The 72,089-nt window shown below is 38.9% G+C and overlaps 2 protein-coding genes, 1 long non-coding RNA gene and 1 other non-coding gene across 10 annotated transcripts; 2 read left to right on the forward strand and 2 right to left on the reverse strand.

Moving 5' to 3' along the window:
- Nucleotides 1-10,526: 10,526 nt before the first annotated feature.
- On the reverse strand, nt 10,527-10,634 carry LOC121243787. Its single transcript, XR_005936275.1, has one exon. It is a non-coding gene; the product is annotated as a small nucleolar RNA R71 (small nucleolar RNA).
- A 25,741-nt stretch (nt 10,635-36,375) lies between these two features.
- LOC121241992 (dolichyl-diphosphooligosaccharide--protein glycosyltransferase subunit STT3B-like) lies at nt 36,376-54,556 on the reverse strand. Of its 2 annotated transcripts, none has more exons than XM_041139862.1 (7): nt 53,416-54,556; nt 52,568-53,104; nt 46,160-46,614; nt 45,394-45,516; nt 44,817-44,876; nt 37,092-37,217; nt 36,376-36,684 (listed from the first exon to the last, which is right to left on the reverse strand). In XM_041139862.1, the coding sequence occupies exons 1-7, from the start codon at nt 54,352-54,354 to the stop codon at nt 36,543-36,545; spliced, it is 2,382 nt and encodes a 793-aa protein (XP_040995796.1). In that variant the 5' UTR covers nt 54,355-54,556; the 3' UTR covers nt 36,376-36,542. The 2 variants fall into 2 exon arrangements, with proteins under 2 accessions (XP_040995796.1, XP_040995797.1); XM_041139863.1 differs by having other exon boundaries at nt 36,376-36,695.
- A 232-nt stretch (nt 54,557-54,788) lies between these two features.
- LOC121241994 lies at nt 54,789-56,149 on the forward strand. The gene is made up of 4 exons (XR_005935868.1): nt 54,789-55,672; nt 55,752-55,841; nt 55,911-55,979; nt 56,054-56,149. It is a non-coding gene; the product is annotated as an uncharacterized LOC121241994 (long non-coding RNA).
- A 1-nt stretch (nt 56,150) lies between these two features.
- On the forward strand, nt 56,151-59,296 carry LOC121241993 (protein FAR1-RELATED SEQUENCE 4-like). Of its 6 annotated transcripts, XM_041139866.1 has the most exons (5): nt 56,151-56,288; nt 56,353-56,430; nt 56,510-58,616; nt 58,692-58,790; nt 58,882-59,296. In XM_041139866.1, the coding sequence occupies exons 3-5, from the start codon at nt 58,005-58,007 to the stop codon at nt 58,906-58,908; spliced, it is 738 nt and encodes a 245-aa protein (XP_040995800.1). In that variant the 5' UTR covers nt 56,151-56,288; nt 56,353-56,430; nt 56,510-58,004; the 3' UTR covers nt 58,909-59,296. The 6 variants fall into 6 exon arrangements, 4 of the variants coding, with proteins under 4 accessions (XP_040995800.1, XP_040995798.1, XP_040995802.1 ...); XR_005935867.1 differs by having other exon boundaries at nt 56,151-56,430; nt 56,510-58,790; nt 58,882-58,936; nt 59,020-59,296; XM_041139864.1 differs by having other exon boundaries at nt 56,151-56,430.
- Nucleotides 59,297-72,089: the final 12,793 nt, after the last annotated feature.

The following is a 72,089-nucleotide window of genomic DNA, read 5'->3' on the forward strand; positions in this document are numbered from 1 at the left end:
AAATAAAAGGTCCTAGGATTGGCCCCAGGTTGGGGCATACACACCATAAGTTTTTGGTAGTACCATAGGAAGCTTGTGAGCGAAAACCTCAAACTTCTTAACTTTGCCACTTTCCCTCAATTGGTGTTCTATTAAGCAAGGGTAAAGTGGTAAAAAGAAGAGGTGGTCCAATTGGCCCAGGGTTTGAGAATACATACCATAAGGTCATGGTACGACCATAGGAAGCCCGCGAGCCAAAAACTCCAACCTCTTAACTCTAGCACTTTACTCTCAATTGGTTTTCTACCAAGTAAGGGCAAAGTTGTAAAAATAAGACGTGCTAGGATTGGCCCCGGGTTGAGGTATACATCCCATAAGGTCATGGTAGTACCATAGGAAGCCCGCGAGCGAAAAACTCCAACATCTTAACTTTGCCACTTTGCCCTCATTTGGTTTTCTACTCTAAGCAAGGGTAAAGTGGTAAAAATAAGAGGTGCTCCGATTGGTCCCGGGACGGGACAAACGTACTATAAGGTTCTGGTAGTACCATAGGAAGCCCGCGAGCAAAAAACTCTAACCTCTTAACTTTGCCACTTTGCCCCCATTTTGTTTTCTACTCTAAGCAAGGGTAAAATAGTAAAAATAAGAAGTGCTCCGATTGGCCCAGCGTTGGGGCATACATACTGTAAGGTCATGGTAGTTCCATAAGAAGCCCATGAGCGAAAAACTCTAACCTCTTAACTTTGCCATTTGCCCTCTTTTGGTTTCTACTCTATGCAAGGGGAAAGTGGTACAAATAAGAGATGTTCTGATTGGCCTAGGGTTGGAACATATAACCATAAGGACATGGTAGTACTATAGTAAGCCAGCGAGCGAAAAACTCCAACCTCTTAACTTTGCCACCTTGCCTTCATTTGGTTTTCTACTCTAAGCAAGGTTAAAGTGGTAAAAATAAAATGTGCTTGGATTGGCCCCAAGTTGGGTTATACATACCATAAGGTCATGGTACTAACATGGGAAGTCCGCGAGCGAAAAACTCCAAACACTTAACTTTGCCACTTTGCCCCCATTTGGTTTTCTACTCTAAGCATGGGTAAAGTGGTAAAAAGAAGAGGTGCTCCGATTGACCCGGGGTTGGGGCATACAAGCTATAAGGTCATGGTAGGACAATAGAAAGCCCGCGAGCGAAAAACTCCAACCTCCTAAATTTGCCACTTTGCCCTCAATTAGTTTTCTACCAAGTAAGGGCAAAGTGGTGAAAATAAAAGGTGCTAGGATTGGCCCCGAGATGGGGCATATATACCATAAGGTCATGGTGTTAGTATAGGAAGCCCGCGAGCGAAAACTCCAACCTCTTAACTTTGCCACTTTGCCCCTATTTGGTTTTCTACTCTAAGCATGGGTAAAGTGGTAAAAATAAGAGGTGCTCCAATAGGCCCGGGGTTGGGGAATGCATACTATATGGTCATGGTAGTACAATAAGAAGCCCGTGAGCAGAAAATTCCAACCTCTTAACTTTGCCACTTAGCCCTTATTTGGTTTTCTATTAAGCAAGGGTAAAGTGGTAAAAATAAGAGGTGCTCCGATTGGCCCGGGGTTGGGGCATACATACTATAAGTTCATGGTACGACAATAGAAAGCCCGCGAGCGAAAAACTCCAACCTCTTAACTTTGCCACTTTGCCCTCAATTAGTTTTCTAGCAAGTAAGGGCAAAGTGGTAAAAATAAGAGGTCCTAGGATTGGCCCCGGTTGGGGCATACACACCATAAGTTCTTGGTAGTAGCATTGAAAGCCTGTGAGCGAAAATCTCCAACCTCTTATGATATGAACCCGCGGAAATGAAATCACTTGAACCCACAATCAATTTGAAAACTCCCCAAGAAAGCCAAATTCAAGTCAATGGATGGAAAAACCTAGATCCGATGAGAACTCGTTTCAAGAACCTGGATTATATCAAAATCTAGACCCATTGAAGAACCCGTCTCAAGAACATGGATTACAAAGGAGGAACGCCACAAAGGTTGTGGTTTACCTTTGATAAGTTCAAGAGTTCCTCTTCAAGAGGAAAAACCTCAACTCACAAATAACATTCAATATTGTCTAACCTTCAAATGAGGCTACAAGGAGTATTTAAACTAAACCTAATTAAAATCCTAGCCAAAATAAAGCCCATTTTTAACCCAAAATGCCCCTAATGAACAGTATCGTGCTACAGTAACGCTACAGTACCTCTTGAAACCCTAATTCCTAAAAAGTAACTTTCCAAATAAGCCCTTGGCCAAAATATAAGGCCCTTCTCGAAAACCCTAGTTCATTAAAAATAAGGCGTGTGGGCCAGGCATCTTCAAGCTCACTTATTCTAAACTAATAAAATAAATCATTTAACCAAATTGGAAGTCTCTAATAACAATAGGCCCTATCTCTAAGTCATGTCTTCCACCGCTTGAATCAAGTGGATCAAAGCTGGTTCTCCTTCTTTCAAGCCCATCTTGAGTGTTGGGCTCTTGCTAACTTCATCCCAAGTGGATTGCACCAATCCGTGCATTGCTTCCTTGATCTTCTTGGCCCTTGATCTTGTAATTGGTCCATCTGAAACTTGCAAATGATCTTTGAGAGTAGGCCCACCTTGGTTTCCATCATTCCCCCTCTCCTCAAAAGGATTCGACCTCGACTCTTCACCTACATCAAAAGGAGAAAGATTAGAGACATTGAAAGTAGTAGAAACATTATACTCACCTGGAAGATCCACATTATATGCGTTGTCATTAATTTTCTCAAGAACTTGTAAAGGTCCATCTCCTCGAGGATGCAACTTTGTTCTTTTTTGGGCTGTGAATCTTTCTTTGCGCATGTGAACCCAAACCCAATCTCCCGGTTCAAAGATGACACGCCTTCGCCCTTTATTGGCTTGGGAAGCAACCCTTTCATTCTTTTGGCCAATTTGAAGTCGTACCCTCTCATGAAGTGATTTCACCAACTCCGCCTTCTTTTGTCCATCCAAGCTACTCCTGCCATCAACAGGTAAAGGCATCAAATCCAAAGGAGTAAGTGGATTAAATCCATAAACAATTTCAAAAGGTGAGTATGAAGTAGTATGCATGGTCCTATTATATGCAAACTCTATAAATGACAAACAATCCTCCCAAGTTTTTAAATTCTTTTGAACAACAGCGTGTAAAAGCTGAGTTAAAGTCCTATTAACTACTTCAGTCTGACCATCAGTTTGTGGATGACAAGTAGTGAAAAATAAGAGGTTAGTACCCAATTTCCCCCACAACACCTTCCAAAAGTAGCTAAGGAATTTAACATCCCTATCAGAGACAATACTCCTAGGTACACCATGGAGTCGCACTATCTCCGTAAAAAACAAGTCAGCTATGTTTGTGGCATCATTTGTTTTATGGCATGGAATGAAATATGCCATCTTACTAAATCTATCCACAACCACAAAAATAGAATCTCTACCCCTTTTTGTCCTAGGCAGCCCCAAAACAAAGTCCATAGATATGTCTACCCATGGCTCACTAGGAACGGGTAAGGGTGTATACAACCCATGTGGCAAAACCTTAGATTTGGCCTTTCTACATGTAATGCACCTTCCACAAATACGATTAACGTCTCTCTTCATCTTAGGCCAAAAGAAATGTTCATGCAAAATGTCTAAAGTTTTCTTGACACTAAAGTGTCCCATTAATCCCCCACCATGTGCCTCACGCACCAATAACTCACGCATAGAACAACTTGGCACACAAAGTTTGCTTTCCTTAAATAAATAACCATCATGTTTGTAAAACTTACCAAATGCCGCTTTATCACATGCCATATACACATCAGAAAAGTCAGTGTCATTGGCATACATTTCTTTCACATATTCAAACCCAAGCATTTTAGCACTCATAGAAGTAAGAAGTACATACCTCCGGGATAGAGCATCAGCAACAATCTTCTCCTTACCTTGCTTGTAACGGATGACATAGGGAAATGTCTCAATGTATTCCATCCATCTAGCATGCCTTTTATTCAACTTACCTTGACCCTTGAGATGCTTCAATGATTCATGATCGGTGTGGATTACAAATTCCCTTGGCCATAGGTAGTGCTGGCAAGTCTCTAATACACGAACAAGAGCATAAAACTCTTTGTCATAAGTAGGGTACTTCAGGGATGCTCCACTTAGCTTTTCACTGAAAAAGGCTATGAGTCGCCTATCCTGCATCAAAACGGCTCCAATCCCTATTCCTGAGGCATCACATTCAATCTCAAAAACTTTGTTAAAATCAGGTAATGCTAACACAGGTGAAGAGCACAACCTTTCTTTAATAGTGGCAAAAACATTCTCTTGATTAGCCCCCCACTGAAACCCAACATTCTTTTTAATTACCTCAGTGAGTGGTGCAGCAATAGTGCTAAAGTCTTTAACAAAACACGGATAAAAGCTAGCTAAGCCATGAAAGCTTCTTACCTCAGTGATGCTTTTTGGCGTTGGCCATTCCTTGATGGCCTTGACTTTCTCTTCATCCACCTCAATACCTTTTGTGCTAACAGCATAACCAAGAAAAACAACTTTTTCCATGCAAAAGGCACATTTCTTGAAATTAGCATACAACTTTTCACATCTCAACACATCAAACACATATCTCAAATGCACAATATGTTCATTTAAGTCCTTGTTGTACACTAAGATATCATCAAAGTACACAGCCACAAATTTGCCTATGAATGCACGTAGGACATGGTTCATTAATCTCATGAAAGTACTGGGCGCATTTGTAAGTCCAAATGGCATAACCAACCATTCATAAAGCCCATACTTAGTCTTAAAAGCAGTTTTCCATTCATCACCCTCTTTCATTCTAATTTGATGGTACCCACTTTTAAGATCAATTTTACTGAAAATACATGACCCATGCAATTCATCAAGCATATCATCCAATCTAGGAATGGGATGGTGATACTTTATCGTGATATTGTTGACCGCCTTGCAATCAATGCACATCCTCCACGTCCCATCCTTCTTTGGCACTAGTAGCACTGGTACTGCACAAGGGCTCATGCTCTCCCTCACGTACCCCTTGCCCATCAAATCCTCAACTTGCCTTTGAAGCTCCTTTGTCTCCTCTAGATTACTCCTATAGGCTGGTCGGTTTGGAATGGCAGCCCCGGGCACAAAATCAATCTGGTGCTCAATGCCTCTAATGGGTGGCAACTCATTTGGCATCTCCTCCGGAAATACATCCTCAAACTCCTGCAACAAAGAAACAGCCAAACTAGGAGGAGACTGGTTAGTTTCATCAAGAGTAAGATAGGACTCTTTATAGACAAGAAAAATCATAGGGCGATCTGCGAAGAAAGCCCTCTTAACCTCACTCTCTCTTGCATAGAAACTCACTTTTGCCTTTCCTTTTTTCTCTGCAGACTCTCTTACTTTTTTCTCTCGTGGCTCTACTCTTTTTTCTTTACTCTCAGCCACCTCTCTACTTTCTTTTTCACTCTTTCTTTTATGCTCATTTGCACTCTCACTCTTTCTTTTTTGCTCAATCACTTTTTCACTCTTTCTTTTTTGATCACTCTCATTTTCACTCTTTCTCTTTTGATCACTCTCATTTTCACTCTTTTTTTTTTTGAGTAACCTCACTTTTCAATTTCAGTTGGTCCTCATAGACCTGACTTGGAGTTAAAGGAGCAAGCTTGATTGTTTTGCCCTCCTTCTCAAAGTTGTACATGTTCTTGAACCCATCATGTGTCACCCTCCTATCATACTGCCACGGCCTCCCCAACAAAATATGGCCAGCATGCATAGGCACAACATCACAAAACACCTCATCCTGATACTTTCCAATAGAAAAAGTAACTAACACTTGTTTGTCCACCCTAACCTCTCAACAGTCATTCAACCACTGCAATTTGTATGGTCTAGAGTGTTTTAAGGTTGGTAAATTAAAATTCTCAACCAAAGTTGTGCTAGCCACATTAGTACAACTCCCCCATCAATGATCATACTACATACCTTATTGTTGACATGGCATCTAGTATGGAAAATGTTCTCTCTCTGTTGCTCTATATCATCCACCTTAATGTGTGCATTGAGAGCACGCCTGGCAACAAGAGACTCACCGGTCATGGGGTATACCACTCCATCATCATCACTAGCATCAACCAACTCGATCACCTCATCACTATCATCCTCACTCTCAGTCATCACCTCCTCATTGTCACACATAATCATCACCCTCCTATTTGGACATTGAGAAGCAATGTGCCATGAACCCAAACACTTAAAACATTTAATATCTCTATTCCGTGAAGGTTGGGATTCTACCTTGGGTTTGTTGCTAGTTCCCTCATCTTTTCGCTTAGGTGGTTCGGTCTTTCTTTTTGCTTCAGCTGTATCATTCATATCCCACTTTGATTTCCAAGTAGTGCTAGAAACCGAAGTGTACCTTGCTGTCCCTTTTCTCTTTAATTGCCTCTCCACCTTCATTGCCATGTGTACCATGTCTTCTATCTCTACGTAATGCTGCAATTCAATTACATTGGTTATGTCCCTATTCAAACCACTCAAAAATCTACCCATGGTGGCCTCCTGGTCCTCCTCTAAATTAGCCCGAATCATTGCCACCTCCATCTCCTTATGGTAATCCTCCACACTTCTAGACCCCTGTGTAAGATTTTGTAATTTCTGGTAAAGGTCTGTATAGTAATGGCTAGGTATAAATCTCCGCTTCATGAGAGCTTTCAACTCTCCCCATGTCTCTACTGGCCTCTCATAATTCCTCCTCCTATTGGTCACTAATTGATCCCACCAAATAATAGCATAATCAGTGAACTCAATTACCACCAACTTCACTTTCTTCTCCTCAGAGTAATTATGGCAATCAAACACCAACTCTATTTTTTTCTCCCACTCTAGATAAACCTCAGGGTTAGCTCTACCTTGGAAAGGTGGTATTTTCATTTTGATGCTCCCAAGGTCTCTATCTACACCATCTCTACCCCTGAGATTCCCCTCAAGTCGTCTTTCACGCCTAACTCTTCCATGTCTACCCGACCCAAGTTTAGATGCTAAGTCTTCCTCATCCTCACCATCTCCCTCATTCTCATACTCATTTTCAACTCTATGCTCACGTCGCCTCCTATCTCTCCCACCTTGCAGATTTCTAATCGCTGCTTCTTGATGATCCATCCTATCTCTCACTTCACCCAACACAAAGTTCAACCGCTCAAACTGTTGTTGCATGGCTTGCAACACATAGGATGAGTTATCTGCTCTCCCCCTTGGTGACGCGCTACTCCGCTGAGACATTATAAGGTGCTGCACGAAAGAATGTTAGTGGCAAAAAAGTAAACCTCACACACTCCCCTACATGTGTTTACACTAAAAATAATGGCACTCCACTCGTGTCTCACTCTTAATTGGTTTTTTTCCGATAATAGTCTCACACTCTCTTGCCTTTTACCTCAAGAGTTTTCCCACTCAAGTTCGTTAAGAACTAATTGAACTCAATCAAGACAAAGCAACCATGTTTTATCCCAACTAGTAACTAGGTCCAAGAAACAAGAACAAGAGTAAGACGGAAGGAATAAAAAAAAATGACACATGAATCTAGGAAATTATACGAATGAAACAATAACTATAAGACAAGATACCAACTAGAATAATGTATGCGGCCCCTTTGATGATAAGGCTCAAGAGAAATTTCAGTTTTCTTCTTTCTCTTTTTTTTTTTTTTTTTTTTTTTTTTTTTTTTCTCTAGGCGAATTTTTTTTTCTTTTCTGTTTTTTTTTTCACCAACTGATTTGATCACAATCAATAATAAGCAATTAAGAAAACCCTAACAATAACTCAAAAACCCAAACACAAGTGCTATATGGCAGCCCCTAGAACAAGAGATTTTAGCCAATACAAACCCTAGAACAATGAGATTCAGAAACCCTAACAATAGTGAAGAAATACAACAGCCACTATTTTTTTTTTTTTTTGTAATCAATCCTAGAGCAATGAAACCCTAGAATGAAATATGCAAGAAATAAAAGATAGAATCAGACCTGATTGGAAACCTTGCTCTGAATACCAAATGATATGAACCCGCGGGAATGAAATCCCTTGAACCCACAATCAATTTGAAAAATTCCCAAGAAAGCCAAATTCAAGTCAATTGATAGAAAAACCTAAACCCGATGAGAACTCGTTTCAAGAACCTAGATTATATTAAAATCTAGACCCGTTGAAGAACACGTCTCAAGAACCCAGATTACAAAGGAGGAACGCCACAAAGGTTGTGATTTACTTTTGATAAGTTCAAAAGTTCAATCAAGAACATGAGGAGAAACCTCAACTCACAAATAAAATTCGATATTGTCTCACCTTCAAATGAGGCTACAAGGAGTATTTAAAGTAAATCTAATTAAAACCCTAACCAAAATAAAGCCCTTTTTACCCAAAATGCCCTGATGAACAGTGTCGCGCTACAGTACCCGCGGCTACAATATGGCTACAGTAACGCTACAGTACCTCTTGAAACCCTAATTCCTAAAAGTAACTTTCCAAATAAGCCCTTGGCCAAAATACAATGCCTTATTGAAAACCCTAGTTCATTGAAAATAAAACGTGTGGGCCAGGCATCTTCCAGCCCACTTATTCTAAACTAATAAAATAAATCATTTAATCAAATTTGAAGTCTCTAATAACAATAGGCCTTAACTCTAAGTCATGTCTTCCACAGCTTGAATCAAGTGGATCAAAGCTAGTTCTCCTTCTTTCAAGCCCATCTTGAGTGTTGGGCTCTTGCTAGCTTCATCCCAAGTAGATTGCACAAATCCGTGCATTGTTTCCTTGATCTTCTTGGCCCTTGATCTTGTAATTGGCCCATCTGGAATTTGCAAATGATCTTTAAGAGTAGGTCCAACTTGGTTTCCATCATAAGAGGTGGAAAAACTGCTAAGTTGAGAATCTTGTTTTGGGAAATAAGGGAGAGGGTTACGAGGAAGGAAGAAATGGAAAGAAATTTGGAGGATGACCAAAGCTTGGTGAAAAGTTTTTTTGACCACTCGAGAGTAATTCGAAGCTTGAAAAAGGAAGAAGAAGACGGAGGCTGAATTGGAGTTTGTAGACGATTGAGAGTCCCGATCTACAAACAGTTTCCTTCTTAACTCTTTCATCTTCTCTTTGTACAATTTTTATTACGAATTCTAGAGTTATTATGGTTTGTTTTGATTCTATTATGAGTTAATTTATATTGCTAAGGCTACGATCCATGAAAATTTTGAATCTTATTTCTATGCGATCATAATTTCATCATTCATTTTGAGTATACATAATTGAGTTTAATGTTTTCAATTATCTTGCCAATAGTTGAGTGATTTGTTGTGCATGTTAATTCAAGAGATGATGCATGTAGTTTAGTTTCGTACGATATATGTCATGAATTGAGCGAAAGATAAGACTGTGCCAATGTGATTTATACGGCTTTTATGTGAAATATTATTAATTTTAGTGTGCTCAAATACTTTTAAATTCGCATAGACATATTGTGGGTTATCATAAGTTGGGTAATTCTAATTGTACTTGAGAAAGGGCCTTAGAAAAGTTATAATATTTCACTGTCAAATAGGATGATAATTGATTAATTGTACGGCTAGGGCTTGGAATCAGATTAGTTAGGTGAGTCAGATGCCTTAGCGTTTTCTTTTTGAGTGGAATCTTCTTCTTTTTAAGAGTTTGGTAAAGTCTTCATTTGTTGATTTAATTTCATTTTACTTTTGTTTTTAAATTTAAAATCCACCAGTTTTCTTAATTTTCGAATAAGTTAGAATTAAAACAACTTCAAAAGTTAATAGGTAAATAGTCCTCATGGGTTCGACATCCTTCTTTATCACTATATTACTTGTTACGATTTCATGTACTTGCGATATTCCACATCAAGTTTTTGGCATCATTGCCAGGGATTATTTATTTTCTATTACTTATACCAACTAGTTCTAGGTTAATTTGATTTTTCTTTATCTTAGTCTTAATTTTTAATTTGTTTTTATTTTTCTTTTTAGGTTTTCCGAGTTGTGCATGAGACGTACTCGGAACTTGGATTTAGTACCTTTTGACCCTGAAATTGAATGCACCCTTCATCATTGCACAAGGAGAAGAAGGAGGATTCCACAATCGAGAATAAAATAATGGAAGATCAACTTGGAAACTAGACTTTGGGAGATTATGTTGTCCCCTTGGTCAGAGCTACTTTTAGAATTAGATGGCCTACCATTCAAGCCAATAACTTTGAGATAAAGCCAACTATTCTTCAAATGGTGGCCTCAACGGTGCAATTTAGTGGCATGCCACATGATGGATCCAAATGTTCACATAGCTAATTTTCTGGAGTTATGTGATACTTTTAAACATAACGGAGTTTCTAATGATGCTATTAGATTGAGACTCTTTCCATTCTCCCTCCGAGACAAGGCAAAGGCATGGTTAAACTCACATTCACCGTTAACCATAACTACATGGGATGATTTGGCTAAGAAGTTTCTGGTAATGTTCTTTCCCCCAGCCAAAATCATGAAACGATATCACCACTTTTGTCCAATTTGATATGGAGTCGCTTTATGAAGCATGGGAGAGGTATAAAGAATTGCTTAGAAAGTGCCCACATCATGGACTTCCTGTTTGGATTCAAGTGCAAACCTTCTACAATGGTTTGCAGCCTACAACACTTACAATGATTGATCTGGCAACCGGAGGGACTTTGATGAAGAAATCATCGGAAGATGCATATGAGTTTGTAAAGGAGATGACAACCAATAATTACCAATGGCCAGTGGATTGAGTGACATCAAAAAGAACCTAGGGAGTTCACGAAATTGATTCTTTTTCTACTTTAGCTGCTCAAGTTGCAACTTTATCTAAGAAATTAGACAATATCAATGTGAGTTCCATTCAATCTACTAATGCAATTTGTGAATTTTGTGCAGGGAATCATATGGGGGTAAATTGTCAAGTGGGAAATCTATTCGCCAACAATAGTTCGGAGCAAGTAAACTTTGGGTCGAATTACCAACGACAAAACAATCCTTATTCCAACACTTACAATCCAAGATGGCGAAACCACCCATATTTCTCATAGTGCAACTCCCAAAATGTTTCCAAGCCTCTACTGGGTTTTCAAAATCAACAATAAGAGAAGAAGCTGAATATGGAGGAGGTAATGACACAATTATGGTCAAGGTGGATGCTAGATTTCAAGATCATGACATAGCTCTGAAGAATAATGAGAACACTATGCGGAGCATTGAAAGGACGGTTGGTCAATTGGCAAAATTAATGTCCGAAAGGCCTCAAGGATCATCAGTTCCAAGCACCATAGAAAACAATCTGAAAGAGCAAGTGAAGGCCATTACTTTAAGAAGTGGAAGGGAGCTTAATATACAAGAGAAAGAGCAAAATGCCGGAAAAGAGGAGCAGAATGTGAGAGCCGTGGCGCCGAAAACTCAAGGGCGTGGCACTCGTCCCAGTTCTGAAGGCCAAGGCATTGAGGCCGTAGTGCCCACATCCAAGGTTGCGGCGCCCACCCCTGTTCCGAGTCCAACAGTGAAAAATTTGGGAAATCCTCCCGTTTCTTTTTCTCTTACTTCTCTAAGTTCCTTGATGTTGTTAAAAAGTTACATATTAACATTCCTTTTGCAAATGCCTTGGAACAGATGCCTAGCTATGTGAAGTTCATGAAGGAGATTCTATCAAACAAGAGAAAATTATGAGAGTATGAGACCGTGATGTTGACCGAAGAGTGCACCACCATTTTGCAAAATAAGTTGCCACCAAAGCTTACACCATTGGAAACTTTTATTTCGAAAAAGCTTTGTGTGATTTAGGTGCTAGCATAAATATGATTTGATGCCATTTTCAATTTTCAGGCAATTGGGGCTAGGAGAGGTCAAGGCCACTACCGTTTCACTTCAATTGGCAGATCGATCCATTAAACGACCAAGAGGCATAGTAGAGGATGTTCTTGTTAAAGTTGACAAGTTTATTTTCCCTGTAGATTTTATTCTTATAGATATGGAGGAAGATCGAGAAACCCCACTTATTCTTGGTCGACCGTTCTTAGCCACAGGAATAACTCTCATAGATGTGCAATAAGGGAAACTAATACTACAGGTGCAAGATGAACATGTTACATTTAGTGTATTTGAAGCAATGGAATATTTGTCAACAACCGATGCATGCTTCAACATAGGTGTGATTGATGAACTTGTGGTAGAAATTATTGAAGAGAGTTATCCTAAGGAACCACTTGAGGCATGTCTTATTCAATCTGGCACTTCCGATTTCAAGAATTCCAAGATAAGCAATTGTGCACACACTTGAAAGCATCTATGCCTTACTTGCCTAACAGGAAGCCGGAAAACATAACATTGGGCGAAAGCACTACTCCACAAAAGCCATCCATTATTGAGGCCCCTTCTTTGGAACTCAAACCCCTTCCTTCTCATCTTAAATATACTTATTTACATGATTCTTCTTGACCTGTAATAATTTCCTCATCTTTGAAAGGTCTTGACGAACATAAGTTACTACGAGTTTTGAGAGCTCACAAGCAAGCTTTGGGAAGGACTATAGCCAATATTAAGGGAATAAACTATTCATTTTGCATGCACAAGATTTTAATGGAAGAGAATTATAAGCCTACGATGTAGCCAAAAAGGAGACTTAATCTGAACTTGCAAGAAGTTGTAAAAAAGAAATTCTCAAATTGTTGGATGCCGAAATTATTTATCCAATTTCTGATAGCTCATGGGTAAGTTCGGTGCAAGTAGTGCCCAAGAAGGGAGGAATGACGGTGGTAGAGAATGAAAATAATGAACTAATCCCAACAAGAACGGTCACAAGTTGGAGAGTATTCATAGATTATCGCAAGCTCAATGATATCACACAAAAAGATCACTTTCCACTCCATTTCATTGATCAAATGTTGTAACGGCTCACCGGTCATGCTTATTATTATTTTCCAGATGGATACTCGGGGTACAATCAAATCTAAATTTCATTGGAAGATCAAGAAAAGACTACTTTCACTAGCCTGTATGGAACATTTGCCTACTGGAGAATACCCTTTGCCTTGTGTAATGCTCCGACCACATTTCAACGATGCATGATGGCTATTTTTTCGGATATGGTGGAAAAAGTTTATTGAAATTTTTATGGATGATTTTTCTGTCTTTGGTTCTTCATTTGATAATTGTTTAAATAATTTATCTTTAGTTCTACAAAGGTGTGAACAAACTAACTATTAACGTCGTGTTTTGCACGCCTTTGGGCCAGGCTCCGACAACTTAGATTTTCAGAACTGGGCGTGCAAAAGATAGGAAATGGGGAGCTAGGAGAGGGCGGCCTTGGGGTCGGGGAGTCTCCAATATCAGTTAGTAAATTCTCTTGGAAGTTTATAAATAAGTAAAAGAGTCTAGGGATTAGAAAGAGTTTTCTCATACCTGAGACTTGCTATTTATACCATAAGTCTAGGGGACAGATCATATCTGCCCCCATAGAGTCTGTGTCCTTCATACTATTCCCTTTGTCAGAGTTTTTTAATGTGGCTTGGCTCTGCGAAGACGTCATTAATGTGGCATATAGCTCGGGTAGTGGTGCCATTAATGCAGTGTGGTTTTTCAATTTCCATCTCCCCGCTAGTATCCTTGGTGGTCAGTTGATCTCCCTCCTATCAGAGGATTGAGAGTTCCCCATACATTTCGCCCACTGCACGGACAAGCACTCAAGAGCCGGACACTACTCGAGGGGTTTCCAGGTCGATGAGTCTCATCCCCTGCAGCATGTTCCCTGATATGAACCCGCGGGAATGAAATCCCTTGAACCCACAATCAATTTGAAAACTCTCCAAGAAAGCCAAATTCAAGTCAATAGATGGAAAATCTAGACCCGATGAGAATTCGTTTCAAGAACCTAGATTATATCAAAATCTAGACCCATTGAAAAACCCGTCTCAAGAACCTAGATTACAAAGGAGGAACACCACGAAAGTTGTGATTTACCTTTGATAAGTTCAAGAGTTCAATCAAGAACAAGAGGAGAAAACTCAACTCACAAATAACATTCAATATTGTCTCATTCAAATGAGGCTACAAGGAGTATTTAAACTAAACCTAATTAAAACCCTAGCCAAAATAAAGCTCATTTTTACCCAAAATGTCCTGATGAACAGTGTCTCGCTACAGTATGGCTACAGTAACGCTACAGTACCTCTTGAAACCCTAATTCTCAAAATGTAACTTTCCAAATAAGCCATTGGCCAAAATACAAGGCCTTCTTGAAAACCCTAGTTCATTGAAAATAAGACGTGTGGGCCAGGCATCTTCAAGCCCACTTATTCTAGACTAATAACATAAATCATTTAACCAAATTTGAAGTCTCCAATAACAATAGGCCCTATCTCTAAGTCATGTCTTCCACAGCTTGAATCAAGTGGATCAAAGCTGGTTCTCTTTCTTTCAAGCCCATCTTGAGTGTTGGGCTCTTGCTAGCTTCATCCCAAGTGGATTGCACCAATTCGTATATTGTTTCCTTGATCTTCTTGGCCCTTGATCTTATAATTGGCCCATCTAGAATTTGCAAATGATCTTTAAGACTAGGCCATCTTGGTTCCCATCATTCCCCCTCTCCTCAAAAGGATTCGACCTCAAATCTTCACCTGGATCAAAAGGAAAAATGTTAGTAATATTGAAAATAGCAAAAACATGATACTTACTTGAAAGATCTACTTCATATGTATTTTCATTAATTTTCTCAAGAAATTGAAAATGTTCATCCAAGCTACTCCTATCATCAACAAGCAAAGCCATCAAAGGTAAAGAAGTAAGTGGATTAAAACCATAAACGACCTCAAATGTAGAATAAGAAATAGTAGTATGCAAGGTTTTATATGCACACTCTAATAAGGGCAAATGATACTCCCGCAAATGTCCATGTAGCAATTCAATGAATGACAAATGATACTCCCTCAAACGTTCATGAAACACACCTAAAGTTTTTCTTACACCACTCCAATTATATGCAAACTCAATGAATGGCAAGTAATACTTCCACAAATGTTCATGCAACACGTTAATGAATGACAAATGATACTTCCACAAACGTTCATGCAATATGTCAGTGGATGGCAAATGATACACCCACAAACGTTCATGCAACATATTGAAAGTCTTCCTTACACCAAAGTTACCCAACAAACCACCATGTCTATTACACACAAGCAACTTAAGCATAAAACTAGTTGGCACACAAAATATATTCTCTCTAAACAAGTACCAATCTAATTTATAGAACTTACAAAACGATGCTTTTTCACATGATCCATACACACTAGCAAAGTCATCATCATTGGCATGCAATTCCTTATTATATTCAAGTCTCAACAATTTTGCATCTAAAATGAAGATAAAGACGTGCCTTCTTGCTAAAGCATCAACCACAAAATTTTCCATACTTTGTGTGTATTTGAATACATGAGAAAAAGTCTCAACACAGTCCTCCCGCTTAGCATGCATTATAATCTACTTACCTTGTCCCTTCAAGTGTGAAAAAGACTCATGTTCTTCAATGAAAGGTTGGTTAGGAATTATCGCACCTGGCACAAAATCAATGTAGTACTCTATCTCCCTAATAGGTGGCACTCCACTAAACACACCTCTAGGAAACATGGCCTCATATCCCTGCAACAAAAAGACAATAACACTAGGCAAAGATACGTCAAGTTCGTTAGTATTAAGACTCGCCTTAGCATAAAAACTCACTTTTCTTTTTGTTTTTCTCTCACTTTCTTCACTCTCTCTTTTCTTTCATTTCATTTCTTTTCTTTTCTTTTTTCTAATTCAATCACAAACTGAAATACTCAATTGCAAAAAATCAAGCAATTGAATTGAAGCACACAAGAATTGACAACGAAATAGAAGAGAATCAATGGAACGACATTCCAAGCAATTGACAAACTCAGATATGCATTAAACCCTAGAATTTTGAAACCCTAGGTGATGTAAATTTCAGCCAAACCCAAAACCCTCAGAATTTTGGCAGCCTACTTTTCGTTTCTGCAATTTTTTTTTTGGGCAACTCTAGAACAATGTAGCCCTAGAATAAAATTTAAGGATGCAAGAAATTAAAAGATAGGATCAGACTAGATTGGAAACTTTGCTCTGAATAACAAATGATATGAACCCGTGGGAATGAAATCCCTTGAACCCACAATCAATTTGAAAACTCTCCAAGAAAGCCAAATTCAAGTCAATGGATGGAAAATCTAGACCCGATGAGAACTCGTTTCAAGAACCTAGATTATATCAAAATCTAGACCTGTTGAAGAACCCGTCTCAAGAACCTAAATTACAAAGGAGGAACGCCACGAAGGTTGTGATTTACCTTTGATAAGTTCAAGAGTTCAATCAAGAACAAGAGGAGAAAATTCAACTCACAAATAACATTTAATATTGTCTAACCTTCAAATGACGCTACAAAGAGTATTTAAACTAAACCTAATTAAAACCCTAGCCAAAATAAAGCCCTTTTTACTCAAAATGCCCGGATGAACAGTGTTGCGCTACAGTTCCCGCGGCTACAGTAATGCTACAGTACCTCTTGAAACCCTAATTCCTAAAAAGTAACTTTCCAAATAAGCCCTTGGCCAAAATACAAGGCCTTCTTGAAAATCCTAGTTCATTGAAAATAAGACGTGTGGGCCAGGCATCTTCAAACCCACTTATTCTAAACTAATAACATAAATCATTTAACCAAATTTGAAATCTCCAATAACAATAGGCCCTATCTCTTAGTCATGTCTTCCACAGCTTGAATCAAGTGGATCAAAGCTGGTTCTCCTTCTTTCAAGCCCATCTTGAGTGTTGGGCTCTTGCTAGCTTCATCCCAAGTGGATTGCACCAATCCGTGCATTACTTCCTTGATCTTCTTGGCTCTTGATCTTGTAATTGGCCCATCTGGAATTTGCAAATTATCTTTAAGACTAGGCCTACCTTGATTCTCATCATTCTCCCTCTCCTCAAAAGGATTCGACCTTGAATCTCCACCTGGATCAAAAGGAAAAATGATAGTAACATTGAAAATAGCAAAAACATGATACTTACTTGAAAGATCCACTTCATATGTATTTTCATTAATTTTCTCAAGATATTGAAAATGTTCATCCAAGTTACTTCTATCATCAACAAGCAAAGCCATCAAATGTAAAGGAGTAAGTGGATTAAAACCATAAACAATCTCAAATGGAGAATAAGAAATAGTAGTATGCAAAGTTTTATATGCACACTCTAATAAGGGCAAATGATACTCCCGCAAATGTCCATGTAGCAATTCAATGAATGGCAAATGATACTCCCACAAACGTTAATGAAACACACATAAAGTTTTTCTTACACCACTCTAATTATATGCAAACTCAATGAATGGCAAGTAATACTTCCACAAATGTTCATGCAACACGTTAATGAATGACAAATGATACTTCCACAAACGTTCATGCAATACGTCAGTGAATGGCAAATGATACTCCCACAAACGTTCATGCAACATATTGAAAGTCTTCCTTACACCAAAGTTACCCAACAAACCACCATGTCTATCACACACAAGCAACTTAAGCATAAAACTAGTTGGCACACAAAATCTATTCTCTCTAAACAAGTACCAATCTAATTTATAGAACTTACCAAACGATGCTTTTTCACATGTTCCATACACACTAGCAAAGTCATCATCATTAGCATGCAATTCCTTATTATATTCAAGTCTCAATAATTTTGCATCTAAAATGAAGATAAAGACGTACCTTCTTGCTAAAGCATCAACCACAAAATTTTCCATACCTTGTGTGTATTTGAATACATGAGGAAAAGTCTCAACACTCTCCTCCCACTTAGCATGCATTATAGTCAACAACTTACCTTGTCCCTTGAAGTGTGAAAAAGACTCATGTTTTTCAATGAAAGGTCGGTTAGGAATTGTCGCACCTGGCACAAAATCAATGCAGTACTCTATCTCCCTAATAGGTGGCAATCCGCTAAACACACATCTAGGAAACATGACCTCATATTCCTACAACAAAAAGACAATAACACTAGGCAAAGATACGCCAAGTTCGTTAGTCTTAAGACTCGCCTTAGCATAAAAACTCACTTTTCTTTTGTTTTTCTCTCACTTTTTTCACTCTCTTTTCTTTCCATAATCTTTTTCTTTTTCACTCTCTTTTTCCCTTTCACTCTCTTTTTGCTTTTCACTCTCTTTTTTTCTGTCACTCTCTTTTCCTTCATCTTGTTTTGAACTCTCGACCTGACAACTGTTTTTCAACTCATTCTCTCTTTCTCTTGAGGTTTCAGCCTCACCCTCACCTTTTCTCTCTCTCATTTTACTCTCTCTCACATTTTCGGCCTCACTATTTCTTTTTTTCTCAATCTCACTTCCACTCTTGCTTTTTAGCTCAATCTCCTTTTCACTTTTGCTTTTTTTATCACACTCATTTTCACTCTTTCTTTTTTGAGCAACCTCACTTTTCAGTTTCAAATGGTCCCCATGGACTTGTGTTGGAGTTAAAGGTGCAAGTTTGATTGTTTTTCCATCTTTTTCAAAACTGTACATGTTCCTTAACCTATCGTAGATCACCTTCCTATCATACTCTCATGGCTTCCCCAACAAAATATGACCAGCATGCATAGGCAGTACATCACAAAGGACCATATCCTGATATTTTCCAATTAAAAAAGTAACTAGCACCTGCTTATTGACCCTAGCCTCCCCACAATCACTCGACCACTGTAACATGTATGGTCTAGGGTGTTTTAAGATAGGTAAATTCAATTTCTCAACTAAAGTAGTGCTAGCCAAATTAATATAACTCCGCAAATCAATGATCATACTACATACCTTGTTGTTGATGTGGCATCTAGTATGAAAAATGTTCTCGCTCTGCTTCTCTGTATCATCCATCTTAATTTGTATATTGAGAGCATGCCTGGCAACAAAAGACTCACCATACTCTTCATTCTTACAGTTATGTTCAATACAAGGTTCACTCCTCCTATCTCTCCTGCCTTGTAAATTTCTAATTACCACTTCTTGATGATCCATCCTATCCCTCACTTCACCTAACACCAAGTTCAACCGCTTAAACTGTTGTTATATGGATTGCAACACAAAGAATGAGTTATCTACCATCCCCTTTGGTGAAGAGCCACTCCGATGAGACATTGTAAAATGCTGCACAAATGAATGTTAGTGGAAAAACCTCACACACTCCCTTACGTGTTTACACTCGAATAATGGAATTCCACTCGTGTTTCACTCCTAATTGGCTTTTCCCCGATAATAGTCTCACACTCTCTTGCCTTTTACCTCAATAGTTTTCCTGCTCAAGTTCTTTAAGAACTAGTTGAACTAAATCAAGGTAATACAACCTTGTATTATTCTAACCAGTAATATAGATCCAAGAAACAAAAAACAAGGAAGGAATAAAACGACACGGCACTCAAGGAATTTATATGAGGGAAAGAGTAATTATAGAACAAGATACCAACTACAAATATGTATTCAGCCCATTTGATGATAAAACTCAATCAACAAATGTTTTTCTTTGTCTTTGTTGTAACTATGTAGCAACCTTTAAATATGCTACCTCTCCTTATCTTCTTCTTCTTCTTTTTTTTTTTCAAATTTTCTTTTCTTTTCTTTTCCTTTCCTTTCCTTTCTTTTCTTTTCTTTTCTTTTTTTTTTCTTTTCCTTTCCTTTCCTTTCTTTTCTTTTTTCTAATTCAATCACAAACAGAAATACTCAATTGTAAAAATCAAGAAATTGAATTGAAGCACATAAGAATTGACAACGAAATAGAAGAGAATCAATGGAACGACATTCCAAACAATTGACAAACTCAGATATGCATTAAACCCTAGAATTTTGAAACCCTAGGTGATGCAAATTTCAGCCAAACACAAAACCCTCAGAATTTTGGCAGCCTACTTTTCGTTTCTGCAAATTTTTTTTTTTTTTTTTTGTTGGCAACTTTTTTTTTGGCAACTCTAGAACAATATAGCCCTAGAATTAAATTTTAGGATGCAAGAAATTAAAAGATAGAATCCGACCTGATTGGAAACCTTGCTCTGAATACCAAATGATATGAACCCGCGGGAATGAAATCCCTTGAACCCACAATCAATTTGAAAACTCCCCAAGAAAGCCAAATTCAAGTCAATGGATGGAAAAACCTAGACCCAATGAGAACTCGTTTCAAGAACCTAAATTATATCAAAATCTAGACCCATTGAGAACCCGTCTCAAGAACTTAGATTACAAAAGAGGAACGTCACAAAGGTTGTGATTTACCTTTGATAAGTTCAAGAGTTCAATCAAGAACAGGAAGAGAAAATTCAACTCACAAATAACATTCAATATTGTCTAACCTTCAAATGAGGCTACAAGGAGTATTTAAACTAAACCTAATTAAAACCCTAGCCAAAATAAAGCCCTTTTTACCCAAAATGCCCTGATAAACAGTGTCGCGCTACAGTACCCGCGGCTACAATATGGCTACAGTAATGCTACAGTACCTCTTGAAACCCTAATTCCTAAAAAGTAACTTTCTAAATAAGCCCTTGGCCAAAATACAAGGCCTACTTGAAAACCCTAGTTCATTGAAAATAAGATGTGTGGGCCAGGCATCTTCAAGCCCACTTATTCTAACTAATAAAATTAATCATTTAACCAAATTTGAAATCTCCAATAACAATAGGCCTTAACTCTAAGTCATGTCTTCGACAGCTTGAATCAAGTGGATCAAAGCTGGTTCTCCTTCTTTCAAGCCCATCTTGAGTGTTGGGCTCTTGCTAGCTTCATCCCAAGTGGATTGCACCAATTCGTATATTGTTTCCTTAATCTTCTTGGTCCTTGATCTTGTAATTTGCCCATCTAGAATTTGCAAATGATCTTTAAGACTAGGCCCAACTTGGTTTCCATCACTTGTTCTTTTAATTGGGAAAAATATCATTTTATGGTGTAGGAAAAAATTGTACTTGGGCATAAAATTTCTTCCAATGGCATTGAGGTAGATCGAGTCAAAGTAGAGGTCATCGAAAAATTACCTCCACCTAGCACAGTCAAGGGCGTGAGAAGTTTCTTGTGACATGAGGGGTTTTATCATTGTTTTATTCAATATTTTTCTAAAATTACTAAACCCATATGTTCTCGTTTGGTCAAAGATGCTCCATTCGACTTTTCCAATGATAATTTGCAGGCATTTGCACTTTTGAAGAAGAAGCTAAGTTCAGCCCCAATAATATGTGCACCAGATTGGGCACTTCCCTTTGAACTGATGTGTGATGCAAGTGATTACGCAGTAGGAGTTATGCTTGGACAAAGGAAGAACAAGATTCTCCATGTTATCTACTATGCTAGTGATACCTTGACGGATGCCCAATTAAATTATGCTACTATGGAAAAAGAATTGTTAGCGGTGCTCTTTGCTTTCGATAAATTTAGATCATATTTAATTAGGTCAAAAGTAATTATTTACACTGATCATTCTACTCTTAAATACTTGTTAGCTAAAAAGGAAGCTAAACCCAGGTTACTTAGCTGGTATTCCTAAATGAACAACTCTTTGTTTTATCTCTAACACAAATTCCTTGGTATGCAGATTATGTAAACTACTTGGTAAGCAATGTGATCAATCTGGATTTTACATACCAACAAAGGAAGAAATTCTTTTCGGAGGTCAATCACTACTATTGGAAGGAACCTATTCTCTACAAGCATTGTAGTGATGAAGTGATTAGAAGATGTATACCTAAGGAAGAGATAGAGTCGGTCTTAAGACATTACCATTCATTAGAGGTTGGCGGGCACTGTGGAGTGAACAAAACTATAGCTAAAGTGCTCCAATCAGGTTTTTATTGGCCCACCATTATTAAAGATACTTATGCTTTTGTTTCTTCTTGTGATAAATGTCAAAGGAGTGGTAATATTTCCTGGAAAAAGGAAATTCTATTAAATAATATACTGGTTGTTGAGCTATTTGTACAATTTTCATTATGAATTATAGAGTTATTATGGTTTGTTTTGATTCTATTATGAGCAAATTTATATTGCTAAGACTACGATGTAGCCTCTCCATGACAATTCTTAATCTTATTTCTATGTGATTATAATTTTATCATTCCTTTTGAGTATACATCATTCAGTTTAATGTTTTCAATTATTGGCCAGTTAATTTGAGAGATGATGCATGTAGTTTAGCTTCGTACGGTGTATGCCATGAATTGAACGAAAGGAAAAAATGTGCCAACATGATTTATGCGGGTTTTATGTGAAACATTATTAATCTTAATGTGCTCAAATGCTTTTAAACTCACATAGACATATTGCGGGTTATCGTAAATTGGGTAATTCTAATTCTACTCGAGAGATGGTCTTAGATAAGTTAGAATATTTCGCCATCAAATAGGATGATAATTGATTGATTGTATAGTTAGGATTTGGGATCGGATTGGTTAGGTGAGTTGGTTACCTTAGTAATGGAAACCAAGTTGGGCCTACTCTTAAAGATCATTTGCAAATTCCAGATGGACCAATTACAAGATCAAGGGCCAAGAAGATCAAGGAAGCAATGCACGGATTGGTGCAATCCACTTGGGATGAAGCTAGCAAGAGCCCAACACTCAAGATGGGCTTGAAAGAAGGAGAACCAGCTTTGATCCACTTGATTCAAGCTGTGGAAGACATGACTTAGAGATAGGGCCTATTGTTATTGGAGACTTCAAATTTGATTAAATGATTTATTTTATTAGTTTAGAATAAGTGGGTTTGAAGATGCCTGGCCCACACGTCTTATTTTCAATGAACTAGAATTTTCAAGAAGGCCTTGTATTTTGGCCAAGGGCTTATTTGGAAAGTTACTTTTTAAGAATTAGGGTTTCAAGAGGTACTGTAGCGTTACTGTAGCCGCGGGTACTGTAGCGCGACACTGTTCATCAGGGCATTTTGGATAAAAATGGGCTTTATTTTGGCTAGGGTTTTAATTAGGTTTAGTTTAAAAACTCCTTCTAGCCTCATTTGAAGGTTAAACAATATTGAATGTTATTTGTGAGTTGAGTTTTCTCCTCTTGTTCTTGATTGAACTCTTAAACTTATCAAAGGTAAATCACAACCTTTGTGGCGTTCCTCCTTTGTAATCTGGGTTCTTGAGACGGGTTCTTCAATGGGTCTAGATTTTGATATAATCTAGGTTCTTGAAATGAGTTCTCATCGGGCATAGGTTTTTCTATCCATTGACTTGAATTTGGCTTTCTTGGGGAGTTTTCAAATTGATTGTGGGTTCAAGGGATTTCATTCCCGCGGGTTCATATCATTTCGTATTCAGAGCAAGGTTTCCAATCAGGTCTGATTCTATCTTTTATTTCTTGCATATTTCATTCTAGGGTTTCATTGCTCTAAGATTGATTACAAAAAAATAAAAAAAAAATAGTGGCTGTTGTATTTCTTCACTATTGTTAGGGTTTCTAAATCTCATTGTTCTAGGGTTTGTGTTGGCTAAAATCTCTTGTTCTAGGGGCTGCCATATAGCACTTGTGTTAGGGTTTTTGCGTTATTGTTAGGGTTTTCTTAATTGCTTATTCTTGATTGTGATCAAATCAGTTGGTGAAAAAGAAAAAAAAAGATAGAAAAAAAAAAAAATTCGCCCAAAAAAAAAAAAAAAGAAAACTGAAATTTCTCTTGAACCTTATCATCAAAGGGGCTGCATACATTATTCTAGTTGGTATCTTGTCTTATAGTAACTGTTTCATTCGTATAATTTCTTGGATTCACGTGTCATCTTTTTTTTTATTCCTTCCGTCTTACTCTTGTTCTTGTTTCTTGGACCTAATTACTAGTTAGGATAAAACATGGTTGCTTTGTCTTGATTAAGTTCAATTAGTTCTTAAAGAACTTGAGTGGGAAAACTCTTGAGGTAAAAGGCAAGAGAGTGTGAGACTATTATCGGGAAAAAGCCAATTAAGAGTGAAACACGAGTGGAGTGCCATTATTCGAGTGTAAACACGTAAGGGAGTGTGTGAGGTTTACTTTTTTGCCACTAACATTCTTTTGTGCAGCACCTTATAATGTCTCAGCAGAGTAACGCATCACCAAGGGGGAGAGCAGATAACTCATCCTATGTGTTGCAAGCCATGCAACAACAGTTTGAGCGGTTGAACTTTGTGTTGGGTGAAGTGAGAGATAGGATGGATCATCAAGAAGCAGCGATTAGAAATCTGCAAGGAGGGAGAGATAGGAGGCGACATGAGCATAGAGTTGAAAATGAGTATGAGAATGAGGGAGATGGTGAGGATGAGGAAGACTTAGCATCTGAAGTTGGGTCGGGTAGACATGGAAGAGTTAGGCATGAAAGACGACTTAAAGGGAATCTCAAGGGTAGGGATGGTGTAGATAGAGACCTTGGGAGCATCAAACTGAAAATACCATCTTTCCAAGGTAGAGCTGACCCAAAGGTTTATCTAGAGTGGGAGAAAAAAATAGAGTCAGTGTTTGATTGCCATAATTACTCTGAGGAGAAGAAAGTGAAGTTGGCGGTAATTGAGTTCACCGATTATGCTATTATTTGGTGGGATCAATTAGTGAACAATAGGAGGAGGAATTATGAGAGACCAGTAGAGACATGGGGAGAGTTGAAAGCTCTCATGAGGCGGAGATTTGTACCTAGCCATTACTATAGAGACCTTTACCAGAAATTACAAAATCTTACACAGGGGTCTAGGAGTGTGGAGGATTACCATAAGGAGATGGAGGTGGCAATGATTCAGGCTAATGTAGAGGAGGACCGGGAGGCCACCATGGCTAGATTTTTGAGTGGTTTGAATAGGGACATAGCCAATGTAATTGAATTGCAGCATTATGTAGAGATAGAAGACATGGTACACATGGCAATGAAGGTGGAGAGGCAGTTAAAGAGAAAAGGGACAGCAAGGTGCACTTCGGTTTCTAGCACTACTTGGAAATCAAAGTGGGATAGGAATGATACAGCTGAAGCAAAAAGAAAGACCGAACCACCTAAGCGAAAAGATGAGGGAACTAGCAACAAACCCAAGGTAGAATCCCAACATTCACGGAATAGAGATATTAAATGTTTTAAGTGTTTGGGTTCAGGGCACATTGCTTCTCAATGTCCAAATAGGAGGGTGATGATTATGCGTGACAATGGGGAGGTGATGACTGAGAGTGAGGATGATAGTGATGAGGTGCCCGAGTTGATTGATGCTAGTGATGATGATGATGGAGTGGTATACCCTGTGACCGGTGAGTCCCTTGTTGCCAGGCGTGCTCTCAATGCACACATTAAGGTGGATGATATAGAGCAACAGAGAGAACATTTTCCATACTAGATGCCATGTCAACAATAAGGTATGTAGTATGATCATTGATGGGGGGAGTTGTACTAATATGGCTAGCACTACTTTGGTTGAGAAATTGAATTTACCAACCTTAAAACACTCTAGACCATACAAATTACAGTGGTTGAATGATTGTGGAGAGGTTAGGGTGGACAAACAAGTGTTAGTTACTTTTTCTATTGGAAAGTATCAGGATGAGGTGCTTTGTGATGTTGTGCCTATGCATGCTGGCCATATTTTGTTGGGAAGGCCGTGGTAGTATGATAGGAGGGTGACACATGATGGGTTCAAGAACATGTATAGCTTTGAGAAGGAGGGCAAAACAATCAAGCTTGCTCCTTTAACTCCAAGTCAGGTCTATGAGGACCAACTGAAATTGAAAAGTGAGGTTACTCAAAAGAGAAAGAGTGAAAATGAGAGTGATCAAAAAAGAAAGAGTGAAAAGTGATTGAGCAAAAAAGAAAGAGTGAGAGTGCAAATGAGCATAAAAGAAAGAGTGAAAAAGAAAGTAGAGAGGTGGCTGAGAGTAAAGAAAAAAAGAGTGGAGCCACGAGAGAAAAAAGAAAGAGAGTCTGCAGAGAAAAAAGGAAAGGCAAAAGTGAGTTTCTATGCAAGAGAGAGTGAGGTTAAGAGGGCTTTCTTCGCAGATCGCCCTATGATTTTTCTTATCTATAAAGAGTCCTATCTTACTCTTGATGAAACTAACCAGTCTCCTCCTAGTTTGGCTGTTTCTTTGTTGCAGGAGTTTGAGGATGTATTTCCGGAGGAGATGCCAAATGAGTTGCCACCCATTAGAGGCATTGAGCACCAGATTGATTTTGTGCCCGGGGCTGCCATTCCAAACCAACCAACCTATAGGAGTAATCCAGAGGAGACAAATGAGCTTCAAAGGCAAGTTGAGGATTTGATGGGCAAGGGGTACGTGAGGGAGAGCATGAGCCCTTGTGCAGTACCAGTACTACTAGTGCCAAAGAAGGATGGGACATGGAGGATGTGCGTTGATTGCAGGGCGGTCAACAATATCACGGTAAATATCGCCATCTCATTCCTAGATTGGATGATATGCTTGATAAATTGCATGGCTCATGTATTTTCAGTAAAATTGATCTTAAAAGTGGGTACCATCAAATTAGAATGAAAGAGGGTGATGAATGGAAAACTGCTTTTAAGACTAAGTATGGGCTTTATGAATAGTTGATTATGCCATTTGGACTTACAAATGCGCCCAGTACTTTCATGAGATTAATGAACCATGTCCTACGTACATTCATAGGCAAGTTTGTGGTTGTGTACTTTGATGATATCTTAGTGTACAGCAAGGACTTAAATGAACATATTGAGCATTTGAGATATGTGTTTGATGTGTTGAGATGTGAAAAGTTGTATGCTAATTTCAAGAAATGTGCCTTTTGCATGGAAAAAGTTATTTTTCTTGGTTATGTTGTTAGTACAAAAGGTATTGAAGTGGATGAAGAGAAAGTCAAGGCCATCAAGGAATGGCCAACGCCAAAAAGCATCACTGAGGTAAGAAGCTTTCATGGCTTAGCTAGCTTTTATCAGCGTTTTGTTAAAGACTTTAGCACTATTGCTGCACCACTCACTGAGGTAATTAAAAAGAATGTTGGGTTTCAGTGGGGGGCTAATCAAGAGAATGCTTTTGCCACTATTAAAGAAAGGTTGTGCTCTTCACCTGTGTTAGCATTACCTGATTTTAACAAAACTTTTGAGATTGAATGTGATGCCTCAGGAATAGGGATTGGAGCCGTTTTGATGCAGGATAGGCGACCCATAGCCTTCTTCAGTGAAAAGCTAAGTGGGGCATCTCTGAAGTACCCTACTTATGATAAAGAGCTTTATGCTCTTGTTCGTGCATTAGAGACTTGACAGCACTACCTATGGCCAAGGGAATTTGTAATCCACACAGATCATGAATCATTGAAGCATCTCAAGGGTCAAGGTAAGTTGAATAAAAGGCATGCTAGATGGATGGAATACATTGAGACATTTCCCTATGTCATCCGTTACAAGCAAGGTAAGGATTACATTGTTGCTGATGCTCTATCCCAGAGGTATGTACTTCTTACTTCTATGAGTGCTAAAATGCTTGGGTTTGAATATGTGAAAGAAATGTATGTCGATGACGCTGACTTTTCTAATGTGTATATGGCATGTGATAAAGCGGCATTTGGTAAGTTTTACAAGCATGATGGTTATTTATTTAAGGAAAACAAACTTTGTGTGCCAAGTTGTTCTATGCTTGAGTTATTGGTGCGTGAGGCACATGGTGGGGGATTAATGGGACACTTTGGTGTCAAGAAAACTTTGGACATTTTGCATGAACATTTCTTTTGGCCTAAGATGAAGAGAGATGTTAATTGTATTTGTGGAAGGTGCATTACATGTAGAAAGGCCAAATCTAAGGTTTTGCCACATGGGTTGTATACACCCTTACTCGTTCCTAGTGAGCCATGGGTAGACATATCTATGGACTTTGCTTTGGGGCTGCCTAGGACAAAAAGGGGTAGAGATTCTATTTTTGTGGTTGTGGATAGATTTAGTAAGATGGCACATTTCATTCCATGTCATAAAACAGATGATGCCACAAACATAACTGACTTGTTTTTTAGAGAGATAGTGCGACTCCATGGTGTACCTAGGAGTATTGTTTCTGATAGGGATGTTAAATTCCTTAGCTACTTTTGGAAGGTGTGGTGGGGGAAATTGGGTACTAAGCTCTTATTTTCCACTACTTGTCATCCACAGACTGATGGTCAGACTGAAGTAGTTAATAGGACTTTAACTCAGCTTTTACGCACTGTTGTTCAGAAGAATTTAAAAACTTGGGAGGATTGTCTGCCGTTTATAGAGTTTGCATATAATCGGACCATGCATACTACTACTTCATATTCTCCTTTTGAAATTGTTTATGGATTTAATCCACTTACTCCTTTGGATTTGATACCTTTACCTGTTGATGGCAGGAGTAGCTTGGATGGACAAAAGAAGGCGGAGTTGGTGAAGTCACTTCATGAGAGGGTTCGACTTCAAATTGTCCAAAAGAATGAAAGGGTTGCTTCCCAAGCCAATAAAGGGGGAAGGCGTGTCATCTTTGAACCGGGAGATTGGGTTTGGGTTCACATGCGCAAAGAAAGATTCTCAGGCCAAAGAAGGACGAAGTTGCATCCTCGAGGAGATGGACCTTTCCAAGTTGTTGAGAAAATTAATGACAACGCATATAAAGTGGATCTTCCAGGTGAGTATAATGTTTCTGCTACTTTCAATCTTTCTGATCTTTCTCCTTTTGATGTAGGTGAAGATTCAAGGTCGAATCATTTTGAGGAGAGGGGGAATGATGGAAACCAAGTTGGGCCTACTCTTAAAGATCATTTGCAAATTCCAGATGGGCCAATTACAAGATCAAGGGCCAAGAAGATCAAGGAAGCAATGCACGGATTGGTACAATCCACTTGGGATAAAGCTAGCAAGAGCCCAACACTCAAGATGGGCTTGAAAGAATGAGAACCAGCTTTGATCCACTTGATTCAAGCTGTGGAAGACATGACTTAGAGATAGGGCCTATTGTTATTGGAGACTTCAAATTTGATTAAATGATTTATTTTATTAGTTTAGAATAAGTGGGCTTAAAGATGCCTGGCCCACACGTCTTATTTTCAATGAACTAGGGTTTTCAAGAAGGCCTTGTATTTTGGCCAAAGGCTTATTTGGAAAGTTACTTTTTAGGAATTAGGGTTTCAAGAGGTATTGTAGTGTTACTGTAGCCATACTGTAGCCGCGGGTACTGTAGCGCGACACTGTTCATCAGGGCATTTTGGATAAAAATGGGCTTTATTTTGGCTAAGGTTTTAATTAGGTTTAGTTTAAATACTCCTTGTAGCCTCATTTGAAGGTTAGACAATATTGAATGTCATTTGTGAGTTGAGTTTTCTCCTCTTGTTCTTGATTGAACTCTTGAACTTATCAAAGGTATATCACAACCTTTGTGGCGTTCCTCTTTTGTAATCTAGGTTCTTGAGACGGGTTCTTCAATGGGTCTAGATTTTGATATAATCTAGGTTCTTGAAACGAGTTCTCATCGGGTCTAGGTTTTTCCATCCATTGACTTGAATTTGTCTTTCTTGGAGAGTTTTCAAATTAATTGTGGGTTCAAGGGATTTCATTCCCGCGGGTTCATATCACTTAGCGTTTTCTTTTTTAGTGAAATCTTTTTCTTTTTAAGTATTTGGTAAAGTCTTCATTTGTTGATTTAATTTCATTTGTTCTTTTTGTTTTTTCTTTAAATTCAAAATCCACCAATTTTCTTAATTCTCAAATAAGTTAAGAATTTGAACAATTTCAATAGTTAATAGGTAAATAGTCCTCGTACGTTCGACATCCTTTTTTATCACTATATTACTTGTTATGATTTCGTGTACTTGCGAAATTCCACATCAGCCACCATCCTGATGGACGACTTCCTAGGCAGCGGGCTGTCATCCTCTTGTATTGTCAGTGTTGCCCGATCATGTCGTGCGCCCAGCCCCCTCGAGGGGCAAGAGTCGTCTTTGTCACGATGTCCTCCTTTTGCTTTGTCCGCATTTTTGGATTGGGCCGATGTCTTGGCTTTCCTATCGGCCTGCTCCAAATCTGTCTTTCTTGGTGCGGTCAATGCCCAAAACGTGTCTTCAGCATTTATGAACCCGTTCACTTGGTCCATAAATTCTCATAATGTGGTTGGAGTCTTCTTGGCCAACTCAGTCATAAATGGGTTTCAAGGCCATATGTCGCCCAGGAGGGCAACAAGAGTAATCTTCTCTTCTTGGTTATCAGTGATCATTCGCTCTTTGTTGAATTTGGCCAGATAGACTTTCAAGCTCTTGTCCTCTTGCTGCTTAATGGTCAAGAGGTAAGCCGTCGAGCGCTTTCTCCTCCTGCTAGCCATAAATTGCGTGATGAAGAGGTGAGCTAGGTCCTCAAAGCTGTAGATCGAGTTTGTGCTAGTGATGCAAACCATGCCCGTGCCGCACCTTTTAGGGTCAATAGGAAGGCCCTACACACAATCTCCTCAGGAAATCTGTGTTGGGTCATATGAGCCTTAAAGGTGTCCAAATGCTCCAAGGGGTCCTTGGATCCATTGTACAGGTCTATCTGAGGAACCTTGAATTTTGGTAGTAGTGGCATGGCCATCACTTGCGCACTGTAAGGCGATTCATACTGGTGAGCATTTGGTCTACTGAGGACGAGGCTCCCACCTTCTTGATCATCTCCTCGTATTTGTCCATGAGATCATGAAGATCATGCTACATCTTCTTGTCTTCATCATTAGTGCCCATCCCTCCCATGGCTCATGACTTGCCTTGTCTGTTTAGGCTGGGCTCAATGTCTTCAAGTAGCTTGGTGGTGTCCACCTGTAGGGCTTTGTTCTTCTTCTGAAGTGTTTCCACTTGTGCAGTTAGCGTCTTTATCAAATGTTCCATTTCTGCAAAACGTGTTTCCATGTCTTCAGGGCTTTTGGTCTTCGAGTTGTCTGAGAATAGGTTGTTGCTAGCATACAAAAGGCACGTTACATCTATAAGATGAATCCCACAGACGGCTCCACTATTAACGTTGTATTTTGTACGCCTGAACAAGGTTCTAGCAACTCGGATAGAGATCTTCACCTGTAAACACAAGGAAAAAGGTGGGCTCGGGGTGGTCCGAGGAGCCTAAGTTAGTCTCGTGTGTTTAGAGTAATGGCTCTTTTAATAATAGCATTGAGAGAGATGTCTTTGTACCTAGGATATAGCTTTGATACATGGTTCAAAGGGAACATTATGTACTCAATGTCAGGATTTGGTCGTCCTGCCCTTATCTATTCTAGTCTGGATATTTAATGCGACATGGTGTTCTGACGCAGGGCTATCAATGCGGCATGACTCCTAAGACAACGCTTTTAATGCGGTGTGGCTTCCAGGATGTGTCCCGACTGTGGATGAGCAACATGGTCATTTCAATTCCCCTTCATCAGAGAATAGAGGGTTGTATGCGTCTCTATTCACCTGCTGGTGTAAGTCCTTTTATGCTAGGTGTAACAAGGGATGTCAAAGTCAACATGTCCCATCTATTCTTCTTTGTCTAGTTTCCGGCATTGTGCAACTTCCTTCACCTGATGCAACTTTGAGGGTTTGGCCCCTTTGCCGACTTTGGGGCCTTAGAAGGGTGAGACCTGAGCTGGAACAGGCTCCATTGTTTGGCCCAGGCCCAACTAGGATGGGCCGGATGGGAAATATCCCTCCCAATAGTAATAGATTCTAGAATTTTAATATTAAGTCTATTTTTATGAAACGAATGTTCCCACCGTTATTTTTATAGGTTTAGATAAAAAAAAATATATTGTTTATTAAATTATATTTGAAAGATTAGATATGATATTAGTATTTAAATAATTATATGATATTAGTAGTTAGTAATTTTAGGATGTAACTGAATATTTAATTAGATTAATTTCCATAATATGTATTTAATTACGTAGGATATTACAACACATTTTTCTAGAAGATTTTGGTAACGTTTAGTATCTCGTATTGGTGAAAGCTATGAAGTAGAATTCAGGAAACAACGCAACGAGATAAGTAGCATGATTAACTTTTATGTGTGTTGTAACTATTCTTTTATGCATGAAAAAAATGCTTAGCTATGTTATGTACAACCAATTCTAGGTTAGCCCTTTTTCATGAAACCTAGATGAATTATGACAATATGCTTGTGAATGATATTATGTATATCATGCTGATTGATTGTTTGTTAGAATGGATGCTATGTAAGGCTTATGTTATGTTATGCTATGTAATACTTATGTTACGATTGTTATGTAATGCCTAAATACTATGCCACATAATGGTCATGCTAAGTTATGTCACGTAATGCTCATGTAAGTTATGTTATTTAATGCTCATGTTAGTATGTTATGTTAAGTGCTATGCCTTACACGGGCTTCGCCTACTTTATTCGTATCAATAAAATTTTCATCCTACTTATAAAAAAAAAGTGTTATGTCATGCATATAAGTATGACACGTCATGAAATTTCACAAGTCAACATGTCACATGTATCATGATATGATAAGATAAGATAGTAAGAATTCATGTAAATGATAAGTCAGCTTTAAGATTGGCCTTAAGTTATGAATAATGTACAAACCATGAACATAAGCATGGTCCACCATTTGCTATGATGTATGCGGTGACATAGATCTAAGCATGTACCACCATATCTTATGTTATAATTATGCAGTGACACAGATCTAATCGTAATTCAAAATATGTTATGTTATGATTCATGCGGTCAACAACAATTAGACCATAATGGCCACTAAGTGAAAGACAAGATGAACAAGTCATGTACAATATGAAATGCATGGAGTCAGTCATTCATGCATCCACGCTACATGTAATGCCATGATTAAGTTTAATTCTGCCTATATTACTAATGAATGATCTATATGCCATGTATGTATGATAATGTATGAAAGTTTTCAAAATTAAGCCTATTGTTAAGCTAAGTTAAGTTTACAATACAATGTGTTATTACTAAGTCCTCGATTAATTTGTTTCTCTGTTTTTATGTCTTTAATGTCCCAAATAATGATTGTGCCACGAGTAGCATTAATTTCCAGAGACTTAGACCTTGAATAGGTATTACTTCCACATGAACTTAGTTTATGATTTAGACATTTGATTCGGTGTTATTATCACATAGAACTAGTTTATTGTCATTTTTTTATTTTTCAACTTTTATATTATGAAAAATTATCATGCTAGATAAGTTTTATGATTCAAAAAATGAAGTATTTTTATAATGTCGAATCTCTTTACTAGGCATTAACGCTACGTATATAGGTGGCATTCATAACCTATGAGAAGGAGTGTTACATTGCTTATGCAGATTGGGTTGGGTGTCCATATGATCGCAAGTTCATTAGTGGCTATCTTAGTTACTTTGGCTCCAACCTCATTTTATGGAGCTCACGAAAACAACACATTCATACCCATTATAGCATGGAGGCTGAGTATCGAGCACTAGCCAGCTAATGTGGCTCCAAGGTCTCATCAAAGACCTTGGTATTTTTTTTCGCCAACCTCCCACTCTATTAATATCGAGGCTACCTACCTCTCGATTAATCCAGTTTTTCATGCTCATACAAAACACATAGCTATTGACTTTCACTTTGTTCAAAAACATGTCACTCATGGCTCTCTCAAAGTTCAATTTATTTTCAACAAGGATTAACCGACCAACATTCTCACAAAACCCTTGGTTGCTCCCAATTTTCGTCACTTTGAAGGGGTGTACTAGTGCACCAATCAATGCTACCAAGAATGAAGCAACAAGAAGTACCAAATATTGACACAAAGTCAAAGGAGATGCAAGCTGTAAAGATACTGTACAATAGCAAGCCTGAAATCAAGCCTCAACATCCTCCAAACTAGCAACCGTGAATCAAGGCCAACGTCTATCTATTTTCCTAGTATAGCTTGGTCAACTTTCTTAGGGTGTGTTTGATTGTTGAAATCAACTCAATTCATCTCAAATCAATCATTGATGAGATACTTTTTCAATTTTTTATAAAAAGTTAAGCTCATTTCAAACTATTTCATACATTCAAACACATATATCCTATTTACATTCAAACACATTCCAATAGGACTCATAAAACACTACTATTCACATATCAACTCAAATAATTTGAGATCACCTCAAAATCCAAACGCAGCCTTAGGCTAGGTTTAGATACAAAAAGTATTTCAACTAATCTCATCTAATCCGATCATTACAACATTTTCAAATTCTCAGACAAAAAATAATAAATAATTCAACTTTTTCAAATCTCAAAACAATAATAATATTAAAAAATAATATTTTAACAATATTTTATTCAATTTTTAATTTTCATCTCAACTCACTATCCAAACCTCCCCTTAATCTTCTGTATATATTACACCAAATGTACACTTGAATATGTGGAAAATAACACTGTAATTTACCCTTTTTATCGAACAAATCCTAATTTTCTTTCTCCCGTGTTTTATCCAAGCAAGACCAAACCAAAATGAAACAAATGTAGGCATTAGCATTCCCCAACCTCCAACATTCAACGCAATAGTAAACGTTAATGTTGAGAGAGAGATACAACATGGATTAGTACCACAACTAGTCTTGCCAAAAAGTGACACGGTTCTCCAGAATTTTCTGACGACTTTCTCCCTCAAAGGAGATGAGAACTTGGAGGATGAAAATGGAGACCAATATGGATTTTCTAATGATTTTCTCCCTCAAAAGAGACTAGAACTTCGAAGACAAAAATGGAGACCAATATGAAGTTGGAAATGCCATTCCCATAAACCATTTCTCTCTCTCTCAATCTAAGTCTTCCTCTTCTAGTCAATCTCTCCTGCCATGGCGAGGACGCCACCATATGCATTATTCTAGGTTTACATGAACTGGGAGACTTGGTGAGTAATCATTGACTAAGGGTGAAGTGTTCTCTTTTGATTTTGACCAATTTTTTAATTGGCCAATTTAGATTTTAAACGATTTTAACCTTGTACCTGCATCTTGCCCGTACCTGCCCCCGAGCATGGGCGGGTGAGTAATGCGGTTTTTAGCCCGAGTAAAACTCGGGCCGATAACCACATCTAGAACCCGGTTACCTGAGTTTCAAACTAGACTAGGACAAGCCGGATCCAAATGAACAGTCCCAAATATGCCACCAATATCCATTAAACAAATCGACACCAATCCTAGAGGAGAAAAACCAAAATAATACTTGGAAAAGAAGGGCATGGCCCACTCTAACCCATCTTCCATAAGGCAAAAGGGGGATTCTAAAGGAAATATTCCTGCCATGGGCAACTACAAAGAAAAGGTCAAGTGCCAAACATATTCAACTACTACTTTACATTAAAAAGAAAAGCAAACTATCTACTTTGGAGAAAGAATAAATCTACTAAACCCCCGGTTTGCGGATCACACACCACACTCCTCACGTGGCGAATCCGGTTCATCGCCCACGTCACGACTCTTCTTCGAGCTTCCCTCGTACTGACGCCCCTGACCCCAACCTTCGATTTCCTCTTCTCCCTCGTTGGCCTCACCCCAACGCTCTTTTCTCCCTTTCTCCTTCTTCTCTCTCACCCCCAGATCCTCAACGAACTCTCAAACTCGAACCCTCTCCCATCACCTTGATGCCCCTCACCAGATCTCAGACCCAGACTCTTCTCCCTCACCCCTTACCCCAGCGCCACAGAGAAACCCAGACGACGTAGAGAATCCAGATTCCCAGATCTGCTGTTCACTTCACGATAACATTGATTACGTGAGGGTTTATTTTTTTTGTTGATTTTGAGTAAATTTTTTGTGTAGGAATATCAAGCATTAGAATGTATGGTTCTAAATGATTCTGTTAATATCCCAAACGATGAAAAAATGGAAATGGTACTACCTGTTAATATCTAATGTTAAACTTTTGTTAATATCCTAGACGATAAAAAAACGCTTTAATGCGATTTGGTTCATCATCTGTTAATAACCCAGACAAGCAGTGGAAATAGGAAATCTTGTCGACGAAGCCTTGCGGAAGTGATTTGTCACATGTGGTGAGAAGAGATCCAGATTTGAGCGGTGAGAAGAGAACGCAGGCTATGCAAGGATTTATGGAGAGATGGATTTATGAGATTTGGCTTGTGCGCCTTACGGAAGGGATTCAAGCTGGGTGGGAGAAAAGCGAACGCTGGGTGAAGGGGGAATGCAAGGGATGGGGGAAATGCATATTCTTGGTTTTAATTTTCAACCTTTTAAAAAAAAATCCACGTCACCTGGTGTGTGGAGGTTGAGCTACAGTACGGAAGTTGTATAGGACTCTTGGAGAAATATGTTACTCTTGTCATCCCACGTACGATTTGGTTTAGAGTCATTTCAAATCAGTTAATCATCATCCCAAAGAAATGTGGATTTTTCAGAGAACAGATACGTCTTAGCCCTGTATGTGTATCATTCCACAACTTTACTCGAGGTTTTGCATAGCACTACTTCAGGATAAGACAATAATCAACTACAGGTCAGGAAATGGCCATATCAAGCTAACACAGACTTAACATTTTGGACACCTATAAATCCATTCATCCAATCCCAGCGTTTGTAGAGAAGTTGTAATCCTACCTAGCCATGAAACATTGCCTGAAAATGGTAGCGCAGCACGGTGGGGACCCAAGGTAAATATGGAACATCGTTCCCTGCATTGGGGCCACTAAGGATTGGTAATTCCTTGTCAAAGCTCATTGAACAACTAATCATTGATAGAGGAAAATTATAACCATGATTGCATATGGAACTGTAAGCTGCACCATGCCAGACTATTACGTTTCGAATTTAAATAACTGCTCCTCAACCACAATCAAATAAACAGTTTAAAATAGATAGGTAAAAAGCCAATACAAAATATTGGAAAACAAGGTCCCGAACATTTAGAGCCTTGAATGCTACAAATGCAAACTACATAATCTATCCCTAACACTGCATTTCACGAATCAAACTCTGACAGTTTCATCTACTTCTTTACCGTCCCACACAGAGAGAGAGAGAGAGAGAGAGAGAGAGAGAGAGAGAGAGAGAGAGAGAGGGGGGGGGGAGAGAACTTTACCATCTATTATTTGGTGGTTTAACTTTGTAAATGCGAACAATCCAGTTAGATGTTGTAAAAGCCTCTTCCAGATATTCAAGTTTAATATCCTTGTTTCCAATTTCAACCCCCCTTGCACGATCATACCTGTTCAAAGAACAAAATTTAAAAAAAAAAAAAAAACACCAACAATTACGAAACAAATACTTTAAGAGTACAACAATGCCTCTAAACCACTAAGCAGAAACCAATACGAATAGGATGAGTGATGTAGGATAGAAATGAGAAAAGAAGTAGGATAACAACGGAAAGAGAAGGAGAGAAACCAGAAGATAAAGAGAGGGAGAAGAAAGCAAAGAGAAAGGGGTTGGAAGGAGGCAGCTGTAACGAGTGCTCAATTTTCAATTCAAAACCTACTATTCCAATGTTCCTTACAAGTTCTTAAATAGTAGGGCAATACAAATCCTAAATAAAACAAATAACACATTAATAAAATAACAATAATAGAATATGTCCTTAAATAGTAGGGTAATACAAACCCTAAATAAAATAGGTAAGACATTAATAAAATAGATAAAGCATTAATAGGAGATGTCCTCATCAACTCTCCCGGGGTGGAAAAAGCTCGACTCTGTCGAGTTGACAAGTCACACTAAGGCTACAATCAATCACCCAACCATAAGCTAAGTGGTTGAGCACCCTTCTTCTGACGGCCATAAACACGTGAGTGGAGGCCCGAGTCTGGTGTCCCTACCCACTTCTTCGAAACAGGTGGCTGGTGACCCGAGCAAAGGAAGATCTTGTTGGCTCGGATAAAGCTCCAATAAATCAAGATCAAGCTACTGGAGTCTCTCTCTGGGAATCCATGTAGAGTCAGAATCTAGTCGATCGACCCAACGAACAAGGAAACGTTGAACCTCTCCATCATTGGTCAACACAATCTGTTCATCTAGAATAGTAACAATTTTATCTTTGTGTGTTGTGATAGATGGTATTGGATTAGGAGTGACAAAAGGTTCAGGATCAGGGTCCACAGATGGAGGTAGAAAAGGATCACTAGAGGGATTGAAATGGCCTTTGTAAGCAACTAAGTCCTCAACATTGAAAGAAGAGTGGTAACCAAAATGTGATGGAAGATCAATGATATACGCATTTAGATCAACACGCTTTAAAATTTTAAAAGGACAAGCACTACGTGCCTGCAATTTGGAAGCGGATCCAGGTGGACGCCGTTCCGGTCTGATTCGGATCATAACATAATCCCCAACCTTAAATTCAACATATCGTTTACGCAAATCAACTCGAAGTTTATATGATGCATTACTGGCCTCAAGTTGTTTATTGATTTCAATATGCAAGTCATGAAGATGTTGAACAAATGCCTCAGCTGACATAGACATATTAGCATGTGGAGACATGGGAATAAGATCTAAGGGACTCATACCTATAGACCGATTCATAGAACTGTTATATGCAATCTGAGCTGTAGGGAGGATTAAATCCCAATTCTTAAGATTTTCCTAGACCAGACATCTTAATAAGTTGCCAAGATTACGGTTAACAACTTCAGTTTGACCATTTGTCTGAGGATGGTAAGCAGTGGAGAATTTCAATTTAGTGCCAACCATATGCCATAGGGTTATCCAAAAATGACTAGTGAAACGAACATCCCTATCTGATACAATAGTCTTAGGAAGACCGTACAACTTGACAATCTCATTAAAGTACAAGCTAGCGACCTTAGACGCATATGAAGTTTTGCTACACAGGATAAAGTGAGTCATTTTTGAGAAACAGTTCACTACAACAAAAATAGAATCATACTTCTTTGGAGTGTGTAGAAGTCCCAACACAAAATCCATACTGACATCTTGCCAAGGACAACTAGGGGCAGGAAGGGGTGTGTAGAGACCAGTATTCTGTCGCTTTTGTTTGGCCAATTGACAAGTGTTACAGGTGCTAACTATCTTAGCCATATCTTTCTTCAAGCTGGGCCAATAGAATTGATGTTCAATCTCTTCTATGGTCTTATCACGTCCAAAATGTCCAGCCAAGCCTCCGGCATGAATTTCCCAAACTATAAAGTCCCTAACTGAAGTCTAAGGGATGCACAACTTATTGGTTTTAAAAAGATAACCAGCCTCTAGACAGAAACCATCAGTGGTATCCGACTGCCCGTTTTGCAAAGCGAGAAAAGTATCCCTAAAATCAGGATAAGACTCATACTTTTTCTTAAGTCTTTCAAAACCTATGACCTTGACATTCATGATAGACAAAAGGAAGATGTGGCGGCTCAAGGCATCAGCTACTTGGTTCTCAACACCCTTCCTATGCTTCAATGCAAAATAATAAGCTTGCAAATATTCAACCCAACGGCCATGCCTAGAATTCAATCTTTTCTGGGAGTTAAGATAGCGAAAGGTCTCATGGTCCGAATAAAGAATAAACTCCTGGAGCAACAAATAATGGTGCCAATAGCGCAAAGCTTGCACAACCGCGTACAATTCCTTATCATAGGTAGGGTATCGTTGTTTGGCATCATTTAACTTCTCACTAAAATAAGCAATAGGGTGGCATTCCTATCTAAGAACTCCACCTATTCCTACCCCTGAGGCATCACACTCGACCTCAAAAACTTTGGAGAAGTTAGGAAGTCGCATGACAGGAGCTTCCGTCATTCGCTTCTTGACTAACTTAAAAGCCTTAGCTGCTTCCGATGTCCACTAAAATTCTCCCCTCTTCATGCACTCCATGATAGGAGCCATGATTGTGCTAAACCCCTTAATAAAACAACGATAAAAGGTAGCCAGACCATGAAAACTCCTGATGTCATGTATAGTTTTGGGCTCAGGCCAACCAACAATGGCCTGAATCTTTGTGGAGTAAGCAAATACTCCAGTAGAAGACACAATGAATCCTAGGAAGACAACTCGATCGGTGAAGAAAGAGCATTTCTTCACATTAGCATACAGATTTGTTTCACGAAGGGTGGAACAAACTTGTGTGAGATGATCTAGATGTTGTTCCTTAGTCTTACTGTAAACGAGAACGTCATCAAAGTAGACGACGAGGAACTTATCCATGAAAGGCTGAAGAGCTTGTGTCATCACTCTCATAAAAGTACTTGGGGCATTGGTTAGTCCAAAAGGCATGACCAACCACTCATAAAGGCCATCCTTCGTCTTGAAGGCAGTTTTCCACTCATCACCCTAGCGAATCCTAATTTGGTGATACCCACTCTTTAAATCAATCTTAGAAAATATTGTGGCACCAACCAACATATCCAACGTATCATCAAGCCTAGGGATGGGAAATTGATACTTCACTGTGATCCTATTAATGGCACGACTATCAATGCACATCCTCCAAGAACTATCTTTCTTAGGAGTCAAAAGGGCAGGAACTGCACAAGGACTTAAACTCTCACAGATAAAGCCTTTGTGAAGAAGTTCACCCATTTGCCTTTGGAGCTTAGCATGCTCAGTAGGATTCATCCTATAATGAGGCAAGTTTGGAAGGGACGCTCCTAAGACAAGATCTATGACATGTTGAATATCTCGTAGAGGGGGTAAGTGGTCAGGGAGGCCCTCAAGGAAGACATCCCGAAACTCCTAAAAAAATGACTGGGCCTCATTAAGGGCCACTATAGGAGACTCCAACGAAACCTCCATAACAACCGCAACAAATACAACAGAAGCACCCACGAGTGCACACTCAAACTCCGTAGAGTTAATGATATTTAGCCCTTTTCGTTCTACAATTTTCTTTGTTTGCTGTGAGCCAACAAGTTTTGGGGGTAAAGGGTTAAGATGAATCTTCTTTCCATTAAACACAAAGGAACATGAATTCGATCGACTATGGATGGTCACATCTAAGTCGAATAACCAAGGCCTGCCAAAAATGACATGACCGACATCCATAGGAATGACGTCACACCATATACGATCCTTATATTCTAGGATCTGGATAGGCACCAGACAACGCTCTTTCACAGCTATGGAAGAAGTATCAACCCAAGAGACACTATACGGCTGAGGTTGAGGCACAGGTTGCAACCCAAGACGGGACACAATAGCCACAGAAACCGCGTTAATGCAACTCCCACTATCCACAATGATTTTACAACCCTTATTATTGATTTTGATATAAGTATGAAAAATGGCATGACGACGCCAATCATCAGCACCTTTGGGTTGGGTAAGGGTACAACGTACAACACTTAATCGGGGTGTGTCAGGAGCAAGGGGCACAGAACCTAGATCCACAAGAAGGGTCCGGATGCAACCTAAGAAGGTATCCTCATCATCACCTAAATCATCAAACTCCTCGAACTTAGGCTCATAGACTTGATCTTCTACCGGTTCATCAACTATACCCTCATGTTCCTCAATGACTAGGGTTCGACTCGGACAATTGGAAGAAATGTGGCCAAAACCCTTACATTTGAAGCACTACAAGCAGGAGGAAATCTTGGGAATTTCAGGACCTTTACCCTTATTTTTCCATGCGGGAAACATTAGATGGTGGAGGCCCTAAGAGAGACTTAGGGGAAAGAGTGGGTGTTGGGGTGATGGGAAGGCAGTTGTCACTATGCCTTCCATACGGAGTCCTCATAACCGACTCATTGTCTCGAACTAAAGAGTAAGCGTGGTCAAGTGTAGCGACACCCCGAAGGACAAGCTCACGCCTAACCATTGGTCCAACAAATTACCCCTGTAAGATTGGGGCAAGTACTTCTCTTGAAGACGGCATTTCATTTCTTCCCAACTTCCAACAGGAGGCGAGGCGCATGACGCCTCTCAAGAAGATTCTCTACACTTTCTCAAAAGAGTTAGGCAGTGCCAGTTAATTTCAGACTAGCAAATTGAACTCTCCGATCCTCAGAGACTCTATACCAAGTAAAGAAACGATCCATATCCCTAATCCATTGAGTAAAAACTCGAGGATCTAGGCAACCATCAAAAGTAAGGGCCTCTAGCTTAATGTTTCTGAATAAGCGCTCTTCATGGCGAGTAGGAGACTGAGTACCCTAACGGTAATGGTCTCGTTCTCACTCAAGATCATAATCCCTACCCCCACGATCATGTCTGACATGTTGTCGATCTCCTCATCGACGACGATAGTGTCTATTATGGGACACTTCAGAGTTGTCAGACGAATGAGAGGGTTCCTCAAAATTGTTCAACCTAGCAGCTAGGTCCCTGTTCTCCTCACAAATAGCAGCCATCTCAGTTTGGACAGCCGCTAATTGAGTTTGTACATGTTGTTGGTTACTGGCTAGTTGAGCTAATTGTCGAGTGGGGGCATCAAATTGGGAAGGATCCATGGTAAAGGTACTGGAACTAGAGCTAACAAGACGATCACTACACAATTGCATGCAACGCAACACCAACTAAATGAAGTGCAACGAAGAAATCAATGAACAATAAGTGCAAGCCATGAAAAATATCAACTGAGCAAAATAATAATTTTTTTTTTTTTTGGGATTAAGTAAATCCAAAATACGGCAAACAAATAATGATGATATTTAAAGTAACAAAGCAATGGTCAAATGCTAATCGAACAAATCCAATCACACAGCAATGCTGATACTTTTGTTTTACGATTTTTTTTTTTTTTTTTGGAAGGACAATTAATGCAAAGATGAAAAGTAAAGGTTTCGGCTATGGAAGTGAGAATGGGAACACAAGAAATAGGAAGTAAAACAAAATCCAAGTGTTGAATAAATTTGGCCGTAGCAAATGCGGGTTTGGCTAAATTCACTATGGAAACAGCAACACATAGAAACAATTAATACATTTTTAAAATGAGCCGATAGTGTAAAACCAAAAAGAGATAGTAAAACTCCCTTTGCTTGTTGAGAACTGTGCACAGTCAGTGAAAGAAGTCACGCAAAAGGAAAAGCTTCTTGATGGTGTACCCGACTCCCTTTCTTTCCTTTTTTTTTTTTTTTTTTTGGCTGGCTTTATTTTGCTGCACCTACTGTCTCTGGCTATTTCTGCACTGGGAGTCACGCGAGAGAGACTGAAAGAGAGAGAGACGTCTGCTAGAGTGAGAAGAATTGGAGCTGAGATTTCGTGTTTCCGGCATCATCTGCCCTAGGTTTGGTGGTTTCGGTGAGGTCTGTGTTTTTTTTTTCCGCACTTGTTGTCTTTGGGTATTTCGGCACTGGGTGTTTTGGGAGAGGCACGGCAAAGAGCAGGAGCTATATCGGCCGCGCAACACAGATGGAGAGGCCGAGGGATGAGACGGAGGTAAAGGAGAGGTCGAGAGGCTTATCGGCAGTGTGCTCGGGAGGTGCGGCGTGTCTCAAAGGTCTGAGGTGCGACGGGACTCCATGCGGCAGAGGAGCCTGGGGAACGATCTCGGGGAAGACGAGAGGCAGATAGATCACGATTTGCCTTGGCGGCGAGGGGCGCCGTTGATTCCAATGGTCTCTATCGGTCGCGGCCCGAAATGTAGATAGAGAGAGAGCGTTTGCGGGAGGGTATCTGGATTTGCAGAAATGATGAACAATGTGGGTTCGATCTAATGTTTGAGAAAACAATAGAACTGGCTCTTGATACCAATATGATGTAGGATAGAAATGAGAAAAGAAGTAGGATAACAGTGGAAAGAGGAGAGAAACCAGAAGATAAAGAGAGGGAGAAGAAAGCAAAGAGAAAAGGGTTGGAAGGAGGCGGCTGTAACAAGCGCTCAATTTTCAATTCAAAACCTACCATTCCAATGTTCCTTACAAGTCCTTAAAATAGTAGGGCAATACAAATTCTAAATAAAACAAATAACACATTAATAAAATAACAATAATAGAAGATGTCCTTAAATAGTAGGGTAATACAAACCCTAAATAAAATAGATAAGACATTAATAAAATAGATAAAGCATTAATAGGAGATGTCCTCATCAATGAGACTGATGCACAGCATTGCACACAAGGGTTAAATGTTTCATGTGTGAATATTTTTTTGATAAGTAAACGGTAAAATTATATTAATACGAATGGGCATATAGCCCAAGTAGACAGGGGGTATACAAGAGATAACACCTATTTAGGAGGAAGAAATAGAAACAAGAAAATCAACGTGTGAATATTTAATTGTGTTTAAGGGACTTTTCAGGGGTAAATCCAGAATCAATACCATTTTGCCGTATGACATACCATTTACTGAGCAGTCGACTCATATTTTTTTAATATATTTCAATTGTCCCTAGTGATGTTGAGGATGAGGATGCAGGAAGTTTACAGTTTGCTTGAGTATTAGTGCTTATGGATCTCTTATTACCCAGTGCCATGTATTGTTAATATGTAGATTTCTTCTAACCCTTCAAGAAGGATGAGTTATGACTTAACATATGAATCAAGCCCTAGTCAAGTTTACACGAGCTAAGCTCAATCTATTGATGGTTCATTTACAATTGTATCCATAAATAATATATGTACCATGACAAGCAATCAACCCAAACACGTGCACAGCCTCCATGCCTTGCCTTCAAGTGATATGCAGAGCTTCTATCCCTTGCCTTCTAGCAATGTGCATCTACTTTATGTTTTGGCTTTGACTTTTTATTAATTTTAGTCTCTACTTCATTCATAAAGTAGCTCTTTGATTACTTACGTTATCCTTGTTTCACATGCACGTGACACAACAACCCTGCTATTATTAAAACTGGTGCATCGTGTGCTTCTGGTTAAAACACAAATGCATATCCATTTCCAGTTGAATGGAAGATAAACCTTTAACTTACCCAGGTGGTTTGCCATATTCTGTTGTCAACTCTCCAAATCGATAATAAGACAATTTGTACCTGAAGACCAAAAGAGATTAAAGAGACATAAATAAACAAATAAAACTATCATGTACCAGTTTTTTTTTTATAAATTATAATGCCCTATGAGAGAAAAAGAGAGAGTTTATGGACTGAAGGTGGAACGGCTATATTATCGTATGCAAAGATAGTTCAGTAACATATTATCAGCGGACTTCAAGACAAAACAAATGCATTTCTCACTAGCAATACAAGATACACAATTTGGAGGGAGTGTCATGTATCAGGCTCACAATTTCGAGAAGGGTATTGGCTAGTATTAATCATAGAAATGGAGACATTATAGAGCTCACATATACACATACAATAACCTGTTCGAATAAATTATTAAATAGCATTTCACTAAGGATGGATGCTGTTATTGACAACACACAATTCTAGCTAAATATTTTCACACCCCACCATGAAGGTCTTGCCTCAACCCTGCATGGGGGAGTGGGGTGGTCTCATACTCAAACAACCGCATGTATCATTGTAGCAATGCAACAAAACTTACATGAGACAGTTCAACATCTTGGGAGCGGCCCCTTTGTCAACACGGTACTCGCCATTAACAAGATAATCGGGCTCTTTTATTACAGGGAAGACCCCACCTCCGATTCTCACCATCCACAAAAATCTGGAATATATAAATATTATAACCAAGTAGCAGTGATATATTTGTACGACAGAACCAATATAAACAAAAGGGCATCAAAGTAGCATTATATGTACTTTATACTCAATAGATTAACAGGACACAGTTCTAGTGTCCACTTAATTACAAACCAAAAATTGTTTAGCAAATTAGCATAGCCCAAAGATGCAAAGTTATGATAAGCATGTCAGCCATAAACATGGTATTTGCTATGCACAGCTGCAACCTATTTCATGAGACAGACAGACCAAGTAGTCCAGAAGTTATTTGATTACTTTTTGCAAGATTATTCAACTTTTGTGAAAAGAGTCAAACCAGTATGCCACAATTGGTTGATACACAACCCACATAAAATATAACCACTCTTAATAGTCAACATGACTTGGCTCAAAAACAAAAGGCCAAAAAAAGGGGGCTGCTGGGGCATTGTCTGACTTGCTTACAACAAAAGCTGACGGACTAGTTATGCATCTTCTATGATCTAGTCAAATTTACAAAAAAAAAATAAAAATGGACACATGCATGCAGGCGTGCACACAACCACACACGTGCGCAACACACAAACACATCACTTGCTTCGAGAAATCATCCAAAGTGTACAGGGTGTTTTTCAAATTGGCCTTACTTGTTAATATCATCGGAAGAGTAGCCAGTAACCCCTCCAAAGACAACTAATACATAATCCACATCAAGTGACCTCATAATTTCATATGCCTCATTTTCATATGATGACATTGCACGTCCAACAGTAGCAATGTGTGTATTGTTCCAGGTGTTATTATCAACTATAACTGTTCTGTTTCCCATAGCAGTTATCTGGTATCCATAATCCCACCATGACATCACCTTAGCATCTGGAGGAGTATTCTTCCGCAGCCAAAAGTATGCCTCACGATAATCATCAAAGATGACCCTGTTGCCATGGGCACCCCTAGCAGCCAAGACAATTGAGGGAGACGAGTATGCCTCTGATGTTACCCAGGTACAGTGTGTTGCATACTTACTGAGCAAGTAAAAGGCACCGAGAAGTAAGGCAATAGCACCATTTCTTTGGAAAGGCTGGGATTGATCAAGTGAAGCCTATTTGTGAAGGAAAAGTAAGCAACAGTAATTTTTAATTTACAGAAAACATAATCAAAAGGATATCGTCACATAATGTTGGTAGCAAGAAACACAATCCAACTACAAGCAAATACCTACTCGAAGAACCTAAACACTTGTTTTGGTTTTTTTTCTTAAAGTTAATGTAATATTTCGTGTTCTTCCAATATAGGGTTTCGACCAACCCACTTTTAAATGCTCAGACTCTTTCCAAATTTCAACCCAAATTGAAATGGGGTTCGTAATGTATAATAAGTACTTTAGACACACACTAGTGGCATTAAAATAGATATTTTAGAAACTGTAAAAACCATGAGCTAATAAAAAGCTAAATTAAAAAAAAAAATCCTACCACAAAGGGAATAATCGCATTGTTACTAATTGGAGGATGATCCATTTATGTTTGATGTGGTGTGGAAAGAAATGGGTGGTGCTTTGAAGATAGAAAAGGTTCAATGGGAGAACTTAGAGAGTTTTTCTTTAGTACTTTGTGTATTTGGGCGAAAGCTCTTGTATTGAATGGAGACATTTTTCCTGATTTGCTTTTAGCCTATTCTTGTTCCTAGCTTGTATATAGGTGTTTCCTTTTATATACTTCCTGTGTAGTTGGGCTATGTCTATTTATCAGTCAATAAAATTTCTTATTACTTATCAAAAAAAAAAAAATCCAAACAATAACTAAAAGATTATGTTTCACATCAAGATATCAACATTGACAATATAAACTAATTCTCAGCTTGCCATCAATATAAACAACCTTAAAACTCTCTATATTATACATTCAAATTGACTTTATTCCAGCTACTTGTACACTCCTAGTGTTGTAACAACCTAGCCCAATAATTATAAGGTTAGAATATTGATAATTTTTTGGGCCTAATTATATTTAATGGGACATATTGGATAAGTCCGCGAGCGATAAATTATTGATGTTAATTAGGAGTTTTAATTAGGTTCAAAAACTCAGTTAAATCCCATTTGTTATTTATTGAACGAGTTAGACTCCTTTTAAAATTTAAAGATCGGCCATTAGAAATTTATTTTAATTTAAAATTATCACTAATTGAAGTCCTCTACGCATTCTCAGTCACTGTCAATCCTACATTGAATGAACTACTAGATCATGTTTTTTAGATTCAAACTCTCTTCTTGAATGATCACGACCGAGTCCAACTCGAACTTGAACTCGTCAGCATCCTCTCAAATCTCTCTATAAATATCTCCCTTCTGTGTGTTATTTGGAAAAAACCAAGAACCTCCGTAAGTGCAGCGGCCGAACCCAAGAAACCCAGTCTAGCACCATGCGTGTCCAACGTTCACCACGCCAATAGCCAACTATCTCACTCCTTTCACAACATCTCTCACGTTTTCTCTCTCATTCTAGTTCATGTGATTGATTTCACGCCAAAAATATTGAATTAACGTTGCAAGGTAAGTAGCATGATCATACCCTTACACATATATACAGTAAACGACAGGTCTTTTATAAAAGTATTATGCATGTACGCCCTCCATTGGAAGCCTCTTTTTATGTATCCAAGTCATGATTAATTTATAAATATCATGATTTTATGTATTAGTTTTGTGTTAGTTGCAAGACATGCATCAAATATTTTATGAAAATCCATGATTTATATGAAGATTTATGCATTAAATTAGTTATGAAAATTCATGATTTTATGAAAGGAGTTATGCATCAAAAGATTTATGAAAACTCATGATTTTATGTGAGGAAGCATGTATCACGAAATTTTCTAAAAGAATTCGATTTCATTTGAAATCTATGATATGACAAGTATGCAAGTATAATTATAATGAAGTATGAATGATAAGATACGTAACGGCCTATGTTATGATATGAAGATGATACCATATACTATAGGCATATTGCATTGCCAGGTTGTACATGCTAGTAGTACACCTAGTGTCTTCCTTATGTATGGATTCCACAACCCGCGGCCACGGCAGGAATCGGAATCTACTTAGAGCTTGTTTGGGGAATGAAATGAGATGAGAATTTTATAAAAGTAATAAAATAGTTTGTGAATAGTAGGGAGATAGTTTGAGTTGAGTAATTTTTGGGTTTTGGGAAAGGAGAGAAAAAATTGTATAAAAAATATTTTTTTATAAGAAAAAAAGTTGAATAAAAAATATTATAAAGTTAAAATATTGTTAAAATATAGTTTTATAACATTAATTTTGTTTGGAGATTTGAAAAAGTTAAATTATTTTTTATTTTTTGTTTGAAAATTTAGAAAAGTTGTAATGATTAATTTGAAAAAGTTATAACGATTAGTCTGAAAATTTTATATTTGAATTATATTTGGAAATGATATGATATGAGATGAGATGAGAATTTGGAATGAGATCTATTTCCAAACAAGCCCTTAGATTCGCTAACCCTTACTCAAGGGGTCAACAGTGGGTATCGGCCTATGACAAGTGAAAGACAAGTTCATATTCGTGATATTTACACATGTATTTATGAGTATGCATATTTTTCAAGAAGCCTTATGTTTATTATATTTACTGTATAATGTGTTTCATAAAGAGTTAAAAATGCATAATTAAGTTGCTTAAGTGAGTGATTTATTTCATCAAATAAGAGTTGAGCACTTAATTATACATCAAATCCTAGTACTGGATGCCAAATTAAATAATGCCAATACTTTGCACACAAAAGTTCCATATTTGCCCTTAAAATGATAAACACTTATATTATGCTTATAGGCTGCAGGGCATTTTTGGAAAGAAAAAAGAAAAGAGTCATGCCGCATGGAGAGACTTGTTTCATTTCCTCACGCTTCAGCCGTCATTTCCTTGGGGAATAAAGGAGCAGGGCATTCTTGGAAGGAGGAGGAAAAGCCTCAATAGCTAAGTCAGAGGCTATGGAGGAGATGTGGGACATGAACCAAGTGGGAGAAAGTCAGTTATGGGGTTAGTGGATGCCAAGGGACGTGAGCAACATGAGAAGCAGAGTACAGGCGGAGATAAAAAAGGAGTAATTACGCTGGAATTAGAAGTGGTACCTAGGAGAGAACAGACATGAAATTGGGGCTAGAAGAGAAAAGCAGAGCACGTCCTTGGGCATATACATGGATTGCGGCTGAAGTGGAGAGGATGGTCCCTGGGACTAAAAAGAGAGAAATCGCGGAGAGGGCTTTAGGGGCTTGGGGACGTGAATTACAGAAGGAAAAAAAAAAAATTGCGGCCAGACCACTAGAAATTTTTCCTCTGTGAGCTATGGCTCTTTGCCTGATTATTTTAATTTTTGAAAAGAGGATGCAAGGCTAACTGTGTATCTTGAGTTGCGAGATGGGATTTGATTTGTTTTGGGTTTTAGTTTAATGAAATTGCTATTGGTTTAGACGTTATTTTTACTCTATTGCAAGCCTGAAATTGATTTTAAACTAGATAGAAGCTCTTGTTCTTGCTTTGTTGTAGACATAAGGCACAACAAAAGCTTGAAAATTTATCAAGGCTCTTTTCAGTTAGATGTTATAATCGGTTTGGCTGGCAATGCAGTGAGGATTTTTTTTAAGATATGGTGCAAATCTGAACATGAACTCTCCATCTTCCGATTATAAATTCCTAGACTAGATTGATAGTTGAAAAAATTAACTAAGAACCGAATCAAAAAGAGACCCATCCGCAGCTCAAGTGTTTGATAAATTGCTTCTTAGAGTTTCTTTTCTTTTGAAATCTTAAGTATTTTCTGACTTCATTTTGCTACATTTAGTTTCATACTTTGTTTATCTTATTTTCAAGGTTCTTTACATGTTAAGTACTAAGAATGGACTAGATACTTCATCACTTAGATTTGGACTCAAATGTAGATATGCTTATAGCTTGCTTTTGTAATTAGATTACATAAATCCTTACATATACTCTGTATTTGCATAACCATAAAAAGTTCAAAAAGAATTCACACAACACCCCCTTCCCTTTCTTTATACTTAAATCATAAGACTTAGCATTTTTAAAGTTGTTTTAATACCCTTTTGTCCCTATGGAATACGATTCCGGAATTATCCTTGATACAACTTGGCACTTTTACACTTGGAAGAACACATTTGGAACCATGTCAGTGTTGCTTATTGAGTATTCGACTCATTTTTTTATGTTTTTATGTTTTAAGCTCCCCAGGTGAGGATTTTTATGAGGATGGAGCTGCAGGACAGGACTTGGCCCAGGGAGACGAGGCAGAGGCCTAGATAGTTTATGTTATGCTAGTTTTATGATATCCAGTTTAATAAATTATTTTGATAAGCACATGAGACCTTATTGATTTTAAATAAGTGCTTCCGTAGACTCTCGTTAACAAGGAATAGTTTTTAAATCAAGTTTAATAGCACACCAATTCTCTGAAAATTCTAAAAATGACTTTATTGGGAACAAGGTTGATGGACACTAAGGTGGATCTTAAAGATCCTTTGCCAGCTTCAAATGGGGCAATCACAAGATCGAGAGCTAAGAAATGTAGGGAAGCAATGCAAGAATTGGTGCAATCCACTTGGGACAAGTTTAGCAAGAGCCGAATATTCAAAATGGGTTTGAGAGAAGGAGATTTAGTGATCATCCACGTGATACAAGCTATGAAAGAGTGCAACATAAATTAGGGCCTATTATTATGTTTATGTGATTGAAGGCCTTGAACTTGTTTATTTCATTAAAATGGCTTATTTTATTAGTTAGAGGAATTAGTCTAGAATAATCGGGCTTGAGGATGTTTAACCCACATATGTTTTATTTTTTTGAACTAGGGATTCAAGAAGTTACTATAGCCGAGTTATTGTAGCCGTGACACTATTCATTCAGGGATATTTTTGGAAGAAAAGGCTTTATTTTGGCTAGAATTTTAATTAAGTTTTGGTTTAAGTACTCTTTGTAGCCTCATTTTAATGAGTTTATAAAATTTAATGAATTTATTCATTGTAAGTTGAGTTTATCTCCTCTTGTTCTTGAATAAACTTTTAAACTTATCAAAGGCAAATCACAACTTTTGTGGTGTTCTTCCTTATAATTTAGGTTCTTGAGACAGGTTCTTTAACAGGTCTAGATTTTCATATAATCTAGGTTCTTGAAACAAGTTCCTCAACGGGTCTAAATTTTCCTTTGGCTTGATTTGACTTTCTTAGATGAGTTTTCAAATTGATTGTGGGTTCAAGGGATTCCATTCACAAGGGTTCATTTCAGAGGTGTTACAAGTGTAGCACCTACGTAACACCATTGACATTGGCTAATGTTGATGTGCCTTTTTTTATTGGAAAGTAAGAACTTTAGTAATAAGAAAAGTAGACATAGCTAAGTACACGGGACAATATATGCCTATTATGTCAATCATAAAAAATAATAATAATGATAAAAATAACCTTGACTACTTGCCACGTAAGCTGAGTTACACGTGTTACACTTAAGGTGTTACAACTTTTTCTTAAATTATTATGTACAGGATGAAGTTAATCAATTAGTCAAATTAAACAGCACTTGAATGCTAGCGTGTGGCAAAGAAGGGAGGAGAGAGCCTAAAATCACTACACCACCGATGTTTACTAGGCAGAGCACTAATACCTAATCCAATTAAAGATTCAAAAGAAGCTTGATCATATCAACTAAAAGGACTATAGTGAACAGAGTTCCTAAAACAAACATCAAATGTATGCAACCTTTACCACCTCAGTCAACGCTCAGGGGCATATGCACTTATTAACTTCATGAATTTGCTTGCTTTTAACTAAAGAACTAAGTCTGTATCCACATTCACTAAACTGGAAAGTAAACTCATCGTATAGGTAAACAAAGGAGTTCAACTAAGACAAAGCTGTTGGCATTGTTGAACAACTGAGATTCCAAAGCATGTGATAAAAGCAGTGCTCCCTTAAATTAGCTAGAATAAAAGGCCGAACTTATTTTATAATGGAGATGAACTCACCTTAGAAGATCCCTTCGAGCTACTGCTTCCCCTCACAAACCCAGTCTGGGTGACCTTATTCTTGGCCCTTGCTACCAGAGTCAAATTCTTTATAGTTGCAGAAACAGCAATGGCACTTATAAGACATACTGCAGGTGTAGCAACAAGAATCAATCGTACCATGACACCGGCAAAATACATGCTTGTGAGACCATACATAACTATAAAAATTGTGGCATCTGACAACCGCTTGAAGCAAAAATAGAGACCCGCAGGAAAAAGGAAAAGCAAGATATGAAAATCAAACATGAAAGATGACCAAGCGGTTGGTTGATGCTCTGAGACGGAAGCAATAATTGGAATATGATCCTTTGCATATGTTGGATCAAGCAATGAGTAAAACCGGCCAGTCCATGGAGAGATATAACCAGATGCCGTGCCTACTCCAAGAGCAATAGCAGCAACACCTATTGCAGTGGTCACAGTGATCCTCAAAAAGGCTTGAAATAATTTTGTGTCACTTAGTAAGTGTTTAACCCAATCTAAGAAGAAGAATACCTGCAGAAACAGTGCAATTTAGTGCCAAAACAGACATGCGCACAGAGATTATCACTTCTTGTTTTATATAAGTAAGGCTTATCACTGAGACCAATGGATTCGATAAAACAGCATTATAGCATTATTTACGATTGGCAGCATAGCTACTCTAGCGGCAGTGCACAATATATTGAAATCAAAATCATACAAGTATGAAAACAGACTGTAGTTAATATGGTGATTCCTTTTTCGTTTTTAATAATAAGGGAAGTAAAGTGAAACGAAAAGGCTCCCCCGACTGAACATGCTGAAAAAAGTAGACAAAACGAAACCTGCAACAAGAAGAACACTCCCATGGCAGCCATATGCTCCCCAGACTGAACATGCTGAAACCCCACAAACCGAATCTGCATAGCAAGCAGCATTCCCAACACATACATAGAATTGTAGGCCACGTACAACCTCATGGAATATCTGCCCGTGATCAAAAGCACCAGCACATAAAGCGGAATCAAATTGATTATAAATACATAGCCACCCCACGCCGAAACCATATAAAAGTAGCCAAAAGCCGACGCCAAAGCCCACGCCAACGATCCCGTATTCACGGCCTTCACAAACAAGTAAAACGTGAGCAACAACGCGAATATCGCCACGCCCTCGTTATCGTAAGACCCCGCCACCGATCTGGATATATAACCAGGGCAAATTGCAATCAGTGCCGCTGCAACAAGCCCCGCGCCCGAATCCCAAACCTCTTTGCCGAAGAAATACGCCACCAGAGTAGTGTTGGAAGCGAAAAATGGTGCCGTCAAGACGCAGACCTCGCGGATATGGATGGCGAAGCGGAGGAAGCGGAGGAGCCAGTAGATGATGGCGGCGGTAACCATGAGACCAGGGTAGAGGGTCCCGCCGATGATGCGGCCGAGGGGGTACCAGCTCTCGGAGTCGAACCAGTTCCAGAATTCGTAGAAGCCCTTTTCGGTGAGGAAGAGGGTTGTGCGGTAATTGAAGTAGGGGTCAAACTCGTGGATCATGGACTCGTAGCGGAGGACGCTGAAGAGGCGGGTTATGAAGGCCAGGACGTAGACGAGGCAAAGGATCGACACTCGGATCAGGAGCTCCTGCTGTTTGGTTTTCAGTTTTAGAGTTTTGAGCGAGAGGTTCGGGATTAGATCTGATTTCTTCAGGGGGCTTTGCATTGCAGCTGGGATACTCTGGTTCGATCCGGATTTTACAGATCCGTTTACGGGTTCGGCTCTCCCAACCATGTTTGGTACAAAAGAAAACGAGAGGGGTTTAGTTTAGGAAGATACAAAAGTTGGGGTTTAAAGCAGCAGATTTTCCATGGAGATTTTCTCGGGAAAAAGGGGAATTAATGGACAGTAGAGTAGAAGATCCCAACAGTGGGAAAGAAGAAATGTGATGTCCACTTCCTTGTTCAACCTCAAGTCGATGTCAAGAAGAGAGAAAAAAAAATGAGTTCTTCTATATGGCTGCCTACACAGCACACTTTAGGTGGAATTTCATCTTCTTTTTTTTTTTTTTTTTTTTTTGTTCTTCTTTCTAATTACCAAAACGTGCGTTTTGGTGAGATTGTAAAAAGCTTTCCAGCACCCGCCCCCTCCATTCGTCCATTCGCCCTCTCCTTTCCGGCGCGCCAGCAACCTTCTAGAAGTTATTTTTTTTTCTATAACAAGTACACAATTTTATTCTACAATAACTAGCTAGAACTAATTGAAAGTGGACGTTAGTTTCCTCCAAAGTTTCTAGCCAGAGCTTGAGATGTTTCCACCTCCAATTTCTATCCTCTCTGTTGTTTGTGTCTCTATTACCCATCTATTACTTTTCTGAATTTTTGTGTAAATGAACTGAAAGTGTTAAATGAAAATATAGACTCTCTTGTTCCTACCCTTAATTTTTTTTTCTATTACATTAAAATAGTATCTTTAGACTTTAATGAATGAATATTTGATTTTTATTAAGTCGTGAAAGGATATCTATTTTTTAGCAAGAGGGAGAGAAAAATAAATATATAAAAATAGGATAATAAATTTTAAGGAATAAAGATTGAATAACAATTTTTTTAACAAAACTGTGTTTTTGCACTAATTTATATAAATAGTTCTACATTTGGATTAACTCATTCTATACAAATGCAGGCAATGATGATTTTGTTATATATCTAGAACTCCAAAAAAATAGACAAATTTAATGTTTTTCATCTTAAATTTTTCATCTTTCGGGTAAGAAATCATCTTGGTCTTATTTTGTATCCATATATCTCACATACTCCTTACAATTAAGAGATCTTGAATTTGTGTATGTGTCATTCTTAGTTGTAATAGCTTGATGGGCGAAGAGGAAGATGATAGGCCATCCAAGCCTTCTACATCGATTTCACCGACCCAAGTATGGTGCACATTGTTCATTTCGATATCTCAAAATGTCTGGTATTTCTATTTAATTAACATATTTTTTATTGTTGTATTATAGGGCTATCATGGTCCCGTAAATCCATATTGCCTGACATATTTCATGGCACTAAATACATATTTAAATCCATATCCGTATCATTGGAGTAGCCAGGTAGATGCCTTCTTTTATTTTGATTTTTTTAAATTTCGTATATGAATTTAATGCTTTCTAACACAAGGCCTAATTGCAGCATCCATCGATGCCACCTGTTGGACTGACTATGCCATACCCTCCGTTGAGTAATCCGGAAGAGTTGAGAAGATTTCAAGAAACTAGCCAGGTAGATGTTCTTTTTAATTTTATTTTTCAATTTTTCGTATGTGCATTCTAACACAAGGTCTAATTGCAGCATCCCGTGATGCCATAACCTCATTTGAGTAATCTAGATGAGTTAAAAAGATTTCAAGAGACTAGCCAGGTACGTCTTTTTTAATTTTTTTTTTAATTTTTCGTATGTGCATTGAGGCATTCTAACACTATCAAAACTTGCAGCAACCATATTTGCCAACTGTTGGACTGACTATGCCATACCCTCCGTTGAGTAGTCCGGAGGTGTTGAGAAGATTTCAAGAGAGTAGCCAGGTACATGTCATTTTTATTTATTTTTTAGGCTTTCTAACAATGTGCCTAATGCCAACATCCCGTGATGCCACTTGTTCGACCAAGTATGCCATATCCTCGCTCGAGTAATCCGGAGGAATTGAGAAGATTTCAAGAAACTGGCCAGGTTGATTTATTTTATTTTTAAAAATATTTCATTTCAATGTTTCTAACACCTTGCCTACTTATAGCATTCGACTGGAAAGATCCCCAACGCGCAAGTGAGTCATCAATTATGCCTAATAGTGTTGACTTTGAAATTACTAACGGTATGACATTTTGATTAGTGTGCGTTAACATTAACATCTTGTTTATATTATATAAAAATCATACTTTTTTCATTTTCAGAACCTTCATCCGAGGTAATTAAAGAGACGGAGGCTGAGGGGAGTAAGAAAGTCTCGAATGATGATGAACGAGTTGAAGTACTGAGATGTGGTATGGAGTTTTCCAATGAGAAAGAGCTTATGGCATATTACAAACGATATGCCAAGCAAGCGGGTTTTGGTGTGAAGACATTTAGGACAAAGAGAGACGTACATGGGAATGCGACATATGTGACAATTGGGTGTGCGCGTGCCGGCAAGTACATGCCTAGCCACAGTAATGTCTCCAGGCTACGACCCACAACTAAAACAGGATGTAATGCTAAGGTAAATGCTAAACTTGCGAATGGGGTATGGGTTTTGACAACTATTGAGAATACTCACAATCATAGTACAGTCAGCCCAAAGAAGTCTAGATTTTTTAGATCTCATAAGTGTTTAGACGAATACAGCCAAAGGATGCTCGATTTGAATGATAGGGCAAGTATTCGAATGAACAAGAACTTTGGGGCACTGGTTCAAGATGCAGGGGGTTTGAGAATCTTGATTTTTAAGAAAAAGATTGTTGCAATTTTATTGATAAAGCCAGACACTTACGGTTAGGTAAAGGGAGTGGCCAAGCACTTGGTGAATACTTTGAAAGAATGAGGGAAATGAATGATGGTTTTGTTTCTGTCATGGATGTCGATGATGAGGGAAGATTACGAAATGTGTTCTGAGTTGACGCACGAAGTCGAGCGTCATATGAGTATTTTGGGGATGTTATCACATTCGACACGACGTACCTAACAAATAGGTATGGTATGCCTTTTGTTCCATTTGTTGGTGTAAACCATCATGGGCAGTCAATCCTGCTAGGGGCTGGATTAATGTCCAACGAGGACACAAGTACATTTGAATGGTTGTTTCGAGTATGGCTAAAGTCCATGAATGGTCGGTCGCCCAAAGCCATCATAACCGACCAAGATCAGGCAATGAAGAATTCTATAGCCACTGTATTTCCAGACAGTCGTCATAGATATTGTCTCTGGCATATCATGCGGAAATTGCAAGAGAAATTAGGATCCCACTCCCAATTCAACTCAGGGTTGAAGTCTAGCATTCAGAGTGCATTATATGATTCACAGAATTGCGCTGAATTTGAAGACAAGTGGGGGCAACTACATCATAAGTACGATCTTCAGAATAATGCATGGTTGCAAGGGTTATACGAGGAGAGGTATTTCTGGGTACCAATTTATTTGAAGAGTGTATTTTGGGCTGGCATGAGCACGACACAGCGTTCTGAAAGCATAAATACTTTTTTCGATGGGTTTGTGCATTCTGGTACAACTTTGAAGGAATTCGTCGATCAATTTGACAATACTCTCAGAAAGAAGGTGGAGGTCGAGGCGATAGCTGATTTCAATTCTCTTAACCAAACAATCTCATGTGTATCCCCATCTGACATTGAGAAATAATTTCAAACAGTGTATACAAATGCTAAGTTTAAGGAGGTCCAAAAAGAGGTGTTGGGGATGATTATGTGTAATTGCACCCACGTTAGTACCCAGGGATGCATATCCACATTCGATGCTTTAGATCAAGTTTCTATCGATGACCATGTCAAAACATTTAAATACTCAGTTTACTATAATGAAGAGGAGTGCAACATTAAATGCACGTGCCAGTTGTTTGAGACAAGGGGCATTCTCTGTAGGCATGCATTTAGGGTATGTAATATGAAGAACATTACGTTGATGCCCGAAAAATATGTATTGGATCGATGGAGGAAAGACATTAAAAGGAGATATACATTGATAAAAAGTAGTTATGATGACTTGCGGAGCAATGCAGACGCACAGAGGTATGAGGTTGTGGTGAAGAGATGTTTGAAATTAGCGACTCGTGTATCTCCAAGTGATTACCATGTCGATGCATTCCTGCGCGTTTTCGATGACTTTGAGAAAAAAATTGGAAGTTTAACACTTGAATCAAAATCCAGCTCAACCAAGGTCAAAGCAAATGTCGTCGCAGACAAGGGTAAAAAAATATTAAGTCCCCACGTTATCCGGGGGAAAGGGAGACCCCCAACGAAAAGAAAGGTTTCGGCTGTGGAGAAAGGAGCAACGAAAAGGAAGAAGAAACAAGTACCTTTCATGCCGCTTCGATTTTATTGTATATACTCCTTTCTAATATATGTCTATTTTTCTCTGTGATTTTAGACTTACAAAAAAATATTTGATGATGAATCACAATTGCGTGACCTTTCGGAATCTCAAATTAACACTGTCACACAACCAATGCCATCGGGCAATGAGGAGGTGTGAGGTTTTGCTTATTTATAATTGTTTATACCTTCATTTTCGAAAGTTATTATGCACGTGGTATTGAATATTATTTGTGTTGTTTCAGATGTGTGACCATATTGATACGTTGTAATTCCATGGAGTTGCCTAATTCAGATAATGTATGAAAATTTTACTTATTAGTATTCTGGTCAATTATTAGTGTGCACTATTATTAACTAGACTTGCCAATATTTCTTTGCAGCATCGTCTGACTAGACAGAGGCTTGAGAAGATTTTTTTGCAGCATCTAGCATGTGACTAGACTTGAGAATTCTTTTTTGGGAGCTTGTGTACATGCCGCTTTTCAAACATGTGCAGAATTTTTTGTGGACATAACTATTGACAGCTTGTGTGGATAAACATGGCTAGATTGTGTATATGCTGTTTGTGGCTAGTTGTGTATAGCATGGCTAAATATTGGCAGCTTGTGGATAAACATGGCTAAATGTTGTGGATTGTGTCCAGGTGTATGCGTGTGGATTGATGGAGGGAGTTGCACAAATGTAGCCAGCACTTATTTGGTGGAGAAATTGGCTTTAACTACCTTGAAACATCCTCAACTTTACCGGCTTCAGTGGCTGAATGAATGTAGCGAAATCAAGGTGACAAGACAAGTGTTGGTGGCATTATCCATTGGCAAATATGAGGATGAGGTGCTTTGTGATGTGGTTCCTATGCACGCATACTAGTTACTACTAGGAAGACCATGGCAGTATGATTTGAGGGTTACTCATGATGGATTCACAAATAAGTATTCTTTCACTCTTAAAAGGCAAACTATTACTCTTGTGCCATTAACTCCAAAACAGGTCAGGGAGGACCAATTAAAGTTACAAAGATCAAATGAAAAAAAAAGGAAAAAGAAAGGAAGGCCGAAACTGAAAAAAAAAAAGAGTTTAAGAAAAAAGGAGAGAAAAACATTGATCAGAGTGAAAAAGAAAGAGAGAGGATTTCGGCCATAGTGAGAGCAAGAGAGGAAAAATTCAATTACATCGCAAAAAAAAGTGAGATCAAGAGAGCATTATTTTCACACCAGCCCCTTATTGTACTCATGTACAAGGAGGCTCTTTTATGTACTAATGATCTCGTCGGTGCTTTGCCGAGCGATATTGTTTCTCTTTTGCAGGAGTTTGAAGATGTCCTTCCTGAAGAGGTACCTTATGGTTTACCTCCAATCCGAGGGATTGAACATCAAATTGATTTCATACTTGGTGCATCAATTCCAAACCGACCTGCTTATAGGAGTAATCCCGAGGAGACCAAGGAACTTCAGAGGCAAGTAAGTGAATTATTGGAGAAGGGGTATGTGCGTGAAAGTATGAGTCCTTGTGCGGTTCCGGTGCTATTAGTTCCAAAGAATGATGGAACACGGAGGATGTGTTGACTGCCGAGCCATCAACAACATAACGGTAAAGTATCATCATCCCATTCCTAGATTAGATGATATGCTGGATGAATTGCATGGTTCTTGTGTCTTTACAAAAATTAATCTTAAGAGTGGATATCATCAGATTAGGATGAAAGAAGGTGATGAATGGAAAACTGCTTTTAAGACTAAATATGGTTTGTATGAGTGGTTAGTGCTGCCTTTCGGTTTAACTAATGCTCTGAGCACATTTATGCATTTGATGAACCATGTTTTGCGAGCATTTATTGGCAGGTTTGTAGTTGCGTATTTTGATGATATCCTAATCTATAGCAAAAATTTGGAAGAACATGTAATGCATTTGAAATCTGTTTTGGAAATTCTAAGGAAAGAAAGGTTGTTTGCTAACCTCAAAAAGTGCAACTTTTGCACGGATAAGCTTGTATTTCTTGGTTTTGTTGTTAGTAAGAGAGGAATTGAGGTGGATGAGGAAAAGGTGAAGGCTATCCATGAGTGGCCAACGCCTACAACAATCAGCCAAGTGAGGAGTTTCCATGGCTTAGCTAGCTTCTATAGACGGTTTGTGCGTGATTTTAGTAGCTTAGCCGCCCCTCTCACTGAAGTCATCAAGAAAAATGTGCCGTTTAAGTGGGGGAAAAAACAAGAAGAGGCATTTAGTCTGATAAAAAAAAAAGTTAACTAATGCACCTTTGCTTGTTTTACCTAACTTTGCTAAAATTTTTGAAATTGAGTGTGATGCTTCAGGAATAGGTATTAGAGTTGTTTTGATGCAAGAAGGCCGTCCAATAGCTTATTTCAACGAAAAGTTGAGTGGGCAGCCCTAAATTACCCCACTTATGATAAGGAGATGTATGCCTTGGTGAGGGCTTTGGAAAATTGGCAACACTATTTATGGCCATAGGAATTTGTGATTCACACAGATCATGAATCTTTGAAGCATTTGAAAGGACAGCAAAGGTTGAACAAACGCCATGCTAGGTGGGTGGAATTCATTGAAACATTTTCTTATGTGATCAGATACAAGCAAGGTAAGGAAAATGTGGTGGCTGATGCATTGTCCCGAATGTATACTTTACTTTCCATTTTGGATACAAAAATGCTTGGCTTTGAACACATTAAGGATTTGTATGTTCAAGACTCTGATTTTGGTGATGTGTTCAAAGCATGTGAAAAAGTGGCGTTTGGTAAGTTTTATAGGCATGATGGATTTTTATTTCGGGAAAATAAACTGTGTGCCTATATGTTCTTTGCGTGAATTGCTTGTGAGAGAAGCTCATGGTGGTGGTTTGATGGGTCATTTTGGTGTAGCTAAGACTTTAGAAAATTTGCATGAACATTTTTTTTGGCCTCATATGAAACATGATGCGGAAAGAATCTATGAGAAGTGTATCACGTGTAAACAGGCTAAGTCTAAGTTGAAAGCCCATGGTTTGTACACCCCTTTGCCAATACCTAGTGAACTTTGGACCGATATTTCTATGGATTTTGTTTTAGGTTTACCTAGGACTAAGAGAGGGAGAGATTCAGTTTTTGTGGGGGTAGATAGATTCTCCAAGATGGCAGACTTCATTGCATGTCATAAAACTGATGATGCATCACATATAGCTGATTTGTTCTTCAAATAAATTGTTAGGATACATGGTATGCCTAGGACCATTGTTTCTGATAGAGATGCGAAGTTTTTGAGTTACTTTTGGAAGACTTTGTGGGGAAAGTTGGGAACTAAGTTGTTGTTTTCTACTACTTGTCATCCACAAACGGATGGACAAACTGAAGTAGTGAATAGAACTTTGTCTTCTTTGTTGCGTGCTATCATTAAAAAGAACTTGAAAACATGGGAAGATTGTTTGCCACATGTTGAATTTGCTTACAATAGAAATATACATTCTGCAACTAAGTTTTCACCATTTGAAATTGTTTATGGCTTTAACCCATTGTCACCTTTGGATTTAACATCTTTACCTTTGAGTGAACGTGTGAACTTAGATGGCAAAAAGAAGGCAAAATTTGTAAAGATGATTCATGAAAAGGCCCGGCAGAACATTGAAAGGAGGATTAAACAATATGTCCATCAAGCCAACAAGGGACGCAAGAAGGTAGTGTTTCAACCAGGAGATTGGGTTTGGTTGCACTTAAGGAAGGACCGTTTTCCGGAGAAACGACGTTCAAAACTCCTACCTCGGGGTGATGAACCATTTCAAGTAGTGGAACGCATCAATGATAATGCCTACAAGCTTGACTTACCAGGTGAGTATGGTGTCAGTGCAAGCTTTAATGTTGCAGATTTGTCTCCTTTTGATGTAGGTGATGATTTGAGGACAAATCCTTCTCAAGAGGGGGAGAATGATGCAAACCAAGGAGCTAGACATGCTTATCATACGAGTGGGAATGTAGCTGAATTTGTACAAGACCCTTTGTCGCTTCCTAGTGGCCCAATTACAAGACTTAGAGCCAAACGTTTCAAGGAAGCACTAAATGGGCTAATCCAAGAGAATTGGGCTGATTCTAAAAAGACCAAGATTGGCTCAAATAATAATCAAGGCTTAGTCCATGTTATCAAAGCAATTGAAGAGGCTAATTAGCAAGCAGAAACATGATGCATGGTCTGACCATTAAAGGAAGTGAATTTGTTGAGTTTCAAGGATATTAAATAGGAGAATGAACAAGGTATTGGCTGGGTATGTTAAATACATTAAATCTAGTCATTTAGTTATTTTTGGCTGCCTCTAGAAGTCCAAGAGGCCCAAAAAAACGTGAGGCATGTTTATGTTAATATTTGTGTTGTTTTTAAAGCTATAGTTATGACTTTTCCTATTCTTGGAGGGTTGTTCCTAGTATATAGAAGGGCATTTCGAGTTTTATTATCAGATTTGGAATTTCAAAAGCTTATTGTCTATGTGAGGTCTTGTGTTCCTCTTGGTTCTTCAAAGAACTCTTTGAACTTATCAAGTTAATCTTGTGGCGTTCAAGCTCCAAACTTATCACCTTGATTCTGGAGAGACTCTTAAGATTTCTTGGTGTGGCGTTTCAATCCTTCGTAGTCTTGGTTTTCATCTAGTTGGGTGACTGGTCGAGGCTCAACAAATCTTGTCTATACGATCTTGGGGTTCCAAGCCATCATTGTTATCGGGTTTCATCACAGTTGTTGGTGGAGTTCATATTAGCAAGTGAAGAGGTGCATTGGAAATGTGGTAGCCGAAATCCTAGGGGCATATTTATCCTTTGACACAAGAGTCCATTCATCTAATCTTCTAGAAGCGTAACACATGCTTGACACTTGGCAAATTCTAACAAAAATCCAAAATCCCATGTGCCCCTTTTTGGTTTCCCCTACATCATTCCTAGAGAAACTTCCTTCCTTTTCCCTAGGCTTCCCTTTCCAAAGAATCTACCTTGGAACTCGAAATAAGGCCAAAACAAGGTTCTAGGCGTGTGGAAAAATGGGTTGGCAGAAAATTCTTTAGTCTTCCTAGGTTCCTTATGTCCCTTGATTCTTTTAGAAGGTTTCTAGTATGTTTACAAGTGGCAAATCCTCTAGGGTAGGCGTGCAAGCCACCTTTTGGTATTTCCCTACACTTCTCTCTCCCCCTTAGCCCACTGTCAAGACCAGATTCATAGTGCAACACATATATGACACATGGCACTAGTGACTAAGGTTTAGACCATGGACCTAAAGCCAATAGGCCTGGTTTTCTAAAGAGGGCCGAAAATCACAAGGCAATCTAGGGCCACTCCCCTTTTGGGCTCAAATCGCTAAATCAAAGATTAAGGCCTTCCAAAATAACTAAGGCCTTCCAAAATAACTAAGGCTCTCAAAACGTCATGGCAACCCAAAACGAATTCTATGGGCCATGTTTAAACAAACTCGGGTCATAACATCATCCATTTTGGCCCAAATGTGTATAATTTAGGCCGAGTGCTCTAGCAGAAATGGGTAACTTCTGCATCATCTCTAATGTATTTACATTAGGACTTGGGGTCGACTCTGGTTTGACCTATTCAAGTAATATAGCACTAGATTGTAACTTACTTGTGCCTAGATGCCAACTACTCAACCTCTAGTTTCTACACTTTGCTTACTGGGATATGGACCTAACATATTCGTTTCATTTTTTTTTTCAAATGGAAGGTCGTCATCAAAATCAAATGCTCATGAAGAGAAAAAGGAGATTGGTTCAGCCTCTGCTCATTCAAATAGATTATTCATTAAGCACAAATGGGCGGGGGAGTTTGCTATAAAATTAAAATATAACTTCCAAGAACTGTTGTTGGAAGTTTGATGTTTATTTGTTTGTTTGTTAGTTCAACCCAAACAAATTTGTTTGTTTGAATGAGGGTGAAGATGGTAGCTGTATTTCTTCTATATCAGATTTCTTATAGAATATCCCTTTTTGTTGAGATTTTCATTAATTATTGTTATCCTTGAAAAGGGAATAATTTTTAGCTACTTGATAAAAAATGTAGCAATAATGGGTGTCTAATTGTTAACGTTGTGTTTCATACGCCTTGAGCTTGGTTCCAATAATTCAAGTCTGGGTTTTTATACCTGCACACTCAAGAAGACAAAAAGGGGGGCTCGGTGGTGGCCAAGGAGCCTTCGATGCTTAAATCAGTAGATCTCCTTAGTAGTTTTTGCTAGTGTAAGAGCTTAGAGAGAGTCATTCGTACTTGCAGAGTCGGCTTTTATACGAGGTTGCTGAGGGGACATCCCTTACCCCATGTCAGGGGGTTCACGTCATTCCCACTACAGCTTAGTCAAAGATCCTTTAATGCGGTGTAAGGGATGGGGATGGTGCCATTAATGCAGCGTAGCTCCCCAAGTGGCACCTTGCTAGTGGATGATCGGCGCCGTGTTGCCCCATACCTTATGTTAGGGAATCAAAGGCTGTCCGTGTTTCCTGCCCACCTGCCTGGATAGGTCCTCGAGTGTTAGGTGTCATTGGGGGTGCTAGGGCGGCTAGTCCCGTTTGCTCTTGTCATTTGCCTTTCCCGCTTGGAGTTATTTCTTGGGCTGGTTTAGCTCTTGGATTGGGTATTCTCTAAGGGGTGCGGGGGCCCTCTTAGAGAAGGAACGTTGGGCCGGGTTGGGCCCTTCGTGGTTCTTCATGGGCCTATGGCATGAACCCAGAGGAGGAAAAATCTCCTTACAGTTAACCTGCCAATTCCTATTGGACTAGTCTAGTGGGAATTTCTTTTCACCCTTGTCTTCTTTCTCCTTCCATTATGTGGTAGTGTATTAGCAGTTTCAAGGAATTGGCCAAGCTGTTTCTAACGCAGTTCATGGCAAGTAAGAGGCGCCGAAGACCTGCTGCCTATCTTCTTACCATTAAACAAAGAGAATGAGAGAGCCTAAAAGCATATTTGACCCTTTTCAATAAGGAGAGGTTGACCACAGATGATTAAGAAGAAAAGATCACGCTAGTTGCCCTCCTGGGGGCATATGGCCTCGGAGCTCGTTCATGGCTGAGTTGGCCAGGAAGACCCCCTCCACCTTGAGGGAGTTCATGGATAGGGTAGACGAATTCGTTAATGTCGAGGACACGTTGCAGGCTCTTCTGAAGCCTAGGAAGTAAGAAGTAAAGTTGGAGACTAGGAACTCAAATGGCGCTAAAGACAAGAAGATTGGGAAGGGTCATCAAGATGGGAGGTGTGGAAGGTACTCCAATCAACGAGAGCAAGGGCACCACTAGTCTAATCTAAATGCACAAGAAAATGACCAGGCAACGAAGAAGGAAGCACTGCCGCCGGCGAGAGGGCAACGCTATTGCAAGTACCACTAGTAGGACACTCACTGGACAGAAGATTGTTCAATGTTGAAAAAGAGGGTTGCCAGCTTGGTAGAAAGCGAGGAGCTCGAGCAAATGTTGGCCTAGTATCTCAAGCCAAGGAGAGAAGAAGGTCGTGAGCGTGAACCCAGATGAAGCAGAAGTCCCAAATGACAAAAGCAAGAGAAGGAACAGAGACACAACACCCCCTGGCAGCCACGTGATCAAGACCAAGCTCCTCTTGGAGAGATCCGCACCATAGCGAGAGAGTTTGTCGGTGGGGGTGTAACAACGTCTAGCAGAACGGCTCACGCCTGCAGAGTTAGGTATCACGAGGTGTATATGGTGGATAAGCATGGTGGATAAGCCTCCTAAACACCCCAGACTAAATACCACCCCTACCATCTCATTCGGAGATGAAGACTGCCAAGGGGTCCTGTACGCCCCCGACAACGCCATAGTTGTCACCTTCCTGATAGCCAACTACACGACCAGACAGAATCTAGTTGACAATGGGAGCTCAGCTGACAACTTGTTCTGGGATGCTTTCACCAGAATGGGCATTAGCCCTAATAGGCTAAGCCCTTTGCCATCTCCCCTGAAGGGGTTCTCAAAAGAAGCTACCCAACCCATGGGCGCCATCACGCTGCCAGTCACAGTTGGCCAAGGCACCCACATGGTGGCTCAACCAAGGCAGATGGTTGGTTAAATCTCAACCCAACTGGTTCCCACTCAACTTAGACTAAGGGTGCAATCGGTTTGGTCAATTGGTTTGGTTTGTGAAACAAATTTCATCCAAGGCTTATTCTGAGTTTAAAGAGGTCTCATGAGGTGTCTAAAGACCATATTACCCTTGAATGGCACAAAAATATCAGGCCTAAGCGCAAAACAGTCCATGCACACAAAGGGGATACACATTAGCCAATTGATGTGGATTTGGGGTTTGATATGTCATCTCCCTTAATGGCATGTGGAGAGGTTTATCTAGGGTATTAGCAAGGTCTAAGTATGATGAAATGGAATAATATATCAAGAAAATTTTAGATCAGAAGGTTAAGAAAAGATTAAGACGAAATTAAGCTTTAAAGCATGGCTTAAAGATCACTAATCTCATGAAAGTTGGTTAATAGTCTTAACCAACTTTCAAAACTTAATTTTGGCATTTAGGGTATGACATGAGCTTAAGGAAACCCATACACTTGGCCCTTTTAAGCCCACAAGGCCCAAAGTCATGTTTGGGTTTATTTCAGTATTCAAGTTTGAAAACCCAGTCTTGAATTTCCTAAGGGCTTGGTTCAAGGCTTCTAAAGTTAGGCCCATAAATGTTCTAAGGTCTTAAAGGCCTCACTAAATTAGCTAATGGGCTTCTTTCTCTATTCCTTTGCTTAATGATACTATTTGTCAAGGTTAAGGCTAACCTCACTATCAACGTTGATGTTAGTAATAACCTAAAGTCAAAAGCTTAATTTAGAGCGTCTAAGGGTTAATCCTAATGATTAATTAGACAGTGTGTTACAATTAGCCACCAGTGTCGAGTCCAATGAATCGCAATGCAACGAATGGGCAGGACGTCAAGAGACCCCATGACCCATATATACTTAGCCACCAGTGTCGAGTCCAAAGACTCGCAGTGCAATGAATGGGCATGGACGTTAAGAGACCCCACGACCCCTTTACTTAGCCACTAGCATAGAATCCAATGACTTGCGGTGCAACGAATGGGGGTGGAAGTCAAAAGACCCCACGACCCCATTTGATGGGAACCAAGGTGGGCCTAGTCTTAAAGATCATTTGCAAATTCCAGATGGGCCAATTACAAGATCAAGGGCCAAGAAGATCAAGGTGGGCCTAACTCTTCTATTTCTACCCGACCCAACGTCAGATGCTAAGTCTTCCTCATCCTCACCATCTCCTTCATTCTCATACTGATTTTCAACTCTATGCTCACGTCGCCTCCTGTCCCTCCCACCTTGTAGATTTCTAATCGCTGCTTCTTGATGATCCATCCTATCCCTCACTTCACCCAACACCAAGTTCAACCGCTCAAACTGTTGTTGCATGGCTTGCAACACAAAGGATGAGTTATCTGCTCTCCCCTTGGTGATGCGCTACTCCGATGAGACATCATCAGGCGCTACACAAAAGAATGTTAGTGGGAAAAAAAAATAAATAAATAAACCTCACACACTCCCTCACGTGTTTACACTCGAATAATGACACTCCACTCGTGTTTCACTCTTAATTGGCTTTTTTCGATAATAGTCTCACACTCTCTTGCCTTTTACCTCAAGAGTTTTCCCACTCCAGTTCTTTAAGAACTAATTGACTCAATCAAGACAAAGCAACTTTGTTTTATCCCAACTAGTAATTAGGTCCAAGAAACAAGAACAAGAGAAACACGGAAGGAATGAAAAAAAATGGCACGTGAATCAAGGAAATTATACGAATGAAACAGTTAACAATAAGACAAGATACCAACTAGAATCACCCCATTTGATGATAAGGCTCAAGAAAAAATCCTCGAATTTTTTTTTGTTTTTTTCCTTTCTTTTCTTTTCTTTTCTTTTCTTTTCTTTTCTTTTCACCAACTGATTTGATCACAAACAAGAATAAGCAGTTGAGAAAACCCTAACAATAACTCAGAAACCCTTGGGCAAGTGATATACGGCAGCCCCTAGAACAAGAGATTTCAGCCAACACAAACCCTAGAACAATGATTTTCAGCAACCCTAACAATAGTGAAGAAGTCTGCTAACCACCACTATTTTTTTTTTTTTTTTTGTAATCAATCCTAGAACAATGAAGCCCTAGAATTAAATATGCAAGAAATAAAAGATAGAATAAGACCTGATTGGAAACCTTGCTCTGAATACCAAATGATATGAACCCGCGGGAATGAATTCCCTTGAACCCACAATCAATTTGAAAACTCCCCAAGAAAGCCAAAAATCAAGTCAAGGATGGAGAATCTAGACCCGATGAGAACCCGTTTCAAGAACCTAGATTATATTAAAATCTAGACCCGTTGAAGAACCCGTCTCAAGAACCCAGATTACAAAGGAGGAACGCCACAAAGGTTGTGATTTACCTTTGATAAGTTCAAGAGTTCAATCAAGAACAAGAGGAGAAAACTCAACTCACAAATAAAATTCAATATTGTCTAATCTCTCAAATGAGGCTACAAAGAGTTTTTAAACCCAAACCTAATCAAAACCCTAGCCAAAATAAAGCCCATTTTTTCCCAAAATTACCCTTGATGAACAGTACCGACTACAGTACCCGCGGCTACAGTAACCCCAACAATAAATTGATGAAACCCTAGTTCCTAAAATGTAACTTTCCAAATAAGCCCTTGGCCAAAATACAAGGCCTTCCAAAAAACATAGTTCATAAGAAATAAGACATGTGAGCCAAGCATTTTCAATCCCACTTATTCTAAACTAGTAAAATAAATCATTTAACCAAATTAGAAGCCTCCAATAACAATAGGCCGTATCTCTAAGTCATGTCTTCCTCAGCATGAATAAAGTGGATCAAAGCTGGTTCTTCTTCTTTCAGACCCATCTTCAGTGTTGGGCTCTTGCTGGCTTCATCCCAAGTGGATTGCACCAATCCTTGCATTGCTTCCTTGATCTTCTTGGCCCTTGATCTTGTAATTGGCCCATCTGGAACTTGCAAAGGATCTTTAAGAGTAGGCCCACCTTGGTTCCTATCATTGCCCCTCTCCTCAAAAGGATTCGACCTCGAATCTTCACCTACATCAAAAGAAGAAAGATCAGAAACATTGAAAGTTGCAGAAACTTTATACTCACCTGGAAGATCCACTTTATATGCATTGTCATTAATTTTCTCAAGAATTTGGAAAGGTCCATCTCCTCGAGGATGTAACTTAGTCCTTCTATGGGCTGGGAATCTTTCTTTGCGCATGTGAACCCAAACCCAATCTCCTGGTTCAAAGATGACACGCCTTCGTCCTTTATTGGCTTGGGACGCAACCCTTTCATTCTTTTGGGCAATTTGAAGCCGTACCCTCTCATGAAGTGACTTCACTAACTCCGCCTTCTTTTGTCCATCCAAACTACTCCTGTCATCAACAGGTAAAGGCATCAAATCCAAAGGAGTAAGTGGATTAAATCCATAAACAATTTCGAAAGGAGAGTATGAAGTAGTAGTATGCATCGTCCTATTATATGCAAACTCTATAAATGGCAAACAATCCTCCCAAGTTTTTAAATTCTTATGAACAACAGTGCGTAAAAGTTGAGTTAAGGTCCTATTAACTATTTCAGTCTGACCATCAGTCTGCGGATGACAAGTAGTGGAAAATAAGAGCTTAGTACCCAATTTCCCCCACAACACCTTCCAAAAGTAGCTAAGGAATTTAACATCCCTATCAGAAACAATACTCTTAGGTACACCATGGAGTCGCACTATCTCCCGGAAAAACAAGTCAGCTATGTTGGTTGCATTATCTGTTTTATGGCATGGAATGAAATGTGCCATCTTACTGAATCTATCCACAACCACAAAAATAGAATCTCTACCCCTTTTGGTCGTAGGCAGCCCCAAAACAAAGTCCATAGATATGTCTACCCATGGCTCACTAGGAACGGGTAAGGGTGTATACAACCCATGTGGCAAAACCTTAGATTTGGCCTTTCTACATGTAATGCACCTTCCACAAATACGGTTAACATCTCTCTTCATCTTAGGCCAAAAGAAATGTTCATGCAAAATGTCTAAAGTTTTCTTGACACCAAAGTGTCCCATTAATCCCCCACCATGTGCCTCACGCACCAATAACTCAAGCATAGAACAATTTGGCAGACAAAGTTTGCTTTCTTTAAACAAATAACCATCATGCTTGTAAAACTTACCAAATGCCGCCTTATCACATGCCACATACACATTAGAAAAATCAGCGTCATCGGCATACATGTCTTTCACATATTCAAACCCAAGCATTTTAGCACTCATAGAAGTAAGAAGTACATACCTCCGGGATAGAGCATCAGCAACAATGTTCTCCTTACCTTGCTTGTAACGGATGACATAGGAAAATGTCTCAATGTATTCCATCCATCTAGCATGCCTTTTATTCAACTTACCTTGACCCTTGAGATGCTTCAATGATTCATGATCGGTGTGGATCACAAATTCCCTTGGCCATAGGTAGTGCTGCCAAGTCTCTAATGCACGAACAAGAGCGTAAAGCTCTTTGTCATAAGTAGGGTAGTTCAGGGATGCCCCACTTAACTTTTCACTGAAGAAGGCTATGGGACGCCTATCTTGCATCAAAACGGCTCCAATCCCAATTCCTGAGGCATCACATTCAATCTCAAAAGCTTTGTTAAAATCAGGTAATGCTAACACAGGTGCAGAGCACAACCTTTCTTTAATAGTGGCAAAAACATTCTCTTGATTAGCCCCCAATGAAACCCAACATTCTTTTTAATTACCTCAGTGAGTGGTGCAGTAATGGTGCTGAAGTCTTTAACAAAATGCCGATAAAAGCTTGCTAAGCCATGAAAGCTTCTTACCTCAGTGATGCTTTTTGGCGTTGGCCACTCCTTGATGGCCTTGACTTTCTCTTCATCCACCTCAATACCCTTCGTACTAACAACATAACCAAGAAAAACAACTTTTTCCATGCAAAAGGCACATTTCTTGAAATTAGCATACAACTTTTCACATCTCAACACATCAAACACATATCTCAAATGCTCAATATGTTCATTTAAGTTCTTGCTGTACACTAAGATATCATCAAAGTACACAACCACAAACTTGCCTATGAATGCACGTAGGACATGGTTCATTAATCTCATGAAAGTACTGGGCGCATTTGTAAGTCCAAATGGCATAACCAACCATTCATAAAGCCCATATTTAGTCTTAAAAGCAGTTTTCCATTCATCACCCTCTTTCATTCTAATTTGATGGTACCCACTTTTAAGATCAATTTTACTGAAAATACATGAGCCATGCAATTCATCAAGCATATCATCCAATCTAGGAATGGGATGGCGATACTTTACCGTGATATTGTTGACCGCCCTGCAATCAATGCACATCCTCCACGTCCCATCCTACTTTGGCACCAGTAGCACTGGTACAGCA

The sequence above is a fragment of the Juglans microcarpa x Juglans regia genome, chromosome 8D (assembly GCF_004785595.1).
Source record: "Juglans microcarpa x Juglans regia isolate MS1-56 chromosome 8D, Jm3101_v1.0, whole genome shotgun sequence".
NCBI lineage: Eukaryota > Viridiplantae > Streptophyta > Magnoliopsida > Fagales > Juglandaceae > Juglans > Juglans microcarpa x Juglans regia.

Bases quoted from the DNA above. Each gene is read 5' to 3' on its own strand.
- LOC121241992 (XM_041139862.1), bottom strand. From the start codon at position 54,354: ATGGTTGGGAGAGCCGAACCCGTAAACGGATCTGTAAAATCCGGATCG. The intron at 53,105-53,415 runs GTTTCGTTTTGT...CTGTTTCTGCAG, and splicing joins GAGTGTTCTTCTTGTTGCAG to GTATTCTTCTTCTTAGATTG. The intron at 46,615-52,567 runs GTGAGTTCATCT...CTTCACAAATAG, and splicing joins GCTCGAAGGGATCTTCTAAG to GCTTCACTTGATCAATCCCA.
- LOC121241993 (XM_041139864.1), top strand. From the start codon at position 58,005: ATGATTATGTGTAATTGCACCCACGTTAGTACCCAGGGATGCATATCC. The intron at 58,617-58,691 runs GTACCTTTCATG...CTGTGATTTTAG, and splicing joins CGAAAAGGAAGAAGAAACAA to ACTTACAAAAAAATATTTGA. The intron at 58,791-58,881 runs GTGTGAGGTTTT...GTGTTGTTTCAG, and splicing joins TGCCATCGGGCAATGAGGAG to ATGTGTGACCATATTGATAC.